Raw genomic sequence first — 60,948 nt, 5'->3', positions numbered from 1 at the left:
GTGTATTTTAATACCCCCTTGGCAGCGTCTAGCCACTCAGCTGCTGCCAAGGTGGTCCAAATGATCTCCCTAGGTAGCAGTGATTGTTTTGGTTAATCAGAGTTGCATGGGATTTGAATGGTCTATATTGGCCCTATTTTTCCCACTATTCCCATTATTTTTTAATACTTAGTTTTGCAGACTGCAAAATGTTCTGGAAAGTGTTATTTTTGTGTTATAGCAGAAATGCTCATATATATGAAGTACCTGGCACACAGTAAGGGCTCAGTAATTATTAGTGCACATCTACCATAACTTGTCCTTGAAATGCAGACAAACGAGCCCAAGAAAAGCCTGCATTGACAAACCCAGTGCAAGAGCAAGCGAGTAAACTTTCACATGGTGGGTTTTGATGATGAAAAGGTGATGTTTTTACCCTCTTCTGCCAATATTTTTAATGATGTTCATTTGGATCGATTTCTCTTGTTTTTTCTTTCCTGTTTGAGCAATTTTTTTTTCTAAGATGTGGGGATATTTCATCCACTTCTATGTGCTTAACTCCTTAATTATACTCAGTCTTTTTCTTTGTGACTTTAGAAAACTAGGCACTCATTATTGAAAAAACAAAAAAAAAGAGCCAAGTGAAGGGTGATTTTCTTGGCTGTGATTCCCTGATGTTATAGATTATAGACTAAGGCACTCGGGCTTGGAATCTCCCATCACCTGTGCTGGAAGGGGCCAGCTGGACCTTCTCATCTGGCATGATGGAATCTGTCTGGCTCAAGGTCAAACAGCTAGATAGGCCATGATATCTGGCCATGTGTCCTGGCTCCCAACTCAGTATTCTGCCTCTTATATTTTCCTCCCTAGACATGTCCTGCCTTGTGAGGTCACTCCTAAATTGTTTTCTCAAACCTGAAGTCACAAACCTAGGGTCAGATTCAGCCCACAAACATGGTTTGTTTAGATCTTAACATTTAAGTAATTTCAAATTTTACAAAATCTAACTTCACTTGAAATTCAAAACATCTAGCAACACTGAGCCATAGCAACAGTCAGCTGGCTGGAGAGCATCTTTCCTCTGTAGCCAAGACAAACTCACTGGGCATCACCACTTTCCCTACCACCCTTTGCCAGTTTGGGTGTGTACACCACCTTTCTGTGTTAGTTCCCTAGGGCTGCCATCATAAAATGCCAGACTGGGTGGATTGAACAACAGAGCTGTATTTTCCCCCATTTCTGGAGGCTGCAAGTCCATGATCAGCGGGGTTGATTTCTTCTGAGCACCTCCCTCTCGCCTTTGCTTATAGATGGCTGGCTGTCTTCTCCTTCTGTCTACACATGGTCATCCCCTGGGTATGTCTGCATCCTTCTTCCCTCTTAGAAGAATACCAGTTATATTAGATCAGGGCCTCCCTAAGGGCCTCTCTTCACTTAATGACCTCTTTAAAGACCCTATCTACAAATAACATCACGTTTAGAAGTACAGGGGGTCATGGCTTCAACATATGAATTTGGGGAAGACAACTCAGCCCCATAACACAGTCTTTTCTCTTTTATGTTACTATTTAGCCTCGAAGAAAGAAGAATCAGCAGTGTGGCAATGGCCACCCTTGGGTTTTACTTAACTTTTCACAACTTTGTGTATCACTTCATCAGCCCCCAAATGAAGTACCTTAAGAATGAAATCCATAAAGCACACTTAAAAGAGATATGAAATTTTAAGACAGTAAGAATGTCAGAAACTATCACCTCCAGTGGTTTCCAAACCATTGAAAGACACAAAACTTTCTAACAAAAGTTAATGAGGAAGTGGTGTATAAATAGATAAGCATCATTCCTATGCTTTGATATGGCTCCAGAAGACACTGGGCCTCCCTATATAACACATGACTTAAAATCTGCTGATCTAATGTAAATTCTTCTGTTCATATGTGGACCTATTCAGAGGCCCAAGGCCACACAAAGCTGGGAGCAGGCTCAGTTCTCCTGCCAATTACAGTTTCTTCTCAGTATGGTTTCAATGAGGGTATGGTATCCACAAACCTGGACAAGGCCAGCTGAATAATAGCAACAGGACAAGAAAATCTTGATGTTTTGATGATGGGAAGAGTAGCCTGGAGTCCATGTCTAGGGGTCAGGTTAAGGTTCTAATCATGTGACACCAGTACTGGATGTGTTACCTTTAGCACAAAAGTCTGGACCACTCTCTTCCTCTTCATATACAACACAAAAGGATTCCCTCTGTGGACTCTCATGTGCCTTGAAGTTACTATTTAGTCTCAAAGAAATAAGAATCAGCACCTTTGATCCCAGAATGTATTACATACTTTAATTCCACTTATCCTTATTTTTGCTCTACTGGTGCAAAAGGTCTTCATGAGAACATGTTGTCCACCAAGGCAGCCATGTATACCAGCAATGGGCAGCCGGCTCACCCTCCCCACACACAGAGCTCCCTGCCAGAGAGGGAGTCCTCAGACCCTGCCTGCTGACACTCCACCATGCCTTCAGACAAAAGAAAAAACAAAAAGACCTTTCCCAGAAGAGGTAGAACCACGTGATCCACTCTGTTCTCTGTAATATGAACCAAGCATTTTGCACCACAGGGAAAGTAGAAGCAGAGGGTGGGAGGAATTGCTATGCATTTGGGAACTGTAATTATAGAACTCCAAAGTAGAAATGACAGGAATTTGTTCTCCAACCAACATTCCAGTGACAACAAGCTTATTACTTTGCGAGATTGTCTGCTATAGACCATGCTAATTCTCATGAGTAATTAGTAGTACATTTTGAGCCAAAGTTATGACCCAAACATCTAAACTTTGGTTACCACCAACACCCATCTTCTCCTCTTCTTCCAGAACATACAACTGGAATACATTTTCCAGCCTCCCTTGCAATTACCTGGAGCCAGAGAACTGTGTTCTGGCCAATGGAATATGAGCTAGGTTTTAGCATCTCTTCCAGACCTGATCCATAAAAACCTCCCACACGTGATCCTTACTCTTTCTTCATCTGCTAATGAATGAAAAGGACTCTGAGATCGGGGAGGTAGGCAAGGCCCAAGAAAAGAGAATCTTGGTCCCTGAATGACTGACTACATGGAGACACACCTCCAACCCATTCTCACTGACCAGTGATGTGGGCAAGAAATTAATGTCTATTCTGTTTAGTCACTGCAATTTGAGCTACCTGTCTCAGCAGCTAGCATCATTCACTTTAACACATATATCTTTTGAAGGAAAAGATATGCCTACTACTCTTTATCTCATTTTACCAGACCTTGAAATATTTGAAGACAGTTCTCACTTAAAGGTGACAAGATGACAATTCTGACTCACTCCCTTAGTGTCTCCTCTCTTCTGCCAGTCCAAGCAATTCTCCAATGTGCAATCCTGAGCACATTGTGTCAGGGCAAGGGTTTGCATGGGAGAAATCATGGAGAATCTCTTTCTGGCTAAAGTTTCCGAAAACTTAAAGTCTGTGGTAGGTCAAAGATGATTCCCAATGTAATCAGAATATTTGGAGCAAAGGTCATCAGTGACAGAAGTGGAACTGATGGGACTGGAGTTCTCCACCCCCAGGATGGAAAAGTATTTCACAGGCCCAACAGTCTTCCTCAACTAAATCACCACAAGAGGATTAAGCCTAAGGGATTCACCGTGTTGAATAAGTTAACTTCTCTCCTACACATCTTGAGCGATACTAGTTATTTATCATTCTTGGGAGAATTTTTAAAAATTATTTCTGAGTACCGTGATTTAGATGAGGACCTCTACTTACGAGAGTGAGGAAAGGAGAACAAAGACTCTAAAGGCATAGAATGATCCCAAATAGCAAGGAGAGAGGTATCATGAAAGGTTCAGAATGTCAAGGACATGTGGCAGAAAAAAAAAAAAAAAAAACAAGACTGTTGAGCAGGCAGCTAGATCGAGGGAAGGAGGAGCCTAGAAGTTTCTGAGACATGAGACCACCCTTCCAGAAGGAGCAAAACTGGCTGGAAGGGGATCCTCCGAGCTGTAGCCTTCAGGAATCCTCTAAGGATTCTATAGATCAATGAACATCTCCATAGATACCTTTGAATATAATTCAAGGACTCCCTGAAATTCCCACATCTTTTCCATGCCCTGTCATGCCAGTATGCAGAAGGTCCAACATGATTAAGCTGGATGCTGTTCAGCCATGATTTCTAACTGCAAAGTTCTCAAGAGTCAACAGCTTTTTCTCCAGGTCGGTTTTCTCTCTAGGTCAACAGATTCTCCAAGATGCCAGCACAGTCCTTCTTCCAGTGCAAACTCGGTCTTCAGACCTCCTAGAACACCTTGCCAGACCCCTGATGTACTCCTAACAGCTGGGGTTGTCAAAACATCATATAATGTTTTGTCAAAACAATCTCCTTCCTTAATGTAATCAGAGTCTGGAATGTTATCCCAACAGCAATGTTGGGATGACAGTCATGAGAAGAAGAATCTTGTTCCAGTGGCTTCTGAGGAAAATACTTGATCATAGAAGACAGAAGTGGCAAATATACTGTCAGAAGGAAATACTAAATGGGGAGAAGGAAAATAATGAATTACAAAATTTATTATCTTTCTCAGGAAAAGCAGGTGTTTAATAATGTGGGAACTAAAATAATCTTTAATAAATTGTGCCAGCACACATAAAATAATTACTTAAAGAAAGACTCACAGACTGTTTTTAGCCTGGGGTCTTGCATTTTGAGTGGGATGTGGGAAAACAGTAGAGAGGTCAACACAAGTTATTGAGCCCTTAAATGAAGATTAAAGGAGTTAAAGTAGTTTCCTTTGGTTGATAAGAAAGCTAAGGCAGAACTAAATAGCTGTTTGCAGGAATCTTAAAGGATCATCCCAGGAGGGCATGGGCCTACTGAACTTAGCCCCTTGCCAACTTAAAGCCCTTGAATTCAAATACTGCCTGAAAATCACTGTGTTGGATGAAAAGTAGAGTCCTATACTCCTATACTTTCCAACATGCCTTCCTCTCAGGATCCCCAAATTGGTTACCCACCATGTTAGTCAGTTTTCCTTCCACATAATGAAATACATGAGATAGTCAACTTATAAATAATAATATTTTTTTAAAAAATGGGGCTGGGGATGTGGCTCAAGCGGTAGCACGCTCGCCTGGCATGTGTGCAGCCTGGGTTCTATCCTCAGCACCACATACAAACAAAAGATGTTGTGTCCACCGAAAAGTAAAAAATAAATATTAAAAAAATTCTCTCTCTCTCTCTCTCTCTCTCTCTCTCTCTCTCTCTCTCTCTTAAAAAAAAAAAAAAGATTAATTTGGTTATGGTTTTGGTGGTTCCAGTTCTTAATGAGTTGGCCCCATTGCTTTGGGCCTGTATCAAGGCAGCACATCATGGGAGGAGCAGGTGTTGAAGCAACACCCCTCATCCTACTGCCAGAAAGTAAGATTGAGGAAGGGACCGGGGTGCCACAATCTGCTTTGAGGGCTTGCCCTCAATGATCTGAAGATTAGACCCCTCCTCTTAAAGGTGCCACCACCTCCCAGTAGCACTCTCCTGGGAACCACACTTTAACACATGGACCTTTGGAGGACATTTCAGATATCAGCACCCACACCCCTGTCCCCCAGCTCATGCATCAGGTTAGCAACACTGATGACTCCCCAAACTGTTCTACCCAACCTGTACCTGGGTTCCTTATGGGTTTGATGCCCCACTAGACTGCTCTTCAATCCTCCTGCCCCAGTGCCACTTTCCACCCTCATGGCTTCTGGCTTGAAGCTTTTTGCAAGTCCACTGGTCTCCCAACCTTCCATAGTCTCTCCATCCTTGCCATCAGTCCCCTTTCCACACTGTTCCTGAGCAGCATAGGCATCAGCAATGGGCTTCCCGCAGGTTTAGAGTTTTTCATAATACATAGTATTTTTTAAGTATTTGTCCTGACTGCTTTTTGCCTCCAGTCTCCTTAGCATTATTCTGAAGCCCCTTTACAATCTGGCCCATCCCAACGTCTCTCCCCTGTTATTTGCCCCCAGTGACTACTTGGCTCCAACCACACTAGGCACTCACACTTCCTTGAACCTCCTTGTGCCTCCGTGTCCTTCTTCATGCCAGTTCCTATGCCTGGAATGTCCATCTTGTCTTCAGGAGTCAACTTGAACAACCCAGGTCAAAAATCACCTTTTATGCCTTCCCTACACCCAGGCAGAACTCATCACTTCCTTCTGTGGCTCCCACACTTGGTGCTAAAATAACACTCATCACATATTATAATTTTTTGTGTACATTTTTGTCTCCTCCACAAGATGATCAACTTCCTGCAAGTAGGAATTGTATCTCATTTATTTGGACTTGCCTCCAGTACTCAACACATTATCAGGTAGGTATGTATGTATGTATGTAATTCTGTGGTGCTGGGGATTGAACCGAGAGCTTCACACATACTAGGCATACACTCTGCCATGAACTACATACCCAGTCCCCATATCTGGTATTTAGTGTATGCCTATCATTGTTTGTTGAATGAAAGAATAAACTCCCAGCTCCAAGATTCTTCTTGTAGTTTACCCAATGTATCCAGCCCAGCTGGGAGCTAGGAATGTTTGATTTAGAGGGAGAAGCAGGATTCCAGGAGCAGGTTAAGAGGAAATAAGTTACAACTGCCCCCGAGGCTCCTGCTGGGCATCATTTTACACTCCACTGTCTGGATCTAAGATGGTAGTTTCTGCCTTGTCTTTTCCTAAATGTCATAACTGCAGCAAAACTCCTTCATTAGCCAGTCTGGCCACACCACAGACACGTGGGTTGGAAAGAAGAGGCTGCCTGTTTCTTTTCAGGTTCCTATGGATACCGCACTTCTTTCAACCCATTGGGATCCATCTGCGTAGGCAGCTGCCATCTCTGGATTGCAAATACACAGCGAACAGGAAGGTAGGAGAGGAGGAAGGGAAGAGAGAGACCAGGAAGGGGGAGGGCAAGAAAGAATTGAGAGAGAGCATATGGATACTTGTTCCTGTAGAAGATAGAATATATTTGATAGCTCATTGAAAATCAAACATATTTTTGAAAAATTTTCCTTTCACTAAATATAAAATGTGAAAATCACCAATGGAAGATTGCTTTCCATTCTGCAGCCAGAGCAGAGCGCCTGGATATATTTCCATCAGTAATTTCTAGACATATCCTTCACAGCCGTAACTAGGCAGCTAAGCACTCCGACATGTGCTTAACTAGGAAGCAAATTAGGCAGCCAGTCTGTAAAAATGTAATATGGTGTCTTTTCCTCCTTTTTGCTCATTTCATTAATAAACATGTACATTGATGCACACAGTAATGATGATAATATTTTGTATGGCTGACTCTTTACAGTTGAACAAGGATCTTGCTTAGAGCTTCACAATAACTCAGTGAAGCAGGCAAACTGCATATGGCCATTTTGTCCTCCCAATGAAGAATCCTGATGAAAAATCTGAGGCACTGAGTAGAGATTGTGCAGAACAACTCTGTGGAGGTGGGGTCAAGAGTCAAAGGCAGGATATCAGCTTCCAACACGGTACCCTCAACCTCACACCCTTCACCTATATCCTGACTCGCTGCCAGCTAAGCCTCGGGCCACTTCTCATTTGGAATCTAAGAGGTTGGGAAGGAGGGAATGGATGGTTTGGGTAGGAGTAGGCATGTTGACAAAGTTTGATAGTTTCTTGGGTTTTTAAAACCCCGCATTAAAGTAAAGCAAATAAATTCAGGTCCAATAATCAAAACACTGGCTTATAACTTTTCAACTCATCACTTTCTCTGAATTTATAAATTTGACTCTCTTGCCTATACATTGAAGACTTTTGAATATGGTTCCTATATTGAATGTATCTCCAAAATTGAGGTCATGATTTCTGGCTGCATGGGTGCCATGTTCTATGTGTCTTTTGTTCTGTGTGGCTTCCCATGACTGCCCATCCCATCCTCAGGAGGCTTAGATGCCTTGGACACAAGGAGACCTCCTTTTTGCCACATTTCATCAGTTTAAACACCTGTGTCTGTGGGTTAGTGATGACCATACATTAGAGTTAAAGAATATTCAAGTTTATGAAGAGCTTTTACTCTTTCATACACCCCGCCTCCTGCCTCCTCCTATCATAACATCCCCTTCCTGGCCATGAGGTCAATGGGATGGATATTACTATTTTAATTTTACAGATAAAACATGGAGCCTGGAGAGGTTAAGTAAATGTCCATTTTAGACAAACAGAAAGTAGTAAACCAAGAACCAAGAACTACTAAATCCTAAACTTCTAATGCCAAGCCAACACTACTGCCAGCATAGCTGTTCATATTGCTACTCTCTCCTACCTCCACCATAAAACCCTGATAAGATAGGAAAAATCCCATTACACCACTGATGAACAGTAGTCAACGCACAAGTTGAACTGTGGGTGAAAATATAGGGTCCTTCTCCTGGGTGAAAAGTGAGGCACTTGCCCCTTTGATAGACAATAGCCCTCTGAATGTGTCTTGGACAAAGAACATCGTGCTCCACTGTGATTGCACCTTGACTTAACTGTGCCTCCCACATGGAAGCTCTTTATCCTGGTTGCATGGGTGGTTCATGAATCCCCTGCAACTGAATAAGGATTCTTTTTTTTTTTTTTTCTCTCAGAGAAAGTTCATTGTTTTCATTAGGTTCTCAAAGCAGCACAAAAGAGGTTAAAAATGATTGCTGTGCCCTGCAAGCTCATCAAGCTTGGTCTCTCCAAAGCCTACCACAATGCCTTTCATGCAACAAGTGCTAGACGGGCACATATATGCATGTGTATGAGTGGATGCATGGTTATGTGGCTCTACAATTTTTTTAGTTAAGCTCTAATTCCACAATTGACTTTACGTTATGCAGAGAGATGCACTTTCTGTTATGCAGAGAGATGCACTAGTCATGACCCATCAAACGAACAAAATTTAAGGGGAAAATGTTTAAAATTGTGAAAATCTTTTTGATTCTCTATTAAATGTGATATGACTGACTCATGCTCCCCATTGTCCTTCCAGCCTTCCCATCCCTTGATCACCATGAAAAGAAGAGGATTTACATATGACCAATGTCAGCAGAACAAATGGGGAAATTATATGGCATGTGTTCCAGCCCTGGCTGGTTACACATTGTACATTTTTATAGCCATTCCCCTGTCAGAATTATAAATCTGCCACACACACATACAAAAAAAAAAAAAGAAGAAGAACTAATTTAAAATGGAGCATATCAGAAAAATCACAACTCATCAAAATATGGTATTTTTTTTCAGACAAACACTGCATAACTAAGCTATATATGCACATTGTGTTTTTAGAGACTGTCCAAACTGCAGGGTGATTGGGGATTCCAGTCCCTCATCCCTGAGTGCAGGACTGATTTCAAGAAGATAATTAAAGTCAATTGTATCTGGTATATGAAATCAAACACCATCCTATACTCCCTGGGTTGGGCAGATCAAAGATAATAAACCTGTCATGAACCAAGACAAAGGGTCACCAGGGAGTGGCAAACCCCTATCAGGTTTAAATTTTTGTCAGAATAGTTAGTGTGGAAATAGTTTGGTGAACACACCCTCCTCCTCAAACCTAGGCTGAACAGCATTGAGGGAAAACTGGCCGGGCCTTTCAACACATTGGCAAGAGCCACCCCTGTCAGCCTAGAAAAGAGCAGAGACTGGGAGGAATATGCTAAAGAAGAGTACTTATCTGTTCTGCCAGCACTCCACAAAACCGTGGCCAGAATCTGTCATTGGATATTTTCATGCAAGTACCAATAAGCCAAACACAAAAACTACCTGGAGGCTGGATCTGACTGCGGGATTTAGAACTAAATGCCAGAGAGTATAAAATGTCCTGCCAAGGACACACATTCCTCTACCAGTGGTTTGTACACTTTTCCTTGTCAGATTAAAAAGAGGAAGCAGGGTATAATCCAGGGATCGAAAATCAGATCTAAAGTCCTAAGGTCTGAAATCAATATCTCAACTAGTAAACAAAGACATCCTGGGATTCGGGAGATCAATTCAACTTATTTTATGCACCATTATGATAAGATGAAGAAAAATTCTTTGTAGTTTATTATCTCGTATCTACATTATCTTATTTATTGTTCACACAACTCTGCAAAGCAAGTAGAACTGGTATTGTGTTTCTAAGGATGCAGATATGAAAATAAAGATTAGAAACTTGGAGTATCTTTTTCAGGTTCAAGTACCAATTGTTAGTGCTCGGTCCCATGTTTTCTCATTCCGGGACCAGGGTTCTCTCCAAAAGAGCCTTTCCCCAGCAGACCATAAGGCTCTGCTCATACGTATACTACTACTCAAATGGTCCTGTATGCTGGAAAGCCATCTTATAGATGAAATTCCATTATAAAGAGATCCTTTTAGCAATTTAATTAAAAACATTCTTTGGATTGATCCAGAAGGTACTTATCTGGTGTTGTATTTTGTTTCTTTGTAATAGTCAAGCATATGCTTCAGTTTTTGCAGTTTAATTACAAAATATATCTATATTTATTATTAGTCACTTTATGCCTTTAAGACAATTACTGGTCTAAAGACCTTTGAAACAATTTTTTTTTTAATTTTCAAAAAAAGTATTATTTAAGGAAAAGCTTACATTATTCATTCCATTCACAAATTATTTGTTAAGCACCCACCAGGCACTACCCAGGACATTAAGAAGAATTCTGTAAGAAGCTTAAAACAGAAAGAGGATATCAAATAAGAACAGACAAATGCATAAATGGCACTAACAACTGCATTAGAACAAAGGTAGAAGGTTCCAGAAGCATTGAGAAAGGACACTCAACCCAACATCAGAGCAAGTCAGAGAAGACTTTCCAGGGGAAGAAGAACAATGCCAAAAACTTGGGAGTAGAATTTTGCAGAACATTTCTAGCCTCATCTCTACTTCTAGTGCCCCCAGGGAACTCGGAGCAATATTTAAAGGCCCCTGAACTTTCTCACTTGCTTTGCCCACACTACTCTCCTGGCCAGAATACCTACCCTTGAATTTTATTCCAATATCATCATTGTCCTTCTGAAAGCTCAACTTCAATGCAGCTCTTTCTTGAAAGCCTTCTTTGACCTTATTTTTAAGAAACAAAACTGAACTCACCTGAGAATATTTGTAAATAAAAGATTCAAGTTCACCTACATTTCCTTGGTCCTTCAGAAATCCTAAGCCCCTCAGCTATATTAGCATCAAAAAAATCACTATATATGCATTCAATGTTTGGAGAATAAATCATCCTATATGCCACCCAAACATTACTGGGGAAGCCTGGCCCTCAGCAGAGTCATGGCCATTTCTAAAACCTTCCAAGGCTGGTATTAGCACAGTGCCATGGGTCCTCACCCACAGGCAGAGGAGTGAGAGAGGAAGTTGTCCTTTCTCTGCTCCACTGTATCCCATTGGGGTATGAGAGGAAGCTGGAAGGGTAACCACTGTCAGCATCCTTGGTCAACTGGTGGCAGATTTGGGTGAAAACATGTCAACACCACGTTGCAGAAGACCTCAGTTTTTTTGCCCTAAAATTATATAGTGGTTCTTTTGACCATCAGCAAATCTTTAAAAATGGGACCAAAACAATTTTCTTTAGAGACACTACAGGACTAAAGAGAGAGACAATATTCATATTATAGAGTTTTGCAAACTCTCCGGATGTCCTAACAATAAGTTACAGATGTTTAATCCTAAATTAAGAAGCTAAATATAATGTGGACTCTACAAACGGCAATTTTCTATAATTTGAGGAAAATATTTGGTAGCTCAATTCCCGCTGGAAATGGCTGGCAGCAGTTCTGCTCTCTGTTAAACATCTCTGTCAGCCTTTCCCTACGATGGGTTCGTGCGAGAGAAAAACAATAGATTTTAAAAAACAGCATAGAGTGACTGGGAAACTGTAATTTGAATTTTCCTCAAAACATCTTTATATTATTTTATAACCAGGGGATGTATTAGGATATCAAGGAGCATACATTCATATTTGTATTAATTCCATTAAGCCATTTCTTGGCTTTTCACATTTTGTTATTGCCTTGTTCTCCTTTGTTTTGAAAAGAGACTATCAGTTTTCCTGTGGCATGCTATTTTATCTTTGCCTGCAATAAGATATCAGCCTAATATTGGCAGAGCAACTTCCTACAATGATTCTTTGTTTTAGGGGAAAAAATGCATGAATAGTACATTATTAAAATAGAGAAGGAAGTGTGTTTCATTTCATTTATTATTTATTTAGTGAAGATTGTCATGGTACCAGGTGTTTTACAAAAGACAAACAAAGTAAAGCAATAACACAGTGCACTTGGATCTTGCATTGCAGAGGAGGATCTCTGAGTACTCACCAAACACTCACTCGTAAACCAACTCACTTCAGGCAGGACGTAAAGATTGCTTTAAGTTTACAGTCAACTTCATAGAACCTGCTGTGAGCAATGCTTCATGCCACAAGTGTAAATAGTGTCACTGGATTTCTGAACCCTCCAAGGACACAGGGAAAGATGAGATCAAATGGGGGTGGAGTTATGAAAAATGGTGGATGAGTTTCAAAGAAAAGAAGCTAGAAAAAAATGTAATAACAAATAGAAGACTCTCTGGGAAACTGAAAGTTACAGCAGTGAGTTTCGACTGATGACGGTAGGTTCTAAATCAAATGCACACTTAACAGCTGTCAAAGAGTAAAGGTTTTACTTATCTCAAGTTTGGCTCTTATCTTTGTCTAACACATTCATGACATCTGAATTTTTTTGTGTATAGGAGAAATTTTCTCTAATTTTTTAAAAAAATAGTAATAGCCAAAATTGTATCTTTACATTCACAGAATTGATATGCTCTATTCTAAATAATAATCACACAGAATTTGCCACATATCTTCTTAATGTGAAAGTTGGAATCAGGAAACTCTCATCTACTTAGATCCCACTGAATTCTGAATTTGTAGGCTGATAACCAGAAATGGGTGGAAGAGTATGCTTGCGAAGTTTATCAAGTAATGCCTGAAGTGGGTCAGGCCTGGGATGGGATCAACCATTCCAGGGTCCCTCTCTAGGCCTTCATGGAAAGTTACAACTCAGAACTTGGAAATTCTTACCTTTGTTCTTGGGGAGAGTTTGTTGAGTCTTTTGCTCAGAAATAAAGTAGAAGGCAGAAAACCAAAAAGATAGGTCTTCCAATTACTATTTCAAAACCAGGAACCAGAGACCAGGACTGTTCAGGGGAGCTCTGCTTTAGCCGGACTTTCTGTCATCTACTGCCAGAGCTCATTCGTCTCAGGGCCTGGGCTGGGGGCTTGAGCCTGATGCAAGTTTACGGGGTTGGAGGTCGAGCAGCCTCCTGGGAACAAGTCTACATGGTACCCTCTGCTAGAAGATGCTCAGTCTGCTAGAGCACCATGCAAAATGCCACTCTGCAGTGGGCTAAGGTTCCTCTGGGAAGCAGCTCAGAGAGGAAAGAACCAGGAATAGGTTAGAACAACAAAGCTTTGGTATTCAAAGAGGGTGGAGGGAGGAGTCTCCCTGCAGCAGGGGGGTGGCTGCTCCATGCCCAGCTCATCCCTGGGCCAAGTGCTTAGTTCCCTGGGAGATACAACATCATAATCAAATTCTAAAATAGATGTTCCGATAAATCCTTCAGCTCGCTAGGGCCCATGTCTCACATTTAAAACAGAGTAACACAAGCAAGGGACCATTCTGCCCCGCCCTAACACCTTTGGCACCCATGGGTCACTGCTGTGCTAAAACACCTGTGTGCTAGGCCCTAGAGTAGAGGAGCTGCAGTCTTCTGTCCCTGAGCAGGAGAGACCTGGGAGCACTCCCAAACCTCTCCCTGGGGTCCCACGGAAGTAGAAAAGAGGACATTATTAAAGAACTTATGAGAGCTCTTTGGAGTTATGATTCAAATACTTCATATGTCAGAACATTTATAATTTTCCCACATTTGCTATTTCTATTATCATCAGTTTCAAAACTGATAAATGATGCAGGGTTGCATGTTTATCTTTGGAGAAGTCAAGGAAGAGGTGAAACCAAGAACCACTCCACAAACCCTGTAGGGAGGAACAGAACAAAAACAAGGAGTGGATCGTTGATGGAAAGGAAAATAGCAAAGATCTTGGGTTCTGCATTAAGAAAACAAGCAGAGTGTACAGACCCTGAAGATCCCCAAAGGGATTAAGAAAGATAATAGAAGTATCTTAAACATTGGAGCAGAAGGAATTTTCAGATTTCACATAGGCAGAGCATACAAGCATTTAGCAGGATTTCTTCTCCACTGCAATCAGCATACTCAAATTATTCTTATCTAAATAGAATTTGGCCTTGTACTATATTTTTCTTCTAATCTCCTACATATAAACATCCACTAATGCTTTTTTTTATATAAAATGATAATTCCAAGTCCCTACAGGCCCTCTTTTGGCAACATTTCACAGCATTAGATGAGTGACTATGTAGGCAATAAAGCAATTTATTCTGCTCTTCAGGCCCTTTGGGGAATTCAAGAGGCTCTTTCCAACCAGCAGGACCAATTAAGGGAGGTGATGCTGTATTGTAACTTCACACACCGCAAGAGGTTTCTCTGAGAGGTAAGGAAACAAATATGATCCAAGTAGAAAGGAAACCCTAGAAGCAGAAGGGCTTGCAATTGTGTCTGTATTTAGCAAAGTACTCAGCAGAAAGTGCCTGCAGCCTCCTCTTATACTGCATGGTTTTCTTTAGTGAGGATAACACTAGTGGTCCCTGCGCATGGTGCACACACACCTTACTCTCCACTTGCCTGTGACTCTAGAACCAGGGCTCCTCCGCTTACGTCATTCAGCTGCTACAAAGTTGACTGTGGTGGCTGTTTTATCTCTTTTAGAATGGGGACCCCTAGAAAGAAAGAACCACAGAATTGGTTGAATGAAAGGCACAAACTTCAAACTCTAGAAATATCATCACTGATTTTACAGATGGTTTATTCGCCAAACAAGATTTTTCTTTTCTTTCCATTCTGCGTTTTCTTCCACTTCCAGTTCCCTTCCATCTGGGGAAGGGCCCTCACTTGACTGTTTATAATGCCCCTCCCTTAAAAAATGTGGCTGCCCAGGACCTAGCAGGCTGCCTCTGCATTTGCACCCAGAGAACAATCAGAAGTGGAAGCCCTCTGCCTGCCTTCTCACTCCTTTACCTCATCTCCCTTTTTCCCTTTTTGCACATCCCTTGACTTCCTCCTGGAAATAGTGTATTAACTTTCAAAGCACTTGCACATGCTTTATCTGTATTCAGTGATTTAGTCTTTAATGCCATGAGTTCAGAGTTAAAAATTAATAGGATCATGTGGCAAAGTTTCCATTTTTATATTGCCTGGTCCTAAACAGATAAGGATATATACTCAGAAATGCAAAAGAATGGTTTATAACATTCCCAATGTCTTTCTAAACCTTCATTTTAAATCTCATTTCTTTCATAGTTCTGTGAAATATAACCTCTCTTGACTTGTTTCCCCAAGTGACTTTTCTGGCTTTAACATAGAATTAGAAAAACAAGTAGAATAAGAAAGATCTACTACAAGCAGAGAGGAATCACATTGGTCATAATCTGAGGGCTATATTGAGATATAGCTTTCCTCTATCCATCATTGTTCCATCTCTCTGTCTACTCACCTGCCTAAATCTTTTTTACACATACAGTGATTATCATACAACTGGGCATTAAATTTGTCTGTTTGATGCAGGCAGCTTAATTTTCTTGGATCTTCTAGCTTGTAACAGATTCCAGATTCTTCTTGTTCATGATGCTATTGCAAACTCAGAATATCCTAATGATCACAATTACTTTGTATTCTAATTACTGCAATCATTATTAGTAGGTAGGTAACCTTGATTTTTTTTTTTTTTCTTTTTTGAGACTGGGTCCCACTAAATCGCCCAGGTTGGCCTGGACTGACCAGGAATTACAGGGCTCAAGCAATCATCCTGTTTGCCCTCCAGAGTAGCTGGGATTACGGGTATATATACCACAGTGATCCAGGTAAACTTTAAAATTCTTAAGGGCAGATTCTTATTCTCTCACACATACACCTACATCACAACCCCTCCCCGATCTGTGCCACCTGAAAGGACACAAAGAGTAGCTGCCACCAGATACATCACTGAGAATGCAGGTGATTACTGTGAGGAAGGGAAACAGGTTGGAAAAAATAAGTCTAGGAGAGTAGGGTCAGCCTGCTGTGCTTGGAAGAACTTTGTGATCAATGTAAAAATGATTTCCAGAAAAAAACTTCCCATCTACTCCATCTTGCTTTCTATTTAAATTTTTGAGAAATAATCTTGTAAATGGTTATTGAAAAATCTAGCTAACAAACATAAGAACTGACAACTTTGTACCTATTTCTATATGCCTCTTCTGTTCACTTTTTTCTTTTGTTGATGTCAATTAAAAACCTAAAGGTGGAATGTTTTTTTGCTGATATGTGAAAGCTAAACCACAATACAAGGGGAGGGGAAGAAGAGAAAATCAGTAGATTAGACAAAGGGGAAGGAAAGGGAGGGAGGGGATCAGGAATAAGAAAGATAGTGGAATAAATCTAACATAATTTTCCTAAATACACATCTCAAAATACCTAAGTGAACCCCACCATCATGCCCACCCACAAAAATGGGTCTGAGCCACATCTCCAGCCCTCTTTTGTATTTTATTTAGAGGCAGGGTCTCACTGAGTTGCTTAGCACCTCACTTTTGCTAAGGTTGGCTTTGAACTCATGATCCTCCTGCCTCATCCTCCTGGGCAGCTGGGATTACAGACGTGCGCCACCGAAACCAGCTCCTAATTAGAATAAGAAATATACCATGTTTGTATAATTTTATCAAATGGAACTACTGTCATGTATAACTAAGAGGAAGCAATAAAATAAACAAATAAGTTGACCAAAAAAGAAAAAGAAACATGCTTAATTTAATGAACAGGGCTGTCTATTAACATTGAAATCTCTGACATGTGCTGGTCTCCCCTAAAAGAAATACAATCTTCCAGAAAACAAAGGCAACTATATTTTACTGGCAACCTCAAAGACAAGCTCATCATATTCTTTATGATTTAATATGCATTTTTAAATTATTCATCTGCAAGACATAAAATAGTTCATTTTGAGAAGACGTCTCATTTGGATGTTAATTTGCAAATAAGAGTCAGGGAGAAGTTTGTATAAATTATTTTTGTAAATATATGTGCATATAATATCTTCTAAAATTTTAACAAACCAGTGAATAAAACCTTCTCAGGAAGAATGATCCAAAGATAATCACCCCGACTTGGAATAATTTTATCACAGTTCATCTTCTGTGAGCTTCTTTAGTAATCTGAAGGGTGAGATTAGACTCTCATTATGAACTACTTATAAACATCATTTGAGATGATGGGAAAGTAATTTGAAGAATTTGGGGCCTGGTAATGAGTTTCCTTTGAAGTTGGAGAGGGGTGGCAGTGGGAACAGAATTTAAGATAATTGCTGGTTGTCTCCAAGGAGTCCAAATGTTGACGAAGCTTCTGCGTTTAATAATTAAAGATGCTAACCTCAGAGAAAGATAGAGCCATGTTGCCAGTGTTTCCCTGAACACTGGAAAGCCTGTCTCTTGGTCTCACAATCCAACTCTCTGACTCTGTCCTCCTTCTTCCTCTAGCTCCCATCTCTGCCCATGCTGTGTCTCCATCGCAGGCCTTGAAGCACCTGAAAGCATAAAGAAGAGGAAAAAACCTGTCTGGGGAACAACTTTGGCAGCAGGGTACACTACAGTCGTTAAAATACCCCCTTTCCTGCCTGAGGTGCCATTCTGAAGAACAAGGATAACAAGGCTACCTCTCCCATGCATGTTCAGGAAGTTGACAAATGTTTGCAAAGCTCTTTGAAGTTTATAAGCTGTGCATCTGGGTTAAGTCCAATTCATACAAGCATAGGAAACTCCTTCCTAGGAGAAATGTACATCTGGGTGTGGCTTTTACTTCCCCTACATTTGAATTGCTGTTGTTAGACTCATGAGAACTTCATTCTGGCTAATCATGTCATACCTAGAATATTCTCCCAGGCTCTACAACCAAGAGAATTTCACAGACCATTTCTGATGTTCTGCATTTGGCCTGGGTAACCCTTAGTCCAATCACAAGTGCCTCTAGGCCTTAGTCTCACCCAGCTATGTCTTAACCTCATCAGCATTGAAGGGAAATCTGATGTAAAGTCAAAAGGAAGTCCTCATTTTTTTATGCCAATTCCCAGAACATCCCTTTGGTTTAGAAGCATTTTATAGCCACATCAGCAGAAGAAATGGAGAATGAAGAGCATAGTCATGGCTTGCCCAGAAAACAAAGTCAAAAGACATGACCTCACCTCAACTAATTACATTTTCAATTATTATTTCCAAATAAGGACACATTCTAAGGTACTCCGGTTAGAACTTCAACATATGAAGTTTGAGGGGACATAATAATATTTGTTAGTAATTCCCAAACCTTGGTCTAGGGCTAAAGTAGATAGAAATTGCAACCTTAATCTCAGATCCTACCTTGCAGATAAAGTTTTGTCAACTCTGTTCTGGGCCACAGTGTTGAGACCTGTCTCTTGCAAGTCTCTCTGCTTCTCTTCACACATTCCCCACTGGCTGGACTCCTGGTGGACCACTTCCTGCTCTTACCAACCCAGGGAGGAGCAGCAGGAGAGCTGAGGAGGGGAAAGGCTGTTGTTTCTTGACATTTGCTGGCTCACACAGAATTTGCACCTTGTTAAGGAATGGGCCACAGGAGCATCTTATCTGGGTGCCAATCTAGGGCACCTCAGGAGCTCTTAAAATCTCTAAAACTGAAAGAATATAAAGAAAACTATTTACCAGGATGAGAGGGATTCTGCAGCCCTTTGAGAGCATGTTCAAAAAACAACAAATGTTACCCTGATTGTCCTCACAGAACAGGTCCTGCTAACTGAAAGATTTTGGTTTTGTAAAGTTTTGGTTTGGTTTTCAAGGTTGGAGTCAACATTTAATTGTTCAGATCCATCAAAGCAAGACTGAACCTGTTATTCCATATAATCAATATGCACCAAGGACAAAAAAAAAAGGAAAGAAAAGGAAAAGGTGATTCCTGCCTTCCTTCTTTGCCCATCTTCTCCTCCATGACTAGCTCCCCCCTACCCTGAACCAGAGTTGAAGGATAAGAATAATTACCAGTGTGAACATGGTTCCAAACTATTTCACAGCCTCAGGTATCTACAAGTATTACCATGCCTAGGATATTCCAAAGTCAATGAAATACCACTAGGATCAATGCTTCTATTTGCATCTGCATAGTTTGGGAGAAAAGATTTGCAACACTGACTATGACTTTAAAGTGTTCCCAGAAGCTGGACATTTGGGGCTCCCCTTCACACTGTAGAACACAAATCATCCAACTGACTAACTTGCCACAAAAACAAGCATCTATAAGGTAATATGATTAACTAAAAAATCATGTGATCATTTTTCTCCATTCAAAAATTTTAAATTTATCTTTTCAAACTATGTGGGTTTAAAGTTGCTGAACAGTGCTTCTTAAGTAGGTTGGACCTACTTCCTATTCTTCAAGGTCAAATTGTCCTTTCATGTGTGAAACAATGATGAGAAGAGAAGGTAATTTCTTTTCCATGTTCTTACTTAGCAAAAATAAAAACTGGCAACTATAAAATAGCCTATTCTCTCCTTCACACACACACACACACACACACACACACACACACACTTTTTATATTTGTTTTTCTTTTTCTTTACTAGGCTGTCCTATCAAGTCTGAAACCAATGATCAAAATGTATGTAGAGGGAACACCCTAAGAGATGATTCTGATAACATGATCTTCTCCAAATACTGTAAGTTTTTCAGGAAAGGAGTCAAACAAAAGATTTGGTCAGGAAGAAACTCTTCCTGAAATGAAGCTAGCACATGCCTCCAACAGCTTTTCCCCTACAAAACATTAACTCATCTTCCACTTAGATACCCAGCCCTGCCCAACTTCGGAAACGCTATTTCTTAGTCTCACCCAGCATTGAACCTGTGATGCCAGTGTCTTCATTGCTGCTCCTGGTCCCTGCCTGCCTCACATGGTCTTTGTGCACACTACAATATTTATGTCTCTCTGTCTGAACTGCTGGCTAGTGAGCAAGCTGTCTCAGACTGTCTAGAGAGCAGGAAGCAGATGGAAAATAAATACAATTGAGGAGCTCTGGGGGCAAAGCTACAGACAGAACAAGAGGGCTGGAAATAAACAAACAGGAAAGAGACTGACCCTGCTTCTGCCTTTCATCCCTGACTCTGATAGATAAGACTTAAACAGCAAGACGCCGACTGGGCTTAGTTTCAAATTCTCCCCAGCTTTTGCTTCAGAGTGGGTTTTTTTCCTTTGAAAAAAATCTCTCTCTGCATTTTGTTAAAGGATGATTCAAAGAAGCTTTTAATAAGTGATTACAACATTCCAAATGCTAAAACCGTTATCACATTAGAGATGGGTAGTATGCAAGAATTTGAAATCATCTTTGACATGAATATCATGCACATGTTAAAAGTAGAAACACTGACTTCGGTGGATCATATATATGTTAAAACAGAGCATCAGACCCAGGGCTAGGAAAGATTTTAAAGTCATCGAAAACCACGTTGGTTCTGCCCTCATCATTCTTCCAGACTCGACTGTTGTGTCTAACCTTGCCTTTCGTCAAAGTCAGCTAGAAGGAAAGAATCTAAAACCAATCATTTACATCTCATAACAAACTTAGATCAAAGCATTATCTCTGACTATGTCATTATTCTTGGTGAAAATATGTGAAACTCAAAACCAATTCTGTTTGTTTTCTTCACTGAGAATGCATTCCTTATATCTTCCTACTACTACTACTAGGGTCAGGGATGAAGTTCAGTGGTAGAGCACTTGCAAGCTCAAGGGCCTGAGTTTGATCTGGAACACCACAAAAATAGATAAATAATTTAAAAATTAAAGTTCCTGCTGTTGTGTGACATGCCCTCAATACTGTTCCCTCACCCCTCGGCCAAAGGCCTCCCCTTGGGGTTTTCTTGGGTGGTAGGTATCATTAACACCCCTGAGCTGACTTGCCCTCATTCAGATCCTGAATAACATGGAAGGCTATTTTGGCCCCATTAAAAAAAAAAAAAAAAAAAAGTCTTTGGGTAGAAATCAATAAAGGAAGTTTTATTTTTCTCTTAAATTTTCATCCTTTTCCCTACATAGAAAATATTTGTCTTTTGTTACTCATCTAACATCTCAATACATTGAGTATGTCTGGATTCAAACACTTTGTTTCTACAAAATCTATTTCAATCTCTCTGTGTTATCACTGATTATCAATGTAAAATGTTATTGAGTGGTATTCTTTAAGGGGCAAGAATGCCATGATATAAGTTAGCAAAAGATAGAAATGGCTCATTTTATCTTCAAATAACTTTTGTAACACTTCACATCTACAACAAGGCACAGTGGCCTCCAAATACAGAAACCATGTCTATTAGACAATGTTTTCTGCTGTCCCAAGACAGTTCCTACATTCTCAAGATCTCATTGTTACTGTATGAAATCTAACAAGATGTTTCTTCAGTAACAAAGTCTTACCTCAAACAAACACATTTAAATGTCAAAGGAATCCTAGGAACCCATGCAGGGAAATGGCAGAGGGGCTCCTGTGCCTTCAGAATCACCCAGAATAAGTGATGTCCTCCTTGGATTCCACAAATAAGACTAACAGCAGCCAAGGACTCTTTTTTTCCGGTACCAGGGATTGAACTCAGGGGTACTAGACCACTGAGCCACATCTCCAGCCCTATTTTGTATTTTACTAGAGACAGGGTCTCACTGAGTTGCTTATAGCCTAGCTGTTGCTGAGGCTGGCTTTAAACTTGCGATTCTCCTGTCTCAGCCTCTCAAAAAAGCTGCTAGGGTTACAGTTGTGTGCCACCATGCCTAACAGGACTCATTTTAATTGAAATTAATGTTAATTCTGCATTTTTGTTTCTCATTCAATGTAAGCTTGTTAAAGTGAAAACAAATTCTCTTCTTGCTCGCATTTGAATTGAAAATGTGAAAATGAATAGCTGGAGGAGCAGTGCTCAGGCACAGAGAGTTATCTGTCTGAGGGGACAGACTGTTATCGATTGCCCAGTTCAACAACACTTCCTGTCTTGTCCTCCGGTCAAGTCATGTAGCTTATTGGTGTGTCTCCTCTGCAAAGCCCAGATCAGAATATTCAATTATCTACAAAGGATGTTCTATGGATTAACTGTCAAGTGTTTTGAGACCGTTAACTTCTTGATAAATGCTAATGAGATACTTCAAGGAAACTGGTATTATTTGTTCAACTAACAGATATTATTTCTTCTGTGTATATGACTACCTTAGGTTTTATCATTGTTTACAGAGACTCGTTTTTTTTTTTAATTGTATTGCAATTCTACATTGTCTTCCAAGTAATCACCATGCTTTAATTATAAAGTCCTGAGTTTTCAATCATAGTTGCTGAGTCAATCTTTAGGGACTGTGTTAGGATCAGAGAGAAGTTAATCTGCCTAAAGTCTTAGTTTGGTTGGTAATCACCAAGGCATAATAAGCCTGTGAGTTGTAACAGAGACATTTGAATAGTTACTTTAAGGAAATAAAACCAGCTGGAAAGAAAAGCCAGGCTGAGGGGGGAAAGTATGGATGATAACTATATTCTAAGTTTCTAATTAAATCCAGCAGTTGGACCAAAGACATTAGAAGTACTTTAGAAAAGACTTTAGAAAACATAGACTTTGCAGTTTCTTTGATTTCCATCTCTCTGACTCTAAACATATTTGGAACAAGCTAGAAAAAAAATCATTGCAAATGTCTCTTTCCTAGGGAGAAAGAAAGAGAGAGAGAGAGAGAGAGAGAGAGAGAGAGAGAGAGAGAGAGAGAGAGAGAGAGAGAGAGACAGGGAGGGAGGGAGGGAGAGAGGGAAAGAAAGACATGCTGCGTTTACAGAATTTGTTATTGAGGAAAAGAAAATAAAGGGTTTGATAATATTGGACTGCAGATCATCCAGCTCCATTCTCACCTTGGCCTTGACATTCGGGGGGGGGGCCCTAAGCAGGTCATTGAACCTGCATGTCCATCACATTCCCCACCTCCACCTGTAAAAAATGAAATAAAAACAACTAGCTCCTATCTCACAAAGAAGTCATAAAGATTAGAGTTAGAACATTGAACTTCAAAGATGAAAGGCTCAATATAAATTCCAAGCATTATTGTCAAGACAGTGTGAACCGGCAGAAATGTGCTGCTTAAGCAATTGCTACCTGTCAGCAGATCTAGGATGACCTTGCTATGCCAAGGGAAGGGCAGAGGCGCCTTAGACCAGGGAGCACATTGTCTCAGAGCCAGTGTAATTGTTTTAATTAGCTCACCATGATCTCTTTTCTTGTTTCTCTGAATTTAGTGCATATCTAATATACCTGCTCCACTCCCACCCCAATAAAGTAGACATTTATTCTGCATATACAATGTGCAATGTTATGCTAAGGGCAAAATACAGAAATCAATACATAGTTCTTACCTCTTCTGAATTCACAATCAAAATAGCAACATTGTACATTGCCTCTTTAGTCTAGAGGGAGTGGAATAACCCCAAAAGCTTAGGGTATCCCAGAGCAACACCTTCCACATGCAAAAAAAAAAAAAGTCTAATAATTTTGTAACTGACTTCCATTAGCAGTAAGTGTTAAGCCATGACATGTACTGTGACAAATCAAAATTTTGCACATTTTTTACCTTGAATTTTCAAGTGCTTCAAATTACTACTGAAGATTTTTTAAGGCCTAAAGTAATAGCTCCCTGACTGCTTTCAGAATCATTGAGTTCCAAAGGGTCCTTCATCCCAAATAATATACCAAATGATACACCAGTGACCTCAAGTAGATTTTTTCATGTGGTCAGGATGTGGAGAACAGAATACTCCTGTGTGTGAGTGTGTATGTGTTTGTGTGCACAGGCACCTAATCACCCCACCCCCACCTTGGGTCCCCTGACTTCCTCCTGTTTAGTAATGAATAAATGCATGACAAGTTCAGATGCTGCCTGAGAATGGTTGCCAATCTTAGCCTAAGTCATTTACAGCAGCTGTTCTTATGCTGTTTTAAAGATCTCCAGGCCATGACCTCCCTTGGAATCCTAGTTCCAACATCAGATCCACTTAAATTTAGGGAAATTTTTCTATGTAGAAATAGAGACTAAGAGTGCAGGCTACTTTTTTTTAATAACCTAGAGGTCATTATTGTCACACCTTTGGCTTTCCAACCTCTGTCATTAGGCTGGCTTGCCTCAAAGAACAACTAATAATTATTTTTTTTCTTCAAATTTCCTCCAGTTTTTTTTTCCATGTTTCTTTAAAAAAAAAAAATACAGCGTTGAAGCTAGCTGAAACAATATGGAACCCCCTTCCTCATCTGCAAATGAGATGATTTCTAAGACTCCTTTTTGCTCATAGATCTTAATTCTTGCAGAATAGTCTAAGTCAATCTTTTTCAGCTGTCTTTTTTTTTTCTGTGAAAAGGCCAAGTAGCAAATATTGTAGCTTCTTTGGCCATGTGATCTCTGCACTGCAGGGCAAAAGTAACCACAGTCCATACATATGCAAACGACCCTGGCTAGGTTCCAACAAAGTTTTCTTTGCAAGTACTGGATGACATGCTAGATTTGGCAGATGGGCCTTAGTTTGCTGGTCCCTGGTCTTCCCCAAAAAACCCATGATCCATATCTCTATGCCACCTTTCCCGTCCCTGTGCTCAGGCTAAGAAGATTTTCTGAAATAACTTATAATTATTCAGCAATAGTGGACCTGGAATCTTTCAATTGCTCATGTGTAATACACATACACACACACACATACACACACATACACACACATACACACACACACACACATACACACACATACACACACACACATACACACACACCTTTGGAGTTGGAAAGTCAAACCTGAAAAGCAGATTATCTATTTCTCACTTTCAGGATGAGTAGGGACCACCTACATTTTTACTTACTGTGTTTTGAACTGAGTGAGGCTCAATGCTTTCAAATTTTCTCAAGTCATACTTACCAACGGTCATAACCAAAGAATGAGTAAGAAAAGGACTATATATAGATCCTTTCTGCAAAAAAGCATGGTCCATGGAGCAGAAACCTCAGCATCACCTGAATACCTGTCAGAGACAAGAAATCTTGGGTCCTATCCCATAGCTTCTAAGTTCAAATCTGTCCTTGAACAGGAACCCTAGGTGATTTCTGTGTACCTTCCATTCAAGCAAGAAAATTATGGATGAGATTGACTGCCTATTTAAGGTCCTAGCGAGAAATACTTGTCAAAAACAGGTGGAGAAAAACTGTCAGTGAAGAGACTGCTTAGTAGGTGCAGTCACAGTTACTTGAAAGCACGGGAATAGGGAGGACCCTAGAAACAGCAAAGCCATTACAACCCCTGGGGCTGAAGAGACCTGAAGGAGAAATAGCCATACCTGAGTTCATTTTGCACTCGGAAACTTGGAGTCAGGGCAGCCTGGTGGAACTGTCTTCAAAGAGGAAACAGCAACTTTTAGAGACATCTCAACAAAGCAAAGAGCAATTCGAGAAGGAGTACCCCAATTTCTCTCTCCTCTTGCCCTCCAGGCTCTTGCTGGTACCTCCCACTGGCCAAATGCTCCCAGAAGGCAGAGGGTGGACAGGGCCAAAAAGATGCATTCCTCAAAGCCAGGCTCCCAGGGCACAGAGCAGAGAAGGAAGAAGCAGAGAATAATCAGCATAGACTCAAGGGGATGCAGGTGGGGCTGGTCTCCCAGGGACTCTGAGCTGGTGTTTCTCCAGCTGGCAGTTAACCCTCTGGTAGCCCAGCACCCTGGCTTCACAAAGCAATGCTGGCTTTTCCTTTTATCCAGAAAACAGAATTGCTCAACTTCTATAATTGCCCAACTAAAATGCTATTAAAACAAATCTTTATATACCTCCATGCCACCTCAAGAAAACCACACCTCAAAATGGTTCTTTTTTACTGTCACCCCCTCAGCCCAATTAAATTAAAGTAGGCCTGTTTTATGCCATCAGAGTAACCAGACTGTGGGAAGGAAGGCCTGCTTGCTTTAGTTGGCTGTGGGATTAGCTCAAAGAAACCTGCTTTCCTCTCTTCTTCCACAGCAAGTCCCTGAGAGCCTCCTCCCGACATTCACAATGGGATCAAGTTATTTCTTGGTAAAATATAAGAACCAACAGTGTTGAAAAGGGTAAAAGGAGGAGACCATAGGTAGACATATTATAAAGAGTCTGCCTCTTAGTCACCCTGCCCTTAGGAAAATAATGTCTTGTAGCTTTAACATGTAAAATGAAGTGTTAAAATAATTAATTGAGAGGTCATTAGACTAAGGCGGTTCTAGCATCCTGGGATCTTGAGTAAGCCAACAGAAACCCAGCTCAGCATAAATGGTCATGGCCTGTTTTATCCATCAGATACCACCAACTAACCTCTGATTGGGGACTGGAGGCCACTGCTCCAGTTTACAGTCAGGTATCTTCTCTGCAGTGCTTCCGCACTTACCTTGTAAAAGCTCCCCCAACCCTCATCTTTCTTAGAGCCTAAACCACCTACAGTTTGGGGCCTCCTGATACAGAAGTCCCTGTCTGTTTAAATAATCTCTTCAGGATTTTAATATGCCTATTTAACAGGAAATACCCTATATCCTGCAGATAATAATAATAGTAACCTAGCTGGCATGGTGGTATGCTCCTGCAGTCCCAGCTACTCAGGAGGCTGAGACTGAAGAACCAAAAGTTGGAGGCAACCTCAACACAGTGAGTTACTATTACCTAAATAACAGTAACAACAACAATAATAACGGCATTGCCTATCTCACATGCTTAAAAAGAATGGAACAGTAGTGCATCATAGGAGTAAAAAAATGTGATGCATAAAAACACTTAGCTAGCCAGGTTCGCTGGCACACACCTGTAATCCCAGTGGCTCTGAAGGCAGAGGCAGGAGGATCGAGAGTTCAAAGCCAGCCTCAGCAATATCAATGCACTAAGCAAATCGGTAAGATCCTGTATCCAAATAAAATACAAAATAGGGCTGGGGATGAGGTTCAGTGGTCGAGTGCCCCTGAGTTCAATCCCCAGCACCCCACCCCCTACCCCTTGCCAAAAAGAAAACCACTTAGCCAGCCTCTTAGATATAATTATTACTATTACTAATATTTAGCAACATTTCAATCACTAATAGAAGAATTTTTATAGTCATTGATCAATCTTTGCTTAAGGACAGCATGTGATCTCCTTATTCCTATCATGTCAATCATATAGCCAACCTAGGAAGAAACCAAAGGCCACATCCTCACAACCCTGGGGAGGGCACTCCCTACCTGTCCATTCAGTCAGGCCTGACTGTGCTCTCAAGAAGCAAGATGCTTCCCACAGAGAACCACAGAGCCCTCACCCCACTGTGTCACACACTTGTCTCAACGAGGTAGAGGCAATAATGTAACTTTCTCCTCTTCTGGGCTCCCAGGTCATTTTTTCCTACGAGAAGCTCGAAATTAGGTCTGTGCATGTAGGAACTGGGGAGAGCTATTGGCAGTAAAGAAATACTGGGGGTGGGGTCACCTCCACACCTTCCCTGGCTTTTCTGTTTTCAGGTAATTTTGAACAACTATTTATTTACCAACTTTCTACACCCACCTCCCCTTAGCCTGAGGTCATGGTGGCACAGTAGGACAGATAGGGTTTCATTAGACTTTTTTTTTTTTTTTTTGGTCAGTCAGCATTTGCTGACCTAACAGCAGGGGTGGGGGTGGGGGTGTATGGAAGGTAGTGTGCCCAGGCGCATGAATTGCAAAACTGAAGCAAAGAAAGACAAAGAAAAGGGGAGGGGAAAGGAAGAAGGGGGGGAGGAAGGAAGGAAAGAAAGAAAGCCTTGAAATAAGTGCAATTTGATATTTCAAAAAATTCTGAATAGTCCTCAATGTAAAAAAGCACAATCTAATTGGGATTCCTTATAAAAACTCCCCCACTTCCACCCCCAGATATTATGATTGTTATTGCTTTTATTTTAAATTACTTTAGAGGACATGATTCCATTCCCACCACGCCTGCCATCCAAATTGTAAAAAAGCCTTATTTTGGCTAGATAGGGAAGTCTGGCAGGTGCAATGTGGACCACTTCAAACCCTGATTGCCCCCATGCATGCAGGCACAGAATGACCAAATGACTCACTAGAAATCACCTTTTAAGCCTGCCAAGTGCTCAAGGAATGTGGCCATCGAATCTGTGTTCATTCCACCCAAACTCCCATTCCCAGAGTAAGCAGGTGGTATTTGCTTTTCAAAAGTTCAACACAACTATCAGCCACAAAAATTACCTGCACCTAGAGGAATCCGACTGCTTGCTTTGTTTCAATCAAAGCTCCCTTTCAGACTGCCTGGGGACCTGGAGGTCACATACTTCCTGTGTGAAGTAAGGGGACCCAGGACAAGCAGTGTTATTCAATGTGTGTTCATGAATTGCAAAATCCAGTTTACCAAACATAACTCCAAGGAGTTGCCACGGTCACCAAGTTTATTTGGTAACTTTTGCAAATACGCACTTGACTTATTAAACATGTTTTCTTTTCTAGTGTGCAAAAGTCACAGGAAAAAATTACTTAGGAGGAGGACGTACTTGAGTGTTATTTAAATAAGATTTTCTCACCATCACTTGGAAAGAGGAAGAAAAACAAAATGGGAACCACACTGATAGGTAATCTCCTCTAATTCTTCTGCACCTTTTGATTATTTTGTGTGTACCCTTGACCAAAAATCAATGAAATGTGGGGAAACCCACAAAACCATGGTTTCTATGGGTTTTTTTTTTACATTTTTTATTGTGGAAAAATATAGACAACATAAATTTTACCATTTTAACTAACCACTTTGAAGTGTACAGTTCAGTGGCATTGAGTACATTCACATCATTGTGCAAACAACCACCACCTAGCTCTAGAACTCTAGCAGCTTCATGAACTGAAACTCTCTACCCATTAAACAATTAGCCACATTCTCTCTTCCCCTAACCGCTGGCAACCACCATTCTACTTTCTAATCTCTATAAATTTGTCTACTCTGGGTACAAGTAGAGTTGATAATATTTGTGCTTTCATATCTGGAGTATTCACTTAGCACAGTGTATTTAAAGTTGAATCATGTTGTAGCACATATTAAAATTTCATTCTTTTTTTTTATATTGGGGATTGAACCCAAGGGCATTAAAACACAGAGCCACCACCCCAGCCCTTTTTACTTTTTATTTTGAGACAGGATCTCACTAAATTGCTTAGAGCCTCACCAAGTTGCTGAGGCTCACCTAAAATTTAGAACCCTCTTGCCTCAGCCTCCAAAATCACTGGGATTTTATAGCCATGTGCCACTGAGCCTGGCAGAATTTCAGTCTTTTTAAGGCTGAGTAATATTCATACTGAATACTGAATCTGTTTGTCTCTTCAAAAAATTGTTTTCTATTTTGTTGATGGACATTTGTGTTGTTTCTACTTTGGGCTATTATGAATAATGCTACCGTGACCATGGACATATAAATATCTATCAAATCCCTGCTTTCAATTATGTGGGGTATAGGCCATGCGATTTTAATTTTCTTTATTGAAATGCCTTCCTCTGTCAGAGAAAGCCAATCTTTCAACCTAACATGTGTTTTGGAGAGGGCTGTCACTACCCTGGTGAGAGAGGAAATGGGCATTCTCCTGTCACCATCAGCTAACTCAACTCCAGTGATCAGTGACATGACAGAAGTTGCAGCCAGAACATGCTCCTGTTCTTTCTTCAGCCCTTTTTCATTGTATGGGCTTTTAAATCTCTAGGAACATGTTTGTCAAGCACTCAGCAGACCCAGTGTAAGGGAAGGCGGCAGGGAAAGAAAAGAAGGGGACCAAGGAGCTGCTGGATAAAAGGATCCTTTTTTACATTCCATCATAAGCCATTTTCAACTTCATTGGTATCATCAAAGGGTGACGCCCAGATCTCACCAAGCCAGACACGGCAGACACCATTCCTTTTGATCCATGTGATCCTTTTGATCTACTTGAAAATTCCCCCTCTGGCATGGATTTGACTAGTTCATTCAATCCACAGATTGTGTTCTTCTCCCATACTCAGCTCTACACCCGGAACTCAGACACAAAAGTGAATAAGACAATTCCTTGCCCTCAGGGAGCTCACATCCAATAAGGAAACAGATAATTAGAAGAGCAATTACAAAAGAGAGAGACCAGGCCTATGAGAAAAGGAAATATGGGGCAAATTAAGGACATGTAAAAGATACTTGCAAGACAGAAGGAAAACCCAGGGGATCAGGACCACTCAGTAAGTTTGTATCTGTTTCTTCTTGCTGCTATAACAAATGACCACAAACCTGATGGCTTGAAACAGCACAACTTTTATTATTGTAGAGTTGTAGAAGTCAGAATTCTTTAAGTAGGTCTTAGGGAGCTAAGATCAAAGTGTTGGCAGGACTGCATTCCTTCTGGAAGTTCAGGCCAAGAATCCATTCCTGTTCCTTCTCATTTGTGGAGGCCGAGTTTCTGTGGCTTGGGATCTCCTTCCAGTCGTGGCATCACCCCAACCTGTGCCATCACTCCGATGTGACTTTGCTATATCTCTGTCCTTCCCTTGGCTTTCATCATCATCTCCCTCTCTCTGACTCTCACTCTCCTACCAAACTTGTATGATAACCCTTGTGGTTCTTGGGCCCACCAGGTAATATAGGATAAAAGTCCTCAATGTGTGTGTGTGTGTGTGTGTGTGTGTGTGTGTGTGTGTGTGTCTTTCTCTCTTTTTTTTTTCTTTGTGGTGCTGGGGATTGAACCCAGGGCTTTGTGTGTGAAAAGCAAGCACTCTACCAACTGAGCTATATCCCCAACCCCAAACTCCCCTATCTCAAGAGTCTGAACTTAATCACATCTGCAAAGACCCTTTGCCCTATCAGGCAACACACAGGTTGAAGGAATTAGGTCAGGGATATCTACGGGCAGGGGTGAGGAAAAGTTGGCACTGTCTTTTCTACCATGAAGTTACTTCCTAAGATACTAAAAATTCTTTGCATGAATCTATCATATCTGTATTATCCTTGTGAAAATCTATCTTCCTTTTTTTCTTTAATTTCTTTTCTAATGGAAGAAACAGAAAAATGAAGTGAATTTTATTCTGATCAAAAACTTGCCACAAATCATCTAAATTACATCAGATATCTCCTGCAATGCCTGTTCTTCCTTTGCCATTTCTAACTACTTCAAAATGTTCCCACAGTGAGTCTCTACTGATTTTCCCATATTCTAGTCTCCTTTCCCTCACGGTAGGTACTTGGCTTTTCACAAACTGATACATCATTTATTAGTCAATTTCACTTTATAGCTAGGCATAGGAATAGAATTCAAAACTATTTCCTGAAATTGTTTATTTGTAACTGAAAAAAAATAATATTTCAAAGCCTAAAATCTTATATTAATAATTATATTTATATCATTGTGGTGTGTGAGGCAGAAGAAAACTCATAATCCAAATTGAAACAAAGAAAATATTTCATCTAAGATTATGCAGATTATTAAGAGTGTGATGATGACTAATATTACATATAAGCTGTTCAAAAACCACAACCTCTGGGCTGGGGTTGTGGCTCAGAGGTAGAGCGCTTGCCTAGCATGCCTGAGGCAATGGGTTGGACCGTCAGTACCACATTAAAAAAAGAAAAAAGAAAAAAAAGATAATGTGTCCACCTATAGCTAAAAAAAAAAAAAAACCACAACCTCTGGATTCCAGACCAGTGCACTTTTCACTAATGATACTATCTTCTCTATGTCATGCTTTTCTTTGAGATATAAAATTTAGTAAGAATTCATTTTAGATGCTCATTAGTGAGTTCAAACACGTGTCCTGATTTTCCTCTTTAATGAAAAGCTCCCCCAATGGTAATGATTAGTGATCCATAGAGAGTCTTTCCTGTTGGTTATGTTTGACTCTGTGAAATATAAACACGTTTCAACATGAGGACAAAGAATATGTAATCAATATTTGTTGGCTCCCATTCAGAAAGGCCACGCCTGGCACTTGATACCTTCGCAGAAAGTGGATATTGGAAAGGAAGATCTCACTGCGTTTGAAAGCAGAACAGATGTAGGGCCAGTGGTGTCAGTGAGAATCAGTTACATATCTGATGAAGGTCTGTGAATGTCAAATAATGACAATATGGCAATCCTTTTATTCCTCTCTAGAATTCCCAGTGAGCCTCCTCCAGACCCACACCTCTCCCAGACTCTCCCTGGTAGCCAGATGGCCTCACAACTGCCCTGTGGAGGGAACCAAGGCCACCCCTCACCAACTTCCTGCACGTCCCACCTCCCCACATCAAAATCACCCTCACCTTCATTTTGTTCCTCTTCTTCCTCCCTCTGGGTCATCCCCTCTTGAGTATTCTTTGTTCCACTGCTGCTTCTCCTTGACATATGACAAACTAAAATCTAAACTCTTCAACATAGTAGGCAACCCACGAGCCACCTCCTGTTTCAACAACACACACATTTGCTTTCCGCTCCAGCCACACAACTTAACAAGATCCCTCCTTGGCACTCACTCCTTTATCTTTCTAGAAAGCCATTCGGCCTGGAGAACTCCTAATCATCCTTCAGAGCCCAGCTCAGCAGTGATCCCTGTGATGCTGGTCCCTGACACTGGCCCTTCCCAGTAAAGGTTAACCCACCTTGCCTATGCTGCAAGAGCTTCAGGCTCTCCTCCCTGCCCCACCCTCAGCCTTTAGCATTAGCCCTGTCTGTTCACCAGTCCTCTCCCTCAAAACTTTCCCAGACTGAAAGCTCTTTAAGAGCAGAGACAGCTCCTTTTATCTCTAGATCCTCAGCACTTAGCACAATCCTTTCTTCTTGGTAGACACCAATCAATGTTTGTTGAGTGATTGAAAGAATCTACAAATCATCCCACTGAAAAAAGAAAGAGGAGCAACAGATCACTCTGCTGCCTTCCAGAACTGGATCCCATCATAACCCCTGCCTCCCTCTCTCACTAAACTTTTCCTAACCCAGTGCTGCCCCTGGGCAAGCTGATTTCTATTGTCAACTTAACCCCAGTCCCACTTCAGCGAAGCTAGTTTGCATCCTAATCTTGTAAGTCTACTGGTTGTTTCTCATTGCTCCTCCTTGCCTCCTCTGTGATCTCCATGGCTTATATAAAAGCCTGCCTCCTGTGGCTCTGCCTTCTCCTCTTTTATTTCCAAGATTTGACTTAACTCCCTTCCTCTTCCAGCTTCCTTCTGCCCCTCTTTTTCTCGGCTATGTTCTCCTTTCCTAGCTCTTCCGCTTTCGCCTTTGTAAAGGTTCCAACCCTGGGCCATCTCCAGAGCGTCACTGTAGGTAACATATGTTTAATGGAGACAAACCTCCTAGGCCAGCTCTGGAAACAAGACAGTAATTCCCAAGGTGATGTGCAGAGGCACTCAGGCACTCATGCATACTGTCGTAATGGTAGACCTGTATCCTGGGCCAACTGATCTCCAGACGGCCACCCTGCTCCCGTTTCCCATCCCTTTAATTCACTCTGAGCACGTCCACTATAATAATACTTCTAACCAAGAGTGCCACTTCCACGTTAAGGGTCTTCAGCATGCCAGTCCCTGCGGACGGTTATAAAGTGGAGGGGTTCCCACATGTCCACCAGTATAGGGAGCCTTCATCCCTGTGCATTTCTTCAGCTTAAAACTTTGCTCTTTGTTTGAGACAAAGCTTTATTCTGTTTCTTTTGTTGTTGTTTGCTTTTTTTTTTTTTTTGTCTTACAGTGCCCTTTCTGTAATGAAACAATGCTAATTTTGTTTTGTTTATTTTAGTATCTTAATTTGGGAAAATACAGAATTCATAATCTAAATGATCTAAATTGTTATTTTGAAAATAATATTATTCAGTCCTCTATTCTGAACTTTTACAGGGGATCAAGTATCCTCTGCATTCTTGTCACATTGAATGAAGAGTTGACTACCACTTATAGCATTTTAAAGTAACATATAGGCAGAGACCAAAAAAAAAAAAATAGTTTGGTACAGTGAAGACCTACATGAGATGTTTCCAGCCCTGCTTCTTTTAAAGAAGGTGTGCTTCACCACAGTACTGAACACTCAGGGAAGGAGATTTTTTTTCTGCTGTGAATTGTCTCCTGTTTTGTATCTGAAAATAATGTAGTCAGCAAAAAAATGAGATTCCCCTGGCTCCCATGTCCATCAAGAGGGCACAAATGTGCAGACAACTCCAAGGGCTTTTTTTGTTTATTCACACCTTCCAATGTTTTAATGAGTATTTGCCTTTGGTTTGCCTTTAGTTTTGTAGACACATGCATATTAATAGTGACTGTCACCAAACACACACACATACATGCACACACACATACACACACTGTAAAGCAGGCAATTAATCATTTTCTCCCCCAAGACCATATTTTACAGTCAGAAGCCAATTGTCAGCACACATGCTTCTAAATAAACCAACATACCTACCAGCTAACAGATTAATTCGCGTGGAGAACGCATCGTGGGAAGAAAACCTGCGTTCCCAGATTTTTCAGGCAGGTGCTCTGCCCATTAACATAGAGATCTGTCCTTCTGGCTCTAACCCCTAGGGCACTCTGCCCAAAATTGCTTACAAATTCTAACACAGTCGATGCTGAGATAGTTCTGCAAATGAAGAGCTTGGTTTATAAAATGCAACCTAAGAAGAGCATAGCTCAGGAGGAGCCAGTACAGGCTTTTGAGTTGGGGGGAAGTTTGTTTGGTTTCAATCTGACTTTTCTAATAGAAGACAATCATGCAGGAATACTTCATGCCCTCATATTTCTTTGCAAAGATTATCAATCCCATAAGTGGGTAAAGCTATGGATCCTAAAGAAACCTTAAAGAAACACCTACTGGGATTAGTTTGTTCTGAAAGAAAAAGGCGTGCACACACACACTCACTGACATCCAGAGGTCTGCTGACATCCTTTCCTCTCCCTTCCCTTGTGTCTCCTAAGCTAGCCTCCAGTCCCATGAAGCCTCCCTTCTTAATAGAGAGCTCTCTCTGCTCCTCCAGGAAACATCTATGGGTCAAGATGATCCTATTTTCTTGGACCTGGAAGGGAAAAAAAAAAACTTGACTGTTTGTATTTCACCAAATCAGCACACTTTGCTCAGAGGACTAGTGCAAAGGAGGGGTAGGGAAGGAGGTTGAAGAACATAACAAAATGTTAGACCCCCAAAGGCTGTAGGAGAGTATGTCAACAGTATTCCATACTTGGTTTTAGTTTTCATAAACAAAAATCATCCACACTGGATTCCAAATAGGATTCACTCTGCCCTAGGTAGGTGCTACAAACCCCCTCTGGTCAGAAGAAAGGGGGGTTAGGAGTCAGGCAGAGGCTGCTGGTGCTGAGAAGTGGAGGAGCAGAAGGAAGTTCCCAAGGTGCATCTGGGAAGAGAGGCAGGATGCTCCCCTGGGAAGTTCATTCCTGAAGCTCAGCCTGGACATCCAGGAATTTGGCTGCATCCCAGTAGGGTGGTGGCCCTTTGTTTTACCTATTCCTCTCCTGCAATCCCACCTGTTGTCAAAGACACCATCTGCATTGTTCTTAACTCCCAGCCCACCCCCACAAGAAAAAGAAAAAGAAGAGGGATTAGGCTCTGCTCACCCAGCAACAAACTTGTTCAGGCACCTTGAGGGGAGATTTCACTTCCCTTCCACTAGAGCAAAGCCTCCCTCCCTGCAGGGGATATGGTCCCACTAGGCAGCTCCTTCCCTCCAGAGTCAGCTTTCCAGAACAATACCCCAACTGTCCTTACAGGATGGGAAACTCTCTCCCCAGTTTGCTGCACACCCTCCTACAAACCCAGACATGCACAAAAGTTCGGCATTTCACAGCAGGAAGTAAGACGGGTGGCTTCAGGCATCATTAATCATTCTGAAGTGATTATCCTTAAAAAGAAAGGAAAAAAAAAATACAAGGATGCAGCTTGAGTTAAGTCATGCCCAATAAAAATCAGCACTTCTCAAAACCACATTTCCCTGATTCCATGAGGAGCATTAGGAGCAGGCTGCACGGACAACAGCTAGGGTGAGATAGAGAATCTGTTTCCTCTTTAATTAGAACTCAGACAAATACTTGGGACCTGGCATGGTCAGACAGGGAAGGAGGAGTACGGGGGCAGGAGGGCCTTATTTCCTTTGCCTTCTGGCCCAGGAGTATACAAATTTAAAAGGAGGATAAAGCAAGAACAATTTGGGGGTTTGCTTCCTCCAGGAATCTTCATTCCCCCATTGAAATAAAAGCACGGAATCAAAGCTTGGGACCATCCTGCTTTGTCCTCTAATGTAGCTAGGGAACTATGGAGGCCCCACCCCACCCCCACCCCAGCTAGGCCCACCGCCCAGCAGGCAGGGCCCAGAGAAAGCTCTTATTCCCTAGATGGCCGCCCCTATGCCATGGGGCCTCACCAAGTGAGCAGAGCCTCAGCCGGTCCTTCAAATCTGCCCACCCTCACAGGATACACCCCCAGTCCATACTTTTCAAGTAAACTGTTTCTCTAGCAGAGCAGAAGTGATGACTAGAAAATGAAATCTTCGATTCTATCTTTCCTAAGAGATTACATTTCCTGTTATCCTGGGTGGAGAGAAAATTCACTTACATAAAATTAGATTCTTTTTTTTTTTTTTCCACTTGTTTGTTTTGTTTTTCCTAAAGTCACCTGGTCTACCAGAAACCTCTCTTGGCTTTGTCTCCATTCTTCATTTATTCTATAATCAGGACATCTGGCCCTGGCGTCAAGATCAGAAATCATACAATAAAAGCAGGAAAGCTTTCCTCCTTACCCCTATCATCCCCCCACCCGCCCCACCCCGAGTCTTGCGTAACCTTCTGGGGCATGCCAGCCCAGATGGTGGCAGCCTCCAGTCCCAGCTCAGGCCTGCCACAGGGTCTTAAGGTACGAAAGTTGAAGAGAGAAGAACCAATGAATTTCACCTTAGTACTCTATCTATTTAAAAATTCACGTCTGTTTATTTTGTTTGGGTTTTTAAAGTCAATTTTGTATAAACCCCTGAAGAGTCTTTTAAAATCCCCTCTGAGTCACACTGAAAAATGACAGAGAACCTGAGGCAGGTGGGAAAGGTGTGCATGTGGGAGGGTGGCCTGGCATGGGGTGTCCAAGCCCGAGTCAGATAGGGAGGGTGTCCACATGAAGGCCTGAGGAACAGCCCAGTGTGGGAAAATCAGAGCCCAGATAAGACAAGGAAGACCCTGGCCAATACTGGGCGACAGAGCCTAAGTCGGGTGGGGATCCCACAGTGTGGTGGAACTGGGCCCACAATGGGGGATCAAAGCCCACGCAGCTAAAGCCTAAAAGAGGCGTAGAGCAACAGAGATGGAAGATGGGCTCCATCTAGGAGGAATGAGCAGATGAGTGAAAAAAAGAAAAATTGTACTGGAGATTGAGCCCTAGGGCACTCTTATCACCAAGCTATATCCTCGGCCCTTTCTATTTTTATTTATTTGTTTGTTTGTTTGTTTGTTTATGATAGGGTCTTACTAATTGTCCAAATTGTCCAAATTGTCCAAAATTGACCAGGAGACCAAAGAGACGTGATAACAAAATCCAACACATAATGGGTACATGGTGGCATGGTTGCAATCCTCCTACATCAGCCTCCCAAGTAACTGGGATTACAGTTTGCACCACCATGCACAGCAAAGGGGAGAAACTATAATAAACCTTATATATTGTTGGATTGGAATTAGATATTGATGTGAATTAATAGTTTTCAATAAACACAGATAAATATAGGAATAAATACTCTGTCATGGCTAGGGTCTGAGCTCAGGGACACTAGAGTAGTGAACATACCTTGTGTGAACATACCTTCTGGCACTAACTTCTGAGCTTCATCCTCCACCAAAGAAAACCAGGGACCCATGTACAAACACTCAATTCCAAAGTTGGAATGTACCAGATAAAAAGAGAATATCTTGCCATGCCAAAAAGCAAGAAAGAACTCAAAAAGTAAGGTAGAAAGGACAAAAGGACACAGAAGCCAGCTTGGTTGGACTCCCTCGGGCTGAATCAGAGACAATTTGAGCATGGAAAAATGATAACAGAACCAGATTATAATCTATTGGATAAAATAGCAAACTATGAGTCCATTTTGAAATACATCAACAAACAAATCAACCAGAAAGCTTGGTGAAGAACAGAACAGTTACGTAGTTTCAAAGTACGTTGGTCACAAAACATCACTTTGTAGTGGGAAAACCTGGCAGGCAGGATCTTAATCAAATGATCACAATAAACATAATCAGTTTCAAAAAATGTGAAATCTCGTACTCTATTTAATAAGATGATGGAAAGAATACAGGGTCACTTCTGGGTTGTTTGTGTCAAGAAGGCACAACCTTATGTCTGATCACAAAGGAGTAACACGTGATCCACATTCAAAGGCATTCTACAAAACAATTGGACAGTAATCTTCAGAAGTGTCAAGGTCATCTGGGCACAATGGAGTTTGACTGTGATCCCAGCGACTCAAGAGGCTGAGGCAGAAGAATGGCAAGTTCAAAGCCAGTCTCAGAAATTTAGGGAGCCCCTAAACAACATAGAGAGGTTCTGTCTCTAAATGAAACATAAAAAGGGCTGGGGATGTGGCTCAATAGTAAAGCACTCCTGGGTTCAATTCCTGGTACAAAAAAAAAAAGGGGGGGGTGGTTGTCAAAGTCATGAAAATCAAGAGTAGATTGAGGACACATTCTAGAATGAAGGAGACCAAAGAGATATGACAACAAAATTCAACACATAATGGGTACATGGTGGCATATGAATGTAACCCCAGTGACACAAGGCTGAGGCAGGAGGATCAACAGTTGGAGGCCAGCCAGAGCAACTTAGAGAGACCTATTTCAAAATGACACCTTTTTTTTTTTTTTTAAGTTGGGGATGTAGCTCAGTGGTAGAGTGCTTGCCTAGCATGCATGAGGCCCTGAGTTCCATATCCAGTACTTTAAAAAAAAAAAAAAAAATCTATCGACTTGGATCCTTTTGCTTACAGAAGGATCACTAGGATAAATGATGAAATTTGAATGGGGTCTTAAGATGAGTTGATAACAATGGGTCACTATTACTTCCTGATTTGGGTGGTCATAGTTTGGTTATGAAGAATATCTTCATTTGTAGGAAGCACATTCTAAAGTAATCTGAGGGATTTAATCCACATGAGTCAAAGAAAAAATTGCATATATTTCACTTTTTTACTATTTATAAGTTTATCATTGTTTTAAACTATTTTAAATTAAAAAAAAAAAAACAAAAAACAAAAACGCTGTTAGCTGTTGAACACCTTAAAGAGCAGAGACTGTGGAAATTCATTCTTATCCAGTAACTAGTATGTGCCCAGTTCAGATGAGTGCTCCATAAATATTTGCTGAATTTAAATGTTTGAAAACTCTCTGAGATACAGAAGGAACATAATGAAAGGGCTTCCATTAAGGTTTATGTACTTTATTTTACAAACATTTGTAGGGTTTACTACGTGCCAAACATTGTTCTAAATATTACACAAATAACTCTATGAAACAGGTACGATAACATCTTCACTGTGCAGAGAAGAGAACTAAGAACAGAGAGGCTGTATGACCTGCCCAAAGTCACACAGCTAATGAGTAGGGAGGCTTAAAAGCTGAGTCCAATGTAAAGGCCTGCAGAGATCATGGTCTTGACCACTTTGCTAGCTGCCTAAGATCCCATCAGCAGTATATTTAAATTTTAAAAAGTTTTCCTATGCAGAATATTTGGTTTTCATCTACACATCTATACATTCTAAACTTACAAAATGATGTCATACTCTGTACTTCCTAACGGACAGAACCAGCCCAAGAGAAGCCATTCCAGAACCAGGCACTCATGTGCATGTGAAGTACTTATCATCAGCATTGGTCTACACTAACATTTGATCCTCACAGAGACATTCAGATCTTAAGTATATCCACCATTTTTAAAGGTTTTTTTTTTTTTTTTTTTAATCTACTGGGCACTACTTTCTCCTATCTCACCAAAGTTTTAACTTGGAGTAGATATAACCTGAACATATCATGGTACAGTTAGTCCACCATATATGGCAAGGAAAGTCCCATTGGTCATAGACTAGGTCCACCATGAGACACCTCACCATATTTCTCCCTCACAGGAAGGAGATGAAGTGATGGGTCAAATGTGCCTTCCATAGAAGAGGTGTATCTCTAGCCCCTCTGAAAAAGAATGACGACACTCTGCCCCACGCAGCCTTCTCTTACTTTCTCCCTCTTGTGAAAAATGAGAATACATTGCTTCATGCTCATTTATGTCCTCCAAGGGAAAAGACCCATGTTAAGACCAAGGTGAAGCATGCACCAGACTCCTCTTTATGGAAAATGACTCATAAAATAAATGCAACAAATAAATAATCTCCTGAATAATTCAGTGTAGCAAGCTCCCTAATAATACATGACACACTGAGTCCTATTTTGTGAGAATGGTTTCACCATTTTTGTGGCCTATGATGTGATCACAAAAAATGTATCAAAAGTTTCAGGTACACTTCCTACAAATTCTGTGTTGCCAGATCACCGCTGAGAACATGTTCATCTCCAAATAATCCTTAGCTGTAAGAAAAGAGGTCTTCCATTTATTGTGCCCTTTTCCAAAAAGAGATGAAATAGGGAGACAGGAGAGCTTTCATCCAACCTGAAGAGTTATATCTCTGTTCTTAAGTAGAACTAGAACTTCTTCCTATACTTCTTCTCTGTGCCCACTGCCATCCATAGATAGATACCATTTCCTCAATGGAACAATAAAAATATACACCTACATAGTTGTGCACATATAAATGTGTGTGTTCTGCTATGAGATCCCCACTATAAATTCCTTTCACTCGTGAAGTCAAAGTTGCTAATGCCATCGGCACACTCCTCCCGTTCCACTTGGGCACACCTCTCCCCAGCTGCCAATGACCAACACCAGGGTTATGGTTTGGATGTGAGGTGTCCCCAGAAAACTCACACGTGAGACAATGCAAGAAGATTCAGAGAAGAAATGATTGTTTATTGCCTTAATCTAACCAGCTGATTAAGCACCTGATGGGGTTAATTGGGTGGTAACTGAAAGCAGGTGGGGTGTGGCTGCAGCAGGTGGGACACTGGGGATGTGCCTATGGAATATATATTGGCATCTGGTGCATGGAGTCTCTCTCTGCTTTCTGATCATCATATGATCTCCTCCCTCTGCCACACCCCATGATGTTTTGCCTCACCTTGAGCCCCAAGGAATGGGAGCCAGCTGTCTACGGACTGAAACCTCTGAAACTGTGAGCCCCTAAATTAACTTCTCCTCCCCTAAAATTGTTCTGGTCAGATTTTTAAAAAAATTTTTAGTTGTTGATGGACCTTTATTTTATTTATTCATCTGTGGTGCTGAGAATCAAACCCAGTGCCTCACACATGCTAGGCAAGCGCTCTGCACCCGCAGCCTTCTGGTCAGATCGTTTAGTCACAGGAGTGAAGAAAGCTGATTAAAACAGCCAAACTTCCTGTACCTACGCATGTTTTCCTGTTGCCCAAGCCCACTGTGCTGCTCTGGAGGCAGGAAAAGTATTGTAGAATCCCCGTCCCCAGGAGTGGTCCTCAACGCATGACTGAACAAAGCTGGTGCCCCTCAGGTGGGACACCCAGAGAAGCTCAGTTCCTGTTGTCCACAAAGGTAGCTGGCCTGATGACACACCCTTCACCCTTGGCCTGTCTCGCCTCCCACTCTCCTCCTAGTGTTCCTCCATTATCACTTGCACTTGAAATTCAAACCAAGGCCCATGAATATGGAAGTTAACCAAAAACCACTGACAAACAGCTGTCCTGCTGTCCCCACTGTTGACACCTGTCCCCCCTGGAAAAACTTCAAAGCACAACTCACATCCAGCCCTGACTTGTTCCCTCCCTCCTCCTTCGCCCCTCCTTTTTACCCACCTCCACTGACATTCAGTATCCTCGGGATATTGTCCCTCATTCTCAATATCCCTTACCAGTGTTGGACTTTCCTGGTAGTCTGTTGTCAGAGGTGTCCACAGTTTGTGGCCTTGACTCTTGTTTAATTGGCTCTTAGGAAGAGTGTATTTATCCTTCCTGCGTGAGTGACAGATAGAGCGTACCATATGTTGATTTCCACCAGGGTCACCCTGCCATCTGGGTGATGGAAGCTTATGCCCCAGGGAGACCTAGCCATAAGCCAGTTTACATTAAGACACAGATTCTAGACGTGCAGTGAAGTTTGGACACAGAGCCGACTCCAGCTGACAATACCACGGGACTCTGATTGATTTCACCCACAATACGTAGAGGTCCCTGTGTCTCTCGCAGACAGCCAGAGACACTCCTGAGGCTGCGTGACTGATCTGATTGCTTATCCCCTTGCTGTGCTGTCTTTATTGGATCTGAGGGCACCAAGTCCAGGTTCATAGTTTCAGGTGCCATCCCCCACCCCAACCCTATCAGGTTCCCTCAGGTTTGTCCTGAAAGGGTCTCAAAGACTCTGTACCTATTGGGCAGCATTTTTTTTTAATGGAACTTCTTGGCTATTTTGTGATCATTAATATTTTTTTCCAAGATTAAAGGCCGGCTATAATAATAAAAATCAAAATCCCTTAGCATCAGTTTTTCAAACTCTCTTTTCCAAAAGCGCCATGGAGTATGCGCAGACTTTATTTCAGAAACCTGCTTTCTGTCTGTTGCCCAAGAAAAATTTCTCTTCTCTCTCTCTCTCTCTCTCTCTCTCTCTCTCTCTCTCTCTCTCTCTCTCTCTCCTCCCTCCCTCCCTCCCTCCCTGTTCTCTGATATTTGGTATGAAATGAATCTGTCAGTATTTTCAGCAATCATCTCTCTTCATCCTCCTAGTATTCCACCCAATATCATATATAAAAATAAAAGGCTCTTTGGGGCCCAGAAGCAGGGAGGAGACTGACTTATCAACAGCAACCTCCCTCCCCAGGATTTGCTAGCTACACTTTAAGAATCCTCTCTACCTACTGATGAGTTGGAGTCTTGCTGTTAAGGATGCTGCTAGTCCTCTGTCCTGATGCTGATAAGGCACAGGTCCTGGCTAGCACCTCTTTCTCACAGTTCCACAACCCTTTGTAACATAAGCATCAAAAGCCACTCTGTTGATGGGTTCTCCCTCCCTCTCATCCCCACCCCAATCCATTGCCCCACAAACCCACATTTTATATCTTTTAATCAGCCTGGGAATTTTCACAAGCTTCCAGGGGGTCTTCTGTAGTGTTCACTAGATCCCTAATGTAAAGCATAGTACCTGAAGGGTAATAAGTGGTCAGCAAGTATTTGTTATTTTCCCTGACAATCCAAATGAGACATCAGTACAGCAGAAAAAATGCTACTCTTAAAAAATTGAAGAGAGATTACTACTCTGTGTAAATTGGTGCACAGAATTAATGTCTTTTCTCCCTCAAAGCTTGACATCCTGGAGGAATTGTCTTTCAAGTCTGAAGCCAATTTAAGCATCCTTAAAAGGCTAAGATATGACTGTATGTTATAAAATAGAGTCTATAGAAGATAATTCAGTTCTCTGAAGATTTTGTGTGAAAATTCAATCAGTGGGCACCAAAGCTATTCCTCCATAATTAGATGGGCATCCTCTGATAAAACTGATGATAAAAGTTGGTGATTTCTTCATCTCCTCAGCTACACGAAAAACAGGACAACATTGGTTGAGTTTTGCATCCTCGGTGCCTGACATGTATGGTTGACACTGCACGGGGATGAAGAGAGATGATTGCTGAAAATACTGACACATTTTCATACAACTTCATGTATGATTGACACTGCATGAAAGTTTGTTGAATGAATAAATTGGTGTAGCATAGGAAATAACCATGTAACATAAGTCAGCGTTTTTAAAAAGCCTAAGCACTTACTTGGATGGGGTGGCTTTCTATAGCCAGGTCTCTCTGATTCTAGGACTGATTTGTAAGCCCCTACTGCACTGTGAGCCCTTAGCCAATGATGGAGAGGATGCTTAATGGGGAAGGCCAAATTCCTTGCCTGGAGTGAGCATATTCAAAGGACTGAACACCTGAACTCTAGAGATTGGCTCTTATGAAGAGTGTACTTACAGGAGCAAGTTGGAGCTGGTCTCTGTGGGACTTGCTCTGAAATCACATCCTTCCCCGTTTTCCTCTTCCCTCTAGTTTTCTCCAACCTGCTACTGGGAGGGAAAAAAACTAGGTAGAATAACAAAATGCATTTGGTATTCGGAGATCCATGGTGAACTACACCATTACCTAGAAGGGCCCTGCTCAGCCCTTCCCCGCTGGACTGTGAACATCAGTACTGCCCAGTCTCTACTTTCCAAACCTGCTCCTCGAGTCAGCTCACCCTCCCTTTCCACTAATCTCCCCAAAGCCCTAGCTCTTGCTGCTTCCCACATACGTTGCCATGCTTCAACTCTTGACTTCTCCTCCTGCTCCAGGACATTCTCTCCCACCATCCCCCAGCTTCCATTGCTCAGTCATGGACCAGCCTCTTGGGGTGGACTGGATCTTGACCCCCATTCTGTCTCCAGGGGCAGGCAAGAAACAGAACTCACCCCCTGGGTGGTGCAGCAAGGTATGTGAGCAGACTGACAGATAAGGACACCTGTGAAGGAAAGGCAGTAAAATCCCTCTCCTGTCAAATGCACAGTAAGAACTCAGAATAGGGAGAACGTACAAATGGGGAAGAAAACCTGAATAGAAGCCAGGCATGGAGGCGCACGCCTGTAATCTTTAGGCTCAAGAGGCTGAGGCACGAGGATCTGGAGTTCAAAGCCAGCCTCAGCAACTTAGTGAGGCTTTAAGTAAATGACTTAGCAAGACCTATCTTAAAATATATATATTTTTAAAAAGGGCTGGGGCCAGGGGTGGTGGGACACACCTATAATATCAGCGGTTTGGGAGCCTGAGAGAGGAGGATAATGAGTTCAAAGCCAACCTCAGCAACAGTGAGGTGCTAGGAAACTCAGTGAGACCCTGTCTCTAAATAAAATACAAAATAGGGCTGGGGATATGGCTCAGTAGTAGGAAGGAAGGAAGGAAGGAAGGAAGGAAGGAAGGAAGGAAGGAAGGAAGGAAGGAAGGAAGAAAAGGGGCAATTCATGTTACATTACAAAATAAATATTAAGAGGCGGGGGGTACGCTGGGAATTTAATCCCATGGTTAAGTGTCCTTGGGTTCAATTCCAGGTATTTAAAAAAAAAAACACTGAATAGAGAGGTTTATGTATTAAAATGAGATAAAGCATGATAAAGCTATTTCATTTTATTTATTGATAGAGGTAAACCCACTCAGACTAATTCTTAGCTATGGAGCAATTTTGTTGGCTCTGTCTCCATCCTCTTTCTCTACATGGACCCTCTCCTGGTTGGTTTGAAGAAGGTTCATGTCACATTGAAGGAGGTACTTTGTCTCCCATTTAGTCATTTGAAATTATGTCACAATAAGTTCCCTGAGGATCTCCAGGAAGATTATGGCCATAGTGAACTAGTTTATAATGTTATTTGATGAATTGATCTTTGTTAGTCACTGCAAAGTCATGTAGCAAAGACAGATTCTGGGATCCACTCCTCCCAGAGATGCTGTCCTTCCTGATCCACTTATTCTGCACTGGCTCTGGTAGTAGAGAGCAAAGCTTCATTACAGTCAGTTTACTTTCTGAATAGAGTACAATATTCAGATCATTTTTGTATTCTGCCACTTTATATTTGAAACTGAACATTCACAGAGAAGTGTGGCTAGTTAGCCTATTGGTTAATTTACCTGTCTCTTTTGATAGAAGTATGGCCACCTTAGCTTTCTGATTGGACAGAAGGCCCCAGGACACTGGCCCCAGACCATGTGGATTAAATAAGGAATGAACACGCTAGTCAAGATAGGCCAAGGCCAGGAAACTGGGCTTGGAAAGAAACTGGGTCTCAGAGAGCCTCAGGGACCTGGGGGTATTGTCAGTCTCTGCTGGCTGCTTGAGTTGGGAAGTGATAAGCTTGAGAACTGGAAGCCGGGTTTGGGACCGACATGTGAGTTCAAAAGAACATGAGGGGGATTTCACAAGTGAGAGAAGAGGAGAGACCGGCATACAGAGAGGCAGAGGCAAGAGAGAGAGTGCCCCAGTGATTCAGGGTGGCTGTCCAGCCACACTGGTCCCTCCAGGTGCCTAGCTAGAATTCTTGCCCTCAGTGCCAGGAGATACTGCATATCCTTCTGATGATAATCCTCCTCTTTGTTAAAGTGAGTTTGAGTAGGTTTAATTCCAGAAAGGAAAGAAAGGAATTCCTATCTAAGACAGAAACAGAAGGTTGGGGCCCTGGTTAGTTTGTTTGAAAACCACCTCAAAGACAGGAACACATTCAAGGGACTGGTGATTTCTGGTTTCTCAGCATTACACTACTATCTTTTCTTTGTAGATCAGGAAAATGATCACCTACATTTAAAACAAAGTAGGTAGCTTCTTGTCATTTTAGGAAATATTCTTAGATTAGATAACAGAATTCTTGAATTTCCAGACAACTCACCAGGGTCACAGAGACTCCCAGATCAACGTATCTAGAAATCATTACTAAGCCGTGGCCTGAGCTGATAAATTCATAGAACCTACACATTACAGAAGAGGCAAGGAGTGGAGAAATGTGCTTATCTTCCTTGAGAGTGAGCCTCGATTTCAGAACAAACTTAGCAGTGCCAAGAATAACTGATTCTTCTCCCTGTGATGAAATGGACTTTCCAGTTATTCTGAGTTCTTCCCACCGGTACTAGGTTACAATGTCGACATGGTTTTGTTATCCTCATGTCAACTTGAGGGCTGGCCTAATTATTCAGGTATTAACATGGGAGCCAAGTCCTCAGTTTCTCCTCCAGAAGTGAATGCAGGACCACACTGATAAACGCGGTACCCCCTGCGGCAGAGCATCCTCCCCTGGGAGGCTGCTAACCAACGCCATCTGAGCTGGAATGCTTTCTCTTCCGGAATTCGATGTCACATTTCACACATACATTTGAGCTGGTTGCCAGCCTTTGGCCATTTCCAAGTTTCCCACAGATTAATGAAAAAATCCAGCTGTTTCCAACTATTTGGAACAGAGCAATATGTGATAAAATGAGGAGAGAAGGGAATCTTTATCCAATTTCTCAAGCAGCCAGAGAGATTTGGAACATACTGGGAAGAAAAATTACAAGCTCCATTGTTCAGAGATTAAAAGAGGGGGGGGGGGAGAGAGAGAGAGCGCTTTGTATCAAATTTCTGAGAATGCCTTTTATTTACCAAACATAAAGAGCTAAGAATCTATTCTTTGATTAATCATATGTGAGCTCATGCTGCCTTCCTAAAGCCTGGGAGTAATGTTCGTGAAAGGTGATGGGTTTGGCTCATAGGAAGGACACTTGGACATCTTGGCCATGATCTAGGATGCAACTCAGGGCAGAGTTATATGAAACTATTGTGAAAGTCAGTCCTTCAATGTTCCTTGCTGAAGAGCCACTTTGTTTGCTAATTTAAAATCATTCACAGAGTCGTTCAACAAATAATGTTCAAATTGAATGTCCACATACAAATAATAATAATAATAAAACTTTCTCATTCATACTTCCAACCCTTTCCAAAAGTTAGCACCAAATGGATCATTGGCCTAAATGTAAAATCTAAAACAAACAAAAATTTTAGATTGACGATGACTAAAAGGCATTATGCATAAGAAGAAAAATTGATAAATTAGAGTTCTCCAATATTAAGAATGTCTCTGAGAAAGACACTGTGGAAAGAATGAAAGAGGAGACAGACCAGGAAAAATATATTTGCAAAGCACATGTCTGATAAAGGACTTGAATCCAAATACATAAAGAATTCTCATGTCATGATAGGAAAACAAGCTAGATTTTTCTTACAATTGGCAAAAGATATCAACAGACATTTCAGCAGTGAAGATATACAGATGGCAAATAATCACACTGAAAGATGTTTGCCATACAAATACAAATTCAAACCATAGTCAAAGTCAAATGCAAATGAAAAGCATAATGAGATACCCACTACACACCTATTACAGAGGCAGAAATCTTTTAAATTGGCAATATATGGCACTGGCAAGGAAAAGGAGCAACTGGAAATCTGGTGTATTGCTAGTTGGAATGTGAGATGGTGCAGCCACTTTGACAGTTTTTGCAGTTTCTTACAAATTTAAACATAGACTCATTGTATGATCCAGCAATCACCTCCCAGAGTATTTACTCAAGTGAAATAAAAGCCTATGTTCACAGAAAACAATACACACAAATGTTTGCAGCAGCTTCACTCATAACTGCTCCAGACTGGAAGCAAACCTAATGTACATCAACTGGGGAAGTGATTCAAACAAACTGCAGCTCATCCACAGGATTCTACTCCGTAACAGAAAGGAACACACTAGCAATACATACAAGAACACTGATGACTCTCAGATGTCTTATGCCAAGTAAAAGAAGCCAGATTCTAAGGCCACATCAGGGATGGTTCTCTTTATGTGGTGTTCTCGAAAAACAGACTCTAAGGACAGAAAGTGGATCAGTGTTGCCAGAGACTGGGGGTGGCAGGAGGAGTTGACTAAGAAAGGGCTGAGGGAAACTTGGGAGGATTGATTAAAAACCCTTCTAGATCTTCACTGAGGTAGGGGGCGACAAAACATATGCATGTTCCAAAACTCACATTAAAATGGAAGTAATACTGTAAATTATAGCTTAATTTCAAAAATGGGGGAAAATCATCATCAAATACAATAAATCAGGGCTGGGGCTGTGCCTCAGTGGTAGAGCACTTGACTCATTTTGTGTGAGGCACTGGGTTCACTCCTTAGCACTACATAAAAAAAGAATGAACAAATAAAATAAAGGCATTGTATCCATCTACAACTAAAAAAATATTTTTGGGCTGGGGATGTGGCTCAAGCGGTAGCACTCCCACCTTGCATGCATGCGGCCCGGGTTCGATCCCCAGCACCACATACCAACAAAGATGTTGTATCCATTGATAACTAGAAAATAAGTATTGAAATTCTCTCTCTCTCTCAAAAAAGAAAAAAAGAAAAAAAATATTTTTAAAAAAATATATAATAAAAATTTATAATATCATCAAATATAATAAAGTGAATTTATAGGAAAGAATCTATATTATGCCAGTCCAAATTCTTTATTATTAGACTCAATGAACATGAAAATTTCTTTTGTGCAAGTGGTGTTTCTCAACACATGTTCTCAGTGCTGTACCACAGACTAGGCATCAGACAATTTGCCAGCCTATTTTACTGAACTTGGAGCAGCACTGATGTGAGCAGCAATTGTCAATGAACTTCTGGGAATCTGCTTCCACTTCCTAGCAGTACCCTGATTGCCCTGTGAGGAATTACCTCCCCGTTGCATTACTGGCAGGACTAGAACACAGGAGCTAGCCCACCAGCAATCAACAGGCAGGTGTGGGGTCCATTTGGCACCCTGGACACTCACCTCAAGTAATTTAAACCTTGGAAAGACAAGCAAAAATACAGGATTCAATGGCCACCCCATTCCATCGCTGTTCAACCCAAGCATGTGCCAGCAGAAGGCTCTTGTTTTGGTTTTCCACTCCTTAGCCTTTGCAACTCCTTTGTTCCCACATTTCTCCACATCTGTGACATCTCTGTGGCCTCACAGAGCTTCATTCCTTTTTCTGACTAAAGAAGAAAGGGCTCCACATCATTGGGGACCCACAGTCTATATGAACCGTGTCCCTCCACTTCCTTCTCCTCCCCAGTATGTGCTGGCCCCACTTGGAGCAAGGAGATACTAGACATAATTCCCACTTTCTCTCTTAAGAAAGTCTTACTTTCAAGACAATCGCCTCAATAAGGACTCAAAAACTTGAATTTGAGATTTGGCAAGCACCTGTGTGTATTCAAATACAGTGAGCTTTAAGTAACGGCATTACCAATAGCTTGAGCACTTGGCGGTTGCTGTCCACTCAGAATGAGAGGTTAACAATCTGAGTAGCTCAAGGCTTGGTCAGCGCTTGGCAGCAGCAAGGACCCCAAGTCTTTCCATCTTCCCATTCATCTATAATGAGAGGGTTGGCAAGATTTCTGTGGTGGCAGTAATATGACCACAACAGCAAGGTTTTGATAGTCAATATCAAAAGAAAGACGGGGAGGAGGGAAGAGTTTCTGCTGGAGAGATCCTCTTTGCATCAGGATGGAACTATTTCCTAAAGTTCTCAGCAGTGTCTCCTCTGGTTACTTTGGACTAAATTGACGCAGCTGCCACACCTAACTCCAAGGGAGGCTGGGAAAAAGAGTGGCCAGCATTCTCTACCGTGGAAGGCAACCTGCCAACAAGGAACCTGGGGATACAGGCCCTATCCTTGTATTCTAGGCTGTCCCCACTTTCTCGTCTTCAGCCAACAAAACTCATGCTCAGCTTTCCTAGCAGAAGGGCTATGGGGAAAACAGAATACCAAGGAGAAAAACAACAGGAAGAATTCTGAATGAATCGTCTCTGTTAGAGCAGAGTCACACACATTTAACCTCTCTGCACCTGAAAGCTCTCACCTGTGAAATGCAAACTGGGCTAATATCGATATGCTAGTATCTATAGCGTGTTATCTTGAGGATTCAACACTAGTATGTGGCAAGTACTATTATAAGGTCCTTACTTAGCATCTGGACAGTGGCCATCTTAAGTGACAGCTGCCATTTTAAGGAAAAAAGTTTCACTTTCCCACCCAAGGGCGTTTCTGAGAAAGGCTCATCACTCCTTTATACCAATCCAACCCCTAATTGTCGGCATTAGGACCCACCCGGCTCTGATTCCTAAGCCTGCCCCATAAAAATTCCAGAACCCAAGCCTGTTTTGTCTCTCTCCACTATAGAGAGATGCCCTTTATCTGTCAGCTCTGACAAATAAACTTTCATGTGTACCTCTGCCTGGTCTCCGTCTTTCATTTCTTGCTTACCCCTCCCATTCCTCACTTTCCCTTCAACTATGCCATACCCGGTCCATATTAAGTAGTCACTAAACAGTTAATGCTATTTAACTAATGGAAATGCTGTCAGAAATGTAAAACAAGAAAGCACATTTAAAAGTATTAAATACTGAAGGCGTATATTTTAAGTACACTAGAGTTTGAAAGAGGGAAAAAAAGTGTCTGTTGGAATCATCTGGAAAAACTGTACTGTGGAAGCAGGATATGAGCTGGCCTTGAAGGATGGCTAGAATTTGAACAATAGGGGAGAGATGGGAAAGCGTCCAAGTGGGTCAAACAGCACCAAGGAGAAGGCTTAGACCAGAGCAGGGACCATGTTCATGCTGTGGGAGGAGAAAGGAACTGACACCCAGCAAGCTCCCACTATGTGCCAGGTGCTGTGATGGGCACATTGCATGTCTCATTTAGGTTCCTCAACCACCTTCTAAGGTGGGATACTGGTCAAGCTTCTCCAGGAAACAGAACCAATGAGATATGTATTGGGCAGTTAGGGCTGACATAACAAAACACCACCCAACAAGCCGCATAATCCACAGAATGTCACTGTATCACAGTGCTAGAGGGTGAAAGCCAGAGATCTGAGCGCCATTATGGTTGAGTGTGGGTGAGGGCCCTTCTTTGTGGCTTGCAGACAGCCATCTTCTCACTGTGTCCTTTCTATTCCTCTAGTTACAAAGCCACGAATCTTGTCATGAGGATCCCACCCTCATTATCTAACCTAACCTTAATTACCTCCAAAAGGCCTCCTTTCCTAATATCAGCTTCAAATTAGGGCTTCAAATTATGAAACACAGGGGACGCAAACAGCTAGTCTATAATAGTTATGCATATATATAGAAAAAGATTTATTTTAAGAAACTGACTCACAAAATTGTGGAGGCTTTACAAGATCTAAACCGCCAAGAGAATCCACAGGCTGCCGTTTGAGTCCAAGGACGGTGTGCCATAGAACCAGGAAGAGCTAATACTGCAATTGGAGGAGAAGGCCTGCCGAGAATCCCCCTTGCTCAGGGAAGGTCACCTTTTGTTCTAGTCAAGTCAAGCCTTCGATAGGTTGGATGGATGAGTCATAATCCTTTATATTGTGGAAGGTAATCTTCTACACTCAAAGTCCAATGATTTAAATGTAAATCTCATCCAAAAAGACCCTCACAGAATTATTCAGAAGTTTTGACAAAATACCTGGCACTGAGGCCCAAGACACATAAAGGTAGTCATCAAAGGCAGGTTTCAATCTTATTTTACATATGGAAAAACTGAGGCCTAGAGAGATTGAGTTACTAAACAAAGGAGATAGAATAGCTGAGGTGGAAAGGAAACCAGGGTCTCTCTGAATCCATGATCCTCATGTTTCACGATGAGTTGTGCTAAGTCTACAGAGGAATTCATTTTAATAGGACATTTTGAACCAAGAAGACCTGAAATAGCATGAGCCTGTGTGTCTTCCACAGTTATCACAGGGCCTTGACACAGCAATACTGAACACACATTTTAGGGGTGAGTGGGTGGGTGGATGGATGGAATAAAACATCATCACTCTGGGTAATTAACGGGTGCAGAAAAGGAACTGATTCTTGGTATTTCATGACGCCTGACCTGGCCTTATCACCAGGTTATTCAAATGGTAACCAAAAGCCATATGTGCCTACTGTAATTAAAATCTCTAACTAATTAAACCAGTTTGTCTTAACATGCCAGATGTGGAGCATCATATATGATACATTATGTAATGTATCACATAATCATATAGTGATAAGAATATAAGATGTATAAGCTCTAGATGATGATCTCCAGTCTTTTGTTAATGTACCTGTGTCAATTTCAATGAAATATGTGCAGAATTGAAAATTTAGGACTTAATGGATTAATATTACCTTAAATAAAAATTCAGCTCCTCCATTGCACTAGCGACACTTCAAATGCTCAGTGGCCACATAAGGTCAGTGGCTGCACACTGAACAGCACAGAGGCAGAACACTCCATCATCCCAGAGAGCTCTGTTGGGCGACATTCCTCCAGAGAGACTGCAGATCCTTCCATCATAGAACCTCTCATGCAGGTCTGTGTGAGCATATTTCTGTGCCTTGAGGGTGAATTATGAAGAAACATGTAACCAGAAACCCAGCTACTCTTCCTCTTGCAAAGGCCTTTCTTGGGCAGCGTGGATCAGTAAAGACTTGGCCCTCAGGTGCCTGTTCCTGCCTCCGAGAGGCAGAGTAACTACTTGTCCCACCAGACCTCTCCATCCACTAAAGGTGCCATTGACATGTGGCTCTGTTCAAACTATAAACATCTAACCAACTCCAGATGCACAAGTAGTAGATTTAAAGTCCTGTCAATATGGACACTAGGGTCTGAAATGAAACACTTGGCATTCAATTTGACTAACATGTTAAACTCACAATTTATTGGTTCAATAAAATGCGAGTGCTAAGAGCCAATTTTCAGGTTGGAGCCTCCACACGTGTGTTTGCGTGGGTGAAGGCTCAAAGGCAGTTTTTCAAGGCAATGCTGATGGCATGGTTAAAAACCAGTCTTCAAAATAGAGTTTTGGTGGTAATAATCATTTTTAATGGGCCTGAAACGTTATTCATGATGAATGTGTTGCTCTCCACAAAACTCTTTCCTGTGTTGGGTGATAAAACAAAATTGCCGATAAACCGCAGTGTCTATGAAGAGTAAAGACAGAGACAGCAGAAGGAATTGGAGCTGTCAGAAAACATGAGCCTTCCCATAGGTTCTGAAATTTTCTTCTGGTCGGGCTGACTGAATTTCATGAGCTACAAATGACCAACTCGGGTGAAGAGTGAAAACTGGCAAGCTCTATAACTGTGGAGAGTTTTGGAGGCAATAATGGATATATTAAAAATTTGACCTAAGAGTGACAAGAACTAAAAAGTTCGCCTTTCCCAGTCCATAAAGAATAACAAAAAAATACTTTTTCCTCCGATGCTAATTCATCTCTCCTCTCCTGTTTAAAATGTAAACACGGGAAGGTGGATTGGATGTACTTTTTCCCCCATTCTTCCCAGTGGGCACAACAAACCTGGGCATTGTATACAAAACAAACAGAGAAGATTGAGGAGGTGGAGAGCAGGCAGAACTGTGAGGAATAGTTAGGAACAAATGGTGGTGAGTTTCCTGGGCTGTGGTTTTGCCTTACATATCCCAGAAGAAGCTGGCAACCCCTAATGCTATCAAATATAGGGAAGAAATCAGAAAAAGAATCCCCAACAAATGCTTGCTCTCCTAGCTAAAGGAACAAGAAAAGGGCAGGCTAGTAAGACAGAAAAATTTTAGACAAAAACTGTCCTAATCCAACCAAACAGCACAGAAAAACCACAGCCTTACTCCCACTCAGGCCAACAAAGAAGGGGGGAGCCCAGAATCTCTACTCCCACCCTCAAAGTTGTAAGAAATCCCAAAGCAGGGAGCCAGCACTGCCCACCTGTGGGGTGATAAATAAACCCCCAACCTTAACCCCAGATACAGAGGCCAAGTGGGAGCCTGGACTTCCATTCCTACAGCAATAAAGAGGCATTCCTCCCTCCCAGCTAGGCTGCTGTCATAAGAGACCTGGTAGGGAGTCAGGATGCTCATCATTAACATGACCCTACTGGTAAGCAAGCCCCTTCCCTCTAGGGCTCCCAGTGCAGGCCATGCGGGGAGCAGAAAAAAAGCATTGCTATGTCCACTTCCAATAGGAAGGAACTCGTGAAGCCAGGTGGGGTGCCAGAGCTTCCACCCCTGCCGACTGTTATGGAGATTCCCTCGGAGAGTCAAGAGCTAAGGAGGGGGAGAGAGGATGGGGGAGGACAGTGGGTGTGGTCTCCACTTCCACTGGATCAGTGTCACTATCTCCCTCCTGATGTTGTGCTATAGTTTTATAAGACGTTACCATTGAGCAAAATTGGGTAAAGAACATATGGGGCCCCTCTGCATTATTTCTTATAATTGCATGTAAATATATAACTATCTCAAAATAAATATAATTCAAAAATGTTAATGGTGCACCTTCTAAGGTAAACAACTTTATAAATTATGATCAAATATCTAGTGACTTTGGATCCCTTCCCCACCCTTCAGTCTAATTCTCATTAAAGTGTAATATTTTCTGTTATAAAGTTGCTTTAGCTAACAATGGAGTTCAAAATTCATTCTCAATTCAAAAAAAAAAAAAAAAAAACAGCTGTGTCATATGGCCAAAGGAAAAGAAAGAAAGAACTGGGAATAATAAGCAGTTAGTTATGTCTTTTTTTTTTTTCCTGGATATTTAACTTAGTTTGATACTTAAAATTCTTTGCATATAATAAAAAGTTTAATCTTTATGATTAATTCATTAATTCAAAAGCATGTATTACGTACCTACTATGCTTATATTTGTTTCAGTTAGTATTTCAGGACCTTTGGAAATAAGTAAATTTTGACTAAACAATCAATAAATTTCCCCCTCTTCACCATCTCTAACATGTAAAAAATCCAGATCTTCACTGTAGCTGTCATCTCAAAACAATCAATAGACTGTTTAATGCATAAAATTCTATCTTGTGACCATAAAAATTTTTTTGTCATTAAGAAAATAACTCCTCCTCATTGTTTTACAAATTTGAGTTTTCCACAAAATATACCTTAAAAATAAAAAAAAAGAAAAAAAGAAAATAACTCCCGTTCCTTTAAATCAATATTTCTGGTGTCATTAGCACTGTACAAAGCATTAGAGAGACGCAGATGGGCTGCTGGGTAATGGGAAGGTAAGAATAATTTGGAAATGACCAGTCTTCTTTTTCCTCATCTCTTACTGCCTGGAACCAATCTGTGTGCTGTACTTGGAAAAACAATGATGGGCCATAGAAATTGTTTTTCCATGGCTCTGGCAACTGTATGCAAGACCTAGAGATGGAGAATAATGTTTGCTAAAAGAGCATCTGCTTTCTCAGAAATCCACTTGAGGGTTTTATGAACATGACTGCCTCAAAGTCAAATGCAATTAAGACAGTGAGAACTCACTTTGTGTTGTTCAAAGCAGGCCATAAGCATCATAGCTTTGGAATTGAGATCCCATCTAACCATCCCCAAAGCCAAACTTCTTTGTGGGGAGAGAAAGGGTAAAAATTGATGTGACATCTTATGAATAGAAATTCTTATAAACTCTCTTCAAAGATTCCTTACAAGATACAATAGTCCTTACTCAACACAACCATGGGATGAATTAAGTGTAAACAAATATAAAAATGGCTATTAAATTTCCATTCAAATTCATACACATGGGTTTAATACTAATAATTAAGGAAGGAAAGCTGGTAAAATTTAGCCAAACCCAAAATGCTTGAACAATAAGTCAAGACTTTCTGAAAACATAGAGCACTACTGGGTTTGCCCATCCCTAGTGACAAGAAATTGAGAAACTGAAACTAACTCTGCCTAAATATTCTTTCTGCACCAACAGATGCTACAGTTCATTCCTGCCAAGGAGCCCAGTGGACTGGCGTCTAGAGCCAAGAACAGAGCATGTGTCTCCACATGGCCCCCATTCTGTCCAAGGCCTCTCTCAGATGCCAGAATTGTCTCTCCTCTACCTCCTTACATATCCAGGTACAAGCCTTCCTTTCTTTCGAGTCTAATTTTCTTACCTCTGGGTTTTGAAGGACAGATATGTCATCCCATACTTTAGAGTTGAAATAATTACCATCAATCCTCTAGGACCTTAGGAGTGTAATTGTCCTGACTTGGAGTACCTTGGTGATATTACAAGACCTAATCATTGGGTGAGAAGATTGATGCTCCATAAATGCTGTCAAATCAACATACCAGGATAGAAAAGAAGATCTGGGGTGGACATGTCCTACCTGGTCAGGTAAGAATGTAACAAGTACAAATATCTGTAGTCACTCCCTAACAGTTCTGGATTGCACCTGCTTAACAGAGCTGACACAATTACAATATGTAATATTACACAGAACTACACAAATTATAATATATTTTCTTACACATTATAATCATTTAATCCACATGAGAATTTGGAGTAAATATTACCCTTCTCTGGATGAGGAGACTATCAAGTCAGTGGCTACTGAGAAACAGTCAGGACTTGAAACCAGAAATTCCAAGCTCTGTTCTCTGTCCTCTCTACCACTGCTGAGGCAAGGCAGAGCCATTCCAAGTGTGCAGCAGCTGGCAGGATGAACGTTTGGGGCTTCAAGTACAGCTTATATAATAGACCACAAGCGCTCCTGGAACCCTACTGCTCCAATTCAAATTGCTTAGCCAGGAGCTCACCATTGTCATGATCCGTTAGTATTTTAACTTTAGGCAGTAAAACAACAGTTTTTTCATGTGAAGAACAGAATCTCACCAAATTCTACCATAGATACCAAAAACACTTCTGACAATATGGCTACCAAACTGTCTTTTAAGGAAATGTGATATCTAATTAACTAATACATTGCATTTTTTTTATAGCCAGAACAAAAAAGAAGTAACTATTTGACGTTTTTAAGAACGTGTACAGTGTATTCTTTCCATTGGTCAAAAGATAACTAGTTCTTTAATTTAAACCTGTACAAACAAAATGATACTATATAACTGCTATATTTTATGTTTCGCGAGGATTCAAATATAAGATAACTCATTGAAGAAAAGTGATTTGTTTCAGATTAACCAAATAAGAGCTCCCTAGAGTTCATTTGAATGAGGAATGCTTTAACCTAACCTTTATCGTAAAGCCAAACCAATGGATTCTGAGTATCAAAAATAGGTTTATTTGTAGCCAGGTGTGGTAGCCCACGCCTGTAATCCCAGTGGCTCAGAAGGCTGAGACAGGAGGATTGGGAGTTTAAAGCCAGCCTCAGCAAAAGTGAGGCACTAAGCAACTCAGTGAGATCCTGTCTCTAAATAAAATACATAATTGGGCTGGGGATATGGCTCAGTGGTCGAGTGCCCCTGAGTTCAATCTCTCAGTACCAAGAAGAAAAAAAAATGTTTATTTGTATAATCTATAAAAATATTTTAATTAGTGGGCTGGGGTTGTGGCTCAGTTGTTACAGCGCTTACCTAGCATGTGTGAGGCCCTGGGTTTGATTCTCAGCACCACATATAAAAACAAATAAATGAAACAAAGTTCCATCAACAACTAAAATTTAAAATATAGATATTTTAATTACTCTTCACTCATACACGTTTTGGAAATATCCTATTGAAACCATAAATCCAAATGTTAAAAAACAACCAGACCTATAGTTATTATAAATTCTGGACCAAACAAAATTAATCAGATCAGCAAAACTCATGAGAAAACAAGCTCTGGTGACGTTTTCAGCTCATTAATCTATTTCTATGACAGTTTAATAGACCCAGTTGGTTGAAAAGAAGCAAATGACACAATATATCTTGATTCAAGAAAAGTTTTTTGAATTAGTTTCATACAACAAAAAAGTAATTGATGAGAAATATTTGGAACATAAAACTCCTCGGTAGGTGGTTGGCTGGTGGAAGATTATCTTTAAGAAGTAGCTATGAATACACCAAGGTCAACAAAACAAAGATATTTTACCTTTTAATCTAAGGCATAAATATTTCTGCATAAAAACCTGCTCACTAATGTGAGAACACTGCCTCTAGAGAGGAATCGGCGTCTTGGACAGGGTAGCCCCACAGCCCACCTTCCTCTCCTTAGGAGATTTTCTGGGAACTCTGGCAAATAGCAGAGGAAGAAGAGCAAGAGGGAGTGGGCCGGAGAGATGGGGAGGAAAGGAAGGTGATCTGAGCAAGGAAAGAGTTACTCGGCAGGAAAACAAAATGAACTAAGGGAGAAAATCACCTTTAGGTGGTAAATGATGATAAATTAAATCAAGTCAGTGCTATATCTCGAAGGTACTTTAAAAGGTCACTGGGCTCGGTAGTTTTCAAAGGCCAGTTTTTATCAGTCTTCTCTGAAATGAAAAAATAATAATAAGGACATCATATTAAGGGGGGTTTTCATTTTTTTAATTTTATTTATTTATTTATTTTTTTAATATTTATTTTTTAGTTCTCACTGGACACAACATCTTTGTTTGTATGTGGTGCTGAGGATCGAACCCGGGCTGCATGCATGCCAGGTGAGCGAGCTACCGCTTGAGCCACATCCCCAGCCCTTAACGGGGGTTTTTAAATAAAAATTTTAACTTGAATATAGGGCTCTCCTTTATTGTTACACGCTCATTTCCCCTCCCCTGTGGCGATCATAAGTGGTACTTTAGTACTTTTTTAATGTTCTTACTTGGAAAAAAGAAATATTGGTAATCCTATGTTGGTCTCCAAAATTCATTTTAGAAATTACATTTTGGTCAAAAGTGAAATTAAAAGTCTAGAAATCACTGGCCTAGTCTTTTCTTTTGTCCTTTCCATCTAAGTAAATTAGTCTGTGACGTATCCAACTCCACTCTATTTGAAAGTTCCCTGGAAACTCAGACAAAAATCCAGTCTCCAAATGTCTGGCTAGTCCAAGGCCTACTCAGTGCCAAGTGACCCACACGCCTGATGTTTCCAACTGAATTGAAAAGAAAGGTTATGTGCTGTACGCACATTCTAGGTGCATCAGAGGACGAGGTTCTCACACACGACTGTGAAGGGAATACATTGGCTCACATCCCTATATCAGAAACCAACAAATTAAAACAAGAAGAGGCTTGGCCCAAAAAGGAAACAGCAGGAAACGATTATTTAGGATTAAGATTCTTGTTCCTAGACATGTGTGGTAAAATATTGTCTGGATCAATTTCATTTGCCTCCTTTGATGAAGCCAAATTAACTTAAACCAACAGTGAGAAGAACTGCCAGTTATGAACGCTAATGTCACATATTCTAAAACATTTACCCTGGAGGCTTCTTAGTTAAATCATTGTAAGTCTCCTTTGATAATTAAGAATCCCTTTAATAATTACATTCATTAGGAATTACACTTTGGTAGGCCCTAAACTAATTATTACAGAGACTTCAAACAAAAAGTTCTACCCAATTCCCCTCCACTATTCTCCTCAGGGAAACCAGGTCATTGGTTCCTGTTGGACAGTGAAGAGAGGAGCTAACCAGGGGTTGGGCACTCTCTCAGCAGTCCCTTCCCAAGCACTGGACCACTTTATTTCCCCAGCACTTTAGGAGCAGAGAGCTGGCCATCACAGGAGAAAGAGCAGACAGTATCTTCTAATGGTTAACTCTACACGTCAACTTGACTGGGCTAAGGGATGCCCAGATAGCTGACAAAATGTTATTTTTGGATGTGTCTGAGAGGATGTTTCCAGAAGAGATTAGCATTTGAATCAATATACCTTGTAAAGAAGACTGCTCTCATTGATGTAGGCAGGAACCATTCAATTTGTTGAAGGCCTGAAGAGAACACAAAAGGCAGAAGAAGGGTAAATTTGGTCTGTCTGCAAATGGGACTTCCATTTTCTCCTGCCCTTGGACACACAAGGCCTTTGGACTTGAACTAGAACTCACACCATTGGCTCCCCTGGTTCTTAATCCTTTGGGTTTGTACAGGAACTGCAACCCCAGTTTCCCTGGGCCTCCAGCTTGCAGATGGCAGATCTTCTTAGCCTCCATAATTACACAAACCAGTCCCTCATAATAATCTTCCACGTAACTATATTTATTTTCTCAGGTCTGCTTCTCTAGAAAAACCTAACATAACTCTTTAATCCACTGACTTAGGTCATATTTAGGCAGAATCACTCTGCTGACCCCTTTAACACATACATTTGTGAGACACATAAGCACTTGTTTTTAATTATACCCTTTTTGTGTTCT

At 41.2% G+C, this 60,948-nt stretch overlaps 1 long non-coding RNA gene across 1 annotated transcript; it reads right to left on the bottom strand.

Annotated features, from left to right (window-relative positions):
- Positions 1 to 14,319: 14,319 nt before the first annotated feature.
- On the bottom strand, positions 14,320 to 25,769 carry LOC144366331 (uncharacterized). Its single transcript, XR_013425363.1, has 4 exons — positions 25,532 to 25,769; positions 23,074 to 23,149; positions 17,552 to 17,705; positions 14,320 to 14,868 (listed from the first exon to the last, which is right to left on the bottom strand). It is a non-coding gene; the product is annotated as an uncharacterized LOC144366331 (long non-coding RNA).
- Between the last annotated feature and the right edge of the window lie 35,179 nt (positions 25,770 to 60,948).

Source organism: Ictidomys tridecemlineatus, chromosome 1 (assembly GCF_052094955.1).
Source record: "Ictidomys tridecemlineatus isolate mIctTri1 chromosome 1, mIctTri1.hap1, whole genome shotgun sequence".
NCBI lineage: Eukaryota > Metazoa > Chordata > Mammalia > Rodentia > Sciuridae > Ictidomys > Ictidomys tridecemlineatus.
Note: the sequence above shows the minus strand (reverse complement) of the source record. Positions and strands in the feature narration are given on the sequence as shown.